Source organism: Ornithodoros turicata, chromosome 1 (assembly GCF_037126465.1).
Source record: "Ornithodoros turicata isolate Travis chromosome 1, ASM3712646v1, whole genome shotgun sequence".
NCBI classification, from domain to species: Eukaryota; Metazoa; Arthropoda; class Arachnida; order Ixodida; family Argasidae; genus Ornithodoros; species Ornithodoros turicata.
The window spans coordinates 78,262,150-78,334,238 of record NC_088201.1 but is presented as its reverse complement, the minus strand read 5'-3'; the positions used below and the strand labels follow the sequence as shown (position 1 = coordinate 78,334,238).

The 72,089-nt window shown below is 46.5% G+C and overlaps 3 protein-coding genes and 1 long non-coding RNA gene across 4 annotated transcripts; 1 reads left to right on the top strand and 3 right to left on the bottom strand.

Annotated features, from left to right (window-relative positions):
* Positions 1–46,919: 46,919 nt before the first annotated feature.
* LOC135377435 (uncharacterized) lies at positions 46,920–55,862 on the bottom strand. The gene is made up of 2 exons (XM_064609843.1): positions 55,576–55,862; positions 46,920–47,298 (listed from the first exon to the last, which is right to left on the bottom strand). Exons 1-2 carry the CDS (start codon positions 55,860–55,862, stop codon positions 46,920–46,922), a joined length of 666 nt encoding a protein of 221 aa, XP_064465913.1.
* LOC135401301 (uncharacterized) lies at positions 48,092–49,967 on the bottom strand. Its single transcript, XR_010424776.1, has 4 exons — positions 48,823–49,967; positions 48,447–48,526; positions 48,318–48,382; positions 48,092–48,251 (listed from the first exon to the last, which is right to left on the bottom strand). It is a non-coding gene; the product is annotated as an uncharacterized LOC135401301 (long non-coding RNA).
* Positions 55,863–58,112: 2,250 nt separating the features above from the next.
* Positions 58,113–58,846, top strand: LOC135377430 (myb/SANT-like DNA-binding domain-containing protein 4). Its single transcript, XM_064609829.1, has 2 exons — positions 58,113–58,401; positions 58,713–58,846. Exons 1-2 carry the CDS (start codon positions 58,113–58,115, stop codon positions 58,844–58,846), a joined length of 423 nt encoding a protein of 140 aa, XP_064465899.1.
* Positions 58,847–59,033: 187 nt separating this feature from the next.
* Positions 59,034–60,976, bottom strand: LOC135377423 (putative nuclease HARBI1). The gene is made up of 4 exons (XM_064609817.1): positions 60,720–60,976; positions 60,013–60,432; positions 59,745–59,952; positions 59,034–59,186 (listed from the first exon to the last, which is right to left on the bottom strand). The coding sequence occupies exons 1-4, from the start codon at positions 60,974–60,976 to the stop codon at positions 59,034–59,036; spliced, it is 1,038 nt and encodes a 345-aa protein (XP_064465887.1).
* Between the last annotated feature and the right edge of the window lie 11,113 nt (positions 60,977–72,089).

Sequence of the window (72,089 nt, the reverse complement as noted above, 5' to 3'; positions counted from 1 at the left end):
TGTACGTATTCACGATCTCAGTGCCTTGGTCATTTCAGGATTGCTTGCAGCCGCACCTTCCGTTGGAAGAAAAGATATCAACTGCCGGCGTTACGTGGCTCCTAGGCTACATGTCGGGATGAAGTAAGGCAACGGCAAACAGACGAAGCGGATAAAGAGAACCCGTGATAATGGCGATGCGAATACGACGATGCCCTGGTACTCGCGTGAACATTGTTGTTTGTCGGGCAGACTGGCCGGATTCTGTAGGACGCTTTGCTGGCATTAATAAAAACAACCATCATCTCAGTATATGTACGAAAGAACGGACAGCGAATGACCAAACCGCGGCTTTCGTCTCGGAACACAAGTTAGGTAGTTTTAGTGAATCGTTGTCGGTCGAACGGTTCATGAACTGTATCGTGGATGGCCCGTGGGAGTGATTCAAAAGAGAATCCTTCGATTGGGGAGCGGCAAAACCGTTCATTACAACTCCGTATCGCTCCGAGTGACAACGTCTATTGGTCTTCTATCATGGTGTATAAAAGACGCGGAAATGCCACATTCAAGGTGCTCATAAGTCGTGGCAAACGTTCGTACAAGATCACTACCATTGACCCCACAATTGCGAGAAAAGTAGATTTCTTAATAGAATTATTTGTCACTTTATGTGAAACACCTTGCATGCACAGGTATCGAAATCAAGCAACACAAATTAGGAATGCGAGAATGTGTAGAACACGTTTTTTGAGACTGAACATGGTGGAGAACGGACTGGGCCAAGAACGACACGCTTCCGTGTGCGTTCTCCGCCATGTTCAGTCACAAATTAGGAAATTGCATGCTAGCTGGGTATTGCACATTTTAAAAACTATGTAGAGAACAGTCTAGTTTCAATGACGTTCACATTCACTTAATTATGGCTCATTTGCAACATTTAACCCGTTACTTCAACCGTGCTGATGACTTCCTTTTTTTCATGCAGCCGTTTCATCTTATCCTCCTCTCGCTCGGTTGACAGGCTCTTCCTCAATGCGTGATGCACCCATGCTTTGTACCGCTGGGTGGGGGAGGATGTCGATATCGTCTATCGTCGAGTCTACTATTCGACCTGCTCAACACACTTCGAGACACAATTCTCGGTTTCATGTGATGAATCGGCTAATCTGATAGCTTTTACAAGCTAACACGCAGTTCACAAACATAAAATAACTGATTCCGGGCTCCGCTGCTTCATAAGTGCATTAGGTTCTTCGTTGTGAATTCTGCCGGAGACTATAATGCCGAATTCCAATGGCGGATTGGGAGCACTTCCGGAACAAGGCGTAGCAGCTCTAATAATGACAGGACGACGATTATATTTTATACGCACACATACACATCCATTGCAGATGAGGTGGGCGATTCCCCGCCGCTGAGGGCTCTGCTCTATTGCGCATTGGGAACGGATGAGGGGATGATGATGGGGGAGTACTTTCAGAGATGCGTCACCAGACCGGTGGAGCCCAAGTACTACGCTCGAAGACGAAGACCTTGCATCTGGTGGGCAGCGTTCGACCACGGTCCGAGGACCTTCGCGATGTTGAACGGCCGTTTCTCAATACGTTGCACACAAACTTCCATCAGTGCACGCTCCAAGTGATACTGCCCACACGCCAGGATGACTTGGCAGAGGTCGCCGTGCACACCACAATTGGGGCAGCGGGAAGACGATGTGTAGCCGATACGGTGTTGAAAGGCAGGTGTAAAGGCAACGTTGAGCCTCATGTGGTAGAAGAGAGCAGTAAAGGGGCGCGGTAGTCGTAGAAGAATTTCGAGAGAGACAGAGCTTGGGGTCTACATCCGAGAGAAGGCAGTGGGCTATGTCGTGTTGCCATCGAGCCTGCATCTTGGGGCCGGTGAGTGTCGAAAGGAGGTGGCTTCGGTCGCACGGAGACATCATTATCGGGGAAAGATCTTCTTCTTCTTCTTCTTCTCCCCAGAAAGAGCTGCGTGGTGATGGGCGCTCGAGCGGCTCTGTCTTCTTCATCATCACTGCTGATGCCGATATGTCCTGGGATCCACTGCAATGCGACAGTCTGCCCTGCAACGGCCGTCTTCTTATAAACTTGCAGGATGGTAAATACAACAGGACTGAGAGACACGCGTATTTCCAAGTTGGCCGCACACTGCAGCGCGGGTCTTGAGTCTGTAAAGACGACCCAGGGCTGAGCTGGGCTGGCTCATTTTTTTGCATAGTAAAGAGAATGGCGTAGAGCTCGGCACACGTAGATGATCTTCTGTGCGAAAGATGGTAACCACAGGAGACTGACTGAGGTTGAATGACATATGCCGAGGACGAGCCATCCTGAGTAGACGACCCGTCGTGAAAACCGACGTTGATGTCGCGTGCCTGTCATTCATCATGCACAAGGGTAAGCTGCTTGGCGACACACGGAGCTGTAACCCTGTTTCTTCCATGCAGGCCAGGAACAGTTAGGCGGATGACTGGGCTTGACAGAGACCATGGAGGGGCACTGGGAGCCACTGTCTTCACCGCGAAGCACGGAACGCTACCCAGTAAACCAGATATATCCATCCAATGTCCAGAGGATATCCCATCTTGGATGTTGAAATATCCCAGGGAGTTTGCCAGAGGGCCTGTTTATATCCCCAGGACATACTAGTGACTAGCATTTCTTCCGCATTTGTAGATCCACTGCCAGTCCCTGCAACGTCCCATTAGGGACATATGGAGAAATACGGGACGTAAAATGGATATTAAATTATTGCTAATTTTTGTTTAAAATTCCATATCCATGCAGTATGTATGTTTTGAGGGAAGGTGCTGAAAGCCATTTAGATGGTGTATGAGCTGATCTCCACTAATAATTTTAAGAATTGTCCTCTGGATTGATTTATTGAGGGATTGATTAAGTGATTTATACATGTATATGAAACATCTCTTCAATATTTTCAGTGGACGCCACAAAAAATGAGCTCTGTAGGAGTAATGGAAATATTTCCACACGTAGGTACATGAACCGGTAAGGAGAGAGCAGGGGAGCCCCAAGCAACCATGAAATGTAGAAAAGTTGAACTAACATTGCAAATCTACAATACCATCGTAGAATCTGCAATAGTGTGCAAGGTAGAAGCTACGTAGAAAATGTCCGCTCAAAAACACGTCGAATCAGCATAATTTTAAATCGCTATTTCTATGTCGACGTTTGTTTTTTCTACGTTGATGTAACATTAATCAAGTGTAGTGAATTTCTGTTTATCCTGCGTTGTCTATTGCTGCTTCTTCTTACTATGTTACGTTGAAGTTCTTCTACTGGAGCAAAAGTGCAGGTATACTGAAACCTAAATGTGTACAAATGAAATACCACAAATGTGTAACCGTGAATAGCTATAAAGACAATGAGGGGCATGTCCTTCTATGTACATGTTTATTAAGATCGATTAGTGAAACATGTAAAAAGGGAACTGATAATGGTCACAATAATAATCCCGTGATCCCTGAAAGATAAAAAATAACACAGATAATTTCATGTATTGGGATAGCAGCTCAAAAACTGCCATAAGTAGGCACAAATGACAGACACTATGCGACAAGTGGGAATATATGCCTCACAGTGACTTACCGCAGCTCCTTTAGGAGTATAGATGGTTTGATGTGGGAGCAGCCTAATTACTTGCAGAACCAAGCGACGTTTTCTGGTTTATGCCATGTGCTTCACTGTTGTAGAGACACCGGGTGCTTTTCAATGTCCATGCGTGTGTGCGGATACTGTAAAACACTCATGGTTGGTCAATCTAGTCACATCACATCCACGTGACAAAAACACATGCAGTTCAGGCTTTCTGACAACTGTTACTCAAGCTAATAAACAATGCAAAAAATGCAATCACATCACACTAACAATAGCGGTCATACAAAAGAGAGGGAAGTTTGGAGAACAGCGCAGTCACATGTGAAAGGGTAACTGCTTTCCTTTATGTCAAAGACAATTGTAGCTGAGCCAGCCCATTCTATCACCTATAACTATAGTTGATAGAATAGGCCACCGTTGCTTTCGTTACTCCCAATGCAAGATATCACGAGAACCTATAAGATAGTGCCTGAATCACAGCGATCTGAATATACTTGCGTTTTGCAATATGCAATATATGAAACAACTGCGCTACGTACTAAATCAACGTACAACAAAAGTACATATTACACACACACACTTACACACATCACACACAGTCCCACAGTTCGTATGAATTAGTGACACGCACCAGCCTCTGCAGGTAAATAAATAAATAGCTGTTTACTTCAGATACTAAGCTGTTATTGCTCGACACTTCTATCACATGTGACTGTTGAAAAAACAACAATGTGCAAATCTTAAGGGAGGAGGAACAACGAAAACTCACCTCAACAGAATAAAGGAATGTTACCTCTGGCACACAACGGCGTTCACTGTTATGATTAACGTAGTTGTTCACTGTACTGCCTACTACTACCTTGATGCTCCAGAGATTCCAGCACAAAATAGGCATAATACTGATGTTCGAAAGAACATACCGCGTAACAAAATGCCATATCCTACCGAACCGCCACGACGACGCGCCTCGCCACTCCCCCAGCCTCGCCTATTTGAGACGGCGGACGGCCATGGTTACCAGACGCCAAAGCCGTAGCCCGCCAAGTGAGGGCCAGAAAGTAACCAAAAAATAGCCAAGTCGGATAATTTGAATACAGCCAAAATAGCCAAACACCTTACGGTCAATTTATTGGTGTATTTATATTAGGTGCGGTCGCAGGTCAGTTTCTCATGCCTTGCAGAAAGCAGAGCTCGATGTTGATGAGGCGGCAGGCCATCCTGCAGGAATATCGTGAGGGACGCCCGTGTAGCGAAGGCAAAATTGGCTGCAGGTCTCAAAAGCCTATACATAACATAGCAAAACCACTGTGGTATATAAGAATGGTATCAGTTTAATTTACCTTTAAAGTCTGCGGGTGTAGTTCCGTATCGGGACCACTCGTTTTTAAAAATTAGTGAAACGGTTAGGAAAGTGAATATTGCATAGAAGTGGAAGAAGATCATATACTGAATCTAAAAATGTAAGAATTATAAAATTCTGTGGACTAGAAGTTTTCTTATATGTATTTGAACAACCCCATCTGATTCACTTTTAGCGCAGGAGAAACACGGGAATGCTAAGCCTAACGGATTCGAAACTTGCCGTCTTGCGAAAGGTAGGGCCGTTGAAATGGGCTAAATCACCTCACTTTAGTGAGGTTCGGTTAAGTTAGGTTCTACAGATTGGGGGGGGGGGGCGGGGGGGCGCTTCCTTCGAAAACCTCATGAAAAACCTCCTCCGAAAAACTTCCTTCGAAAACCTCATGTTTGATTTCGCACGCCTAGAATACAGCTACAGCCATACCCCAGACGAAGCGAAAGTTGGAAGCAGCTACATCACTAGCGCACTAGCGGGTATCCAGATGAAGCAAGAAGTGTTCATGCTGTCCGTGTATGCTCCTCGCATTTCACCGATAATGTGTACCTGGATGAGAACATCATGCAAGTGCAACTTGGATTGACACAAAAAAGGAACGAATTGAAACTTCACGCCGTTCCGACAGTGTTCCACGACCAAAGCAAGCCAGTAACTTCGACAGTAACTTCGACAGTAAGTCACAATATCTATGTAGTTTCCCAATCAGATCTGTCACTCTTGCGCGTGAGGAACTTAGCAGGAAAAGACGAAATCGGTACAACGTAAGGTACCCCCTAACCTATGTTTAATAACTAGATAAATAAAATACAGTAAACAAGTAAAAGAACATGATGTCATTTATATGAACGTGATTTCTCGTTGTCGGACGCGTTATCATGAAACTTTCCCTGTTACTGAACCTGTGACTTTCGTGGAATGTGGTAGATATGATTGGTTTTCATGTGTATTACAGCTGCAGGCAGCTCGGCAGGGTCAAGCGCAAGTGGTACGTATATTACTTAAATACATATAATGTGTTTACAATTTTTGGGCACAGAACAATTCGCAAACTATGAGCCCCGATCACTAAAAGGAAGAACTGATGCAGTTTATGTGCTGGTGTTAGAAACAGGCACTATATACAAGCAGTACCTCTGTCCGTAACATAAGCGCCATAAACCACTTCCCAGTTTCCTTTTATCTCGCTGTTTGTGAACTGTTTGTGTGCTGTAGGGCGGCGGTTTTTGCCGTTGTCGTAGCCAACTTGAGGTGCACCTTTGACGTTCTGTATTATAGAAGGACCAGGTACTGCTGATCCAAGTCCCATCCATCCATATGAAACGCCATCAAACTATGTACGTGTGTGCACGGCAATTTTGCTGAGGGACCTGGTTTTTATACTAATGCCTTTACGACGCCTCTGACAAATTAGGATCTTCCAGAACAGTGCTTTCTTCATCCAAGTTCAAGAAGTAAAGAGAATGACTTCATGGCTTTACTGACATCTCACAGCTACATGCCAAGACAAAATAACTTGAAAGAAGGAAAAGAAAAAAAAAAGGTTCTTTTCAGGTCCACCGAAATCTTTGTGCAGAGGCTGACAACAACAATGTTAATGTGAGATGATGAATGATGTTGATGCAGTGTTGAGATTAAACCCTTGTTTCGTTTTTTGCAATGCTATACATTACTGCTGGTTAAATGTAAAATGGTGCACCTACCTCCAGAAATTAAAGGGGCTACCAGAAATGTAGTGTCAATTCAACAGAAAAGTTGCATGTTCTACGAGGCACTGTCACATAAGCATTGACCAAATTTACTGTCCTGTGAGCTTTGATAGGATATGCCGTAGATAGTAAGAGGCCTTTTACTGTAAAAGGTGATGATGATGATGATTGGTAGGTTTCTGGCGCAGCGACAACGAGGATCTACTGTAAAAGGGAGGTGCATTATTCGAGTAGTGGGGTCTGAGGCATGAGGGTCATTTCAGGATGTACTATAACTCTTCCAAAATTTTACACTTGGTTGTGCCCAGAGATCGATCCAGGTCCTCCCAAATACCCCGAGTTTTTTTCCTGTGTACCACTGTTATAATGAAACCGCCCAATTTACTGTCCAACCGTTTTATTGCAATTGAAGTACTTACGAAACTTTTTCTTTTTTTTTTTTTTTTGTGAGTCCCCGCTTCAGATCCCAAGGGATATTGCCAGTGTGGTGCACGCTGATAACTGTCTGTGCATAGCAAATAATAAATATCTGTGCGTGAAGAGTTGGATGTGGACTTGTGCAATGGCTCTTGAATTGACAACACTCAGTCAACACATTTGCGATTTGTCAACACATCAAGATTTATTCACATTTGCGTAACGTACTGCCTGTCATTATAATAATTATTATAATACATAGACAAGAGGTAATGCTCTGCCAAGGATCTTTGAAGTTACAGTCTTGAAAGCTGTTTTCAAAGCAGTGGTACTAAAAAAATTGGATCAATGGCAGGTATCAAAATTTGTTTTGCTGTATCAAGGCAGAACAATCTTCCGTGGGAATGACAAATTGTGGACCTTCCCAGACAGATGTATCACTTACTATGATAATGAGGTGTAACTGTACCATTAGTGAGTTATGAAACGTTACCTGAAATTATTGGACGTGTTATATCCCTCACAGGCTATAATACTGCCAACGATAAGAAGCATTACACTACCATTAAAAGTATAACTGTCACTTATGGTCAGGTAGTTTATTGCTCCTGCCTTGTCCTTTGCACTTCTCGGGATTACTGTGGTAACACAGATTGTGTTTCACACTTCTCAATTGGAAACTACTCAAGTCTATTATGGTGTAGGTGTGAACAGGAAATGAGGCACACTAAAGATGATAGTCCTGATAGGACCGGGATGGAAAAACGTTTGCGAATCATGCGGACGACACAACCAGGTATCTGTCGTCTGTTTCTCGGTCCAAGGAATCTCCGAACTCAGCTTGTAAACACACAATAAGCCGTGAACCTGACGTAGCTGTAAAAAGAAAGGACACTTTCTAAACACGTAGCACAGTTAATTTCCTGACAGTCATTCTAATTCTAACCAGGCCCTTGAGTTGCACAGTTGGTTCGAGCCTTCGTAACTTTCATGGGGCATTCGTCGTGTGTGCAAACAACGACGACAACTACGAAAATAAGATTGCTCAACGTGCCTATCGTGTCTATCATGCGCACAGTAGGCGAAGACTGTGATCGTCGCTGCAATACTGCGGTGGATACACCACCAGAAGTTCTGGCCTAAGACAGAGAGCTGGGAACAAAGTGTAATGCGTGCTTACACTGTACTTTGCCGTCATTGCACAACTCTGCCACTTCACCAGCACTGCAGCATATAGGTACTCATCCGGTTCCTGGGGAGCACAGACGCCGCACAAACACTTGAATTGTTTCCTGCGTCGTATTATGAATGTCACGGGATTAAGTATTGAGCACTCCGATCATGAACGTACCTAAAGCAGTGGTCCTGAGGCTCGTTCTGTTGCGCTAACGCAGCTGCGCCACGTACATCACCAGCGACTTGCAGAAGAAGCGGATCCGTCGAATATGGGCCGTCATCAAACATGTATATTCGTCACGGGAGCTATTACTAAAGGAATTTGAACAGCACGATTCGCCACTTCCGCGTTCCGAGTCCGCCGTCTCCGTATGTGCCTTCGCCTTCGTCTCCCTGACCTTGCTCATGCAAGCTGCAAGCAGCGGGGACTCCTCTGGCTCGCCGCGTTCTTATTGGTCAGATTCCTTGTGACGTTGCTAAAGATTCTCAGCAGGGAGTTCCGCTTGACGACCACATCCGTCGTCTGCTGTAGCGCCGCTTACACACGAATTATGCAAAAAGTATTCCGCCGATTGGAATGGGACTTTCGGAGTCATGGTCAGGGAAGGACGGGGAATCTCATTTCACTGTGGTTTCGGAATCGATCTGTGGTCGATGCGACTGTCCCTTTAAAGTGACAGTCCGGTCGAAAACATAGGTCTGGGAAACATCGCCTTATGATATCTAATACTTCTCACAACAACTGTGCAAAATATTTCAGAAGAAATCGTATCGCACGATTTATAATCGACTTTTTTCTATGCCGCAGTTGGTCCTGAGTAAAGGCCGCAGCGAGCTCTCGCGTGACGTGCATAAGAGCAATGCCGCACGTGACTTGCGCATGCCTGTTTGCGCGATAGTTGATTGTTGCGTGCTAGCATTTGTCCATTATGATGTTTTTGAGTAGCAATCACGCGTTATGTAGCCTAAAATGCACAGTAGCGTTAATGTAAACACAGGTATCACGACGTAGCCTTCTGTTCAGTACACTCATAGACAAGAGCACCTCTCTGCATTCCCAGCAACGGCGCAGTCCTCCGCTCCACTTTGTCCATTGGGGACGTCATGCTCACGTGACGGCTGACGTACATAGAGGATCCTTGGGGCAAGGAGTATGCGAGGGAGAAAAACGAAACCGGATGTCTTCAGAGGAGTATTTTTTATTCGATATCTCGAAAACCACGCCATTTTGTGAACTGAAACTTTCCACCCAGCATGTACGATTGACGCCCTGGGACGGCTTCTAAGGGAACTGTGCCGACACATGTCTGAAAGCGTCTGAGGAAAACCCAGGAAAAACTCCAGTCAGCACAGCCGGCACGGGAATTCGAACCCTGGTACCTCCCGGTCTCGACATGACATAGCCGGCACGCTAACCACTGAACCACAGGAGCTGTTCGTCATAACGGGAATAACCGTAATAATCAATTTTTTCGAAGGAAAAATAATCCATGAATTTAAGAAAATTGTGGTCAGTTTTTTGCAGACTTGTACGTAACGAGTTTCCACTAATTGATCACTTGTAACCAATTACTTTTGAGTAATTTTTCGAGTGATCGGTCACATTTTTAAACATGTAATTTTTCGAGTAATCCGTTTACAATTTTGAGTAATCAATTACTTTTGAGGTAGAGCCTCATTCATAATACCAATGCTCTGTGACAAATTTCCGGTGGCGTTGTTGGACTATTATAATGTAGTAAGCGGAATAGCGTTCTGAAATTCTATGACCTGTCTTCCTAACCTTTCTACTACTCCTTCCCCAGTGTGCTGTGTCACAGTAGGTCATGCTTCTAGTGTTCTAATCTCCTAGAATTCTAGTGAGTCACCTGCAACTTCCCAGTGACATACTAATTGTCAGTCCCTTAGGTTTTCTATTGCTGAGCCCTCAACGTCTTGACATGGAATAAATATGGTAGTCATACAGTTGGCTTCTTACAGTTAGGCCGATTTCTGTTAGTTGTGGTTCTTCTGCCTACGTGCGACGCTGTCATCTCAAGGAGGAATGGACTTGGAGTCGGCAAACGAATAACTCCGCTCCTGTCGGCTGGTCGTCGTGCGGATGTGATGACGTCACGAACCAAGCAGCCAATGACGCTACCTCTCTGGTCGATGTGGGTTGTTCAGAGAAAAAATGGCGGACAGTGTGCGTCCTGAGTGCAAACAGTGGCTGATTTCGTCGTGATGCGCCTTGAAAGACAAATGAAATAAGGAATGAATTGTTCTCGTTCACTGTGTTTTGTTATGTGCACAAATTTTGGTACGCTGAATAGAGTGTAAGCAAATGTTTCTCTGGCCGCGCTGCTCTAGCAACACGGTGGCCCAGATTGACATTTCGTAGGGATGTCGCCGTCAATGTATCTGCGAATGCAGCCTGTGACAAGTCGTGAAACGAAACTGTGCGACTCGCCGCACGACGTGTCGTGCATTTTGCCGTACATGTGTCTCGCCCTTGACGTACGATCAAGAAAGATAGGCAAGGAGGGCTACATTCTAGCATCTCCATGGGGCGGCCGAAACTCATAAGGCGGAATTTTCAGAGGCCGAAAATTCAGAAGACCGAACTATCAGAAGGCCGAAAAGTCAGAAAACAGAATTATCGAAAGGCCGAAATATAAGGAACCCAGGATACGAAAACTTTTATTCCAATGCGATAAAAAATTAGCTCTACAAATTAAGTAGGATATACTTTGTTGTGAATTAATGCAGCAAATAAATTATTTCACGGAACTTCGCGTTAATAACGTACTTTCGATCACTCAGGGGAAAACAAAAAGGAAAAGTAGACATATGAACCACTGTGTTATTGCATGTGTTTATTGTACACAATGCCAATAAGTTAAACTGAAAAATTACGAGGTATGCGATGACATTTCCCATTCTCAACAACGGCTTCAACCTCGGTTATTTCTAAAACCAGTTCCCTATCATCAGCTCTGACTCAAAACCGCACATAATTGTTCGGCCTTTCGATAAGTAGGGTGAGTAGCCGAGTAGCCGACCTGGGACAACTGATGACCATTCTGGAAGAAATCATATATGTTCTCCTGTGTCGGGGGACAAGCGTGGTCATTATACAGTTCTTGAAATAGAACGGTGCATAAAGTTGCAGGCAAAGCAAAAAGAAAAAAAAAACTACTGATCTTGTCATAGATATCCTATGTAGGGTAAATTAATGATGGTCAATAACTGGGTTTAAGTTTATTTCGTAGAGCAAGCGATTCAGTCGGTTGCTTGTTCAAATCACGCTCGGGTCACCAAATGTAGAGAAACACAATCTCCTCTACAATTCATTCTGTGGGTGATACAAGTCATTCGCTGGCATTCACCCACGAGGCACTTTCTTCTTGTAGTAAACATGCTGTAGATTTTTTTTCTTCTTTCTAGCCAGTCTATTTCGGAGCATCAAATGCTACGCATTCCAATTATTCGATTTCTGATACAAGAGCCAGGCTACTTTTTTATAATCTCATGACATGAACAGTCCCATTCAGGGTCTTCTATCTCTTTGGCCTTTCCATTTTCGGCCTTCTGATTTTCGGCCTTCTGATTTTCGGCCTTTTGACTTTCTGCCTTCTGATTTTTCGGCGTTTTGCCTTTCGGCCTTCTGATAGTTCGGCGTTATGATTTTTCGGCCTTTTGGCTTTCGGCCTTATGATAGCTCGGCGTTATGATTTTCGGCTTTCTGATAGGCTTCCATCACCGTGCCTATGGGCGGGTGAAGTCATTGGGATTCAATGACCTTGTGTCGCGGTACCCAGAGTCGGCAATTCTTTCTTGTCGTAGCAACGCTTCATTCTCAGGTCTCGCCACGTACCCGATTACACTGGAAGTGTTTTTCTGGTATACCACATCACTTCTATCGAGTGCTGCAGTAAAGTGGGTCTTCAGCGGAGCCACTGATATATTAATAGGGAGACATTGCAAATTGAACGACAAAAAATTTGAGCAGTGACTGTGTTAGTGTGTAAATAGCAACGGAGACATGCAAAATATTATTGCTTTCTTGTCACGCGCGAGTCTGTCGCACTATTTCAGCTGTTGCAATTTCTTGGGAGTTGGGCCTTTCTTTTCTTTTTCTTATTTCGAAACACACAGAGACGCTATTTTTTGCACGAATTAATAGTAACGAACCGAGTAACGCGTTACTTTTATACTCGTTACTCAATCACATTTTGAGTAGAGTACTTTGTAGTGGTCATCCATTACGTTTGCCAGACGAGTAGCATACGATTATGGCAATCAATTACTTTTTTGGATAGACTGCATCACAAACTTGGTCACTCACATTGAAGAAGTTAGATTTCGGGGTGAGCTTACAGCAGCTGTTTTCTTGGACATAAAGAGAGCATATGATACGACGAGCTACAACCATGTCCTTTGCGACCTATACAATTTCAACATCACTGGCCGGGCTCTTCGCTGGATTGCTGCATTTCTTAATGGTCGGTCTGTTTTCGTGAGAACAGCAAAAGGCGACACGAGTTCACATACATTGTCAGCAGGGGTACCACAGGGGAGCGTACTCAGTCCTTTACTTTTCAATGCTGTCATGGCTGCCCTGCCTCGTCTCTTGCCCAAAGGGGTATTTGTTAGTCTCTACGCAGATGACATCTGCATATGGTCATCGGGAAAGCAGTGGCCTGCTTTACAGCGTCGCCTTCAGACTTCACTTGATCGCGTAGTGCACTTATTCCTGGAGAGAGGCATGGACCTGTCTTCAGAAAAGACTGTAATGCTGCCTTTTACGCGTCGCCATCTTAAAAGATTTCAGCTACAAATTGGTTATCATCAGGTACGTCGTGTACCACATCACCGCTTTCTCGGCGTTACTCTCGACCGGAGTTTGTCATGGGTAGCCGAGGTGCGCCGTCTAAAAGCAAGAGCTGAGAGTCGTCTTAATGTTCTTCGTTACTTATGCGGTTCCCGGTGGGGCACATCTCCTTGGGCAATGCTAAGCGTTCACCGATCTCTTATAAGTCAGATGGTTGCGCATCACATTCCCTTGCTACACAACCTCCCTGTTACCACAGAGAAGGTGTTAGAGTCTATCCTAGCAAAGGGCGTCAAACTCTGTCTTGGCCTTCCTCGAGCAACGTCAAACGTTTTAGCCATGGCAGAAGCACGGGAACCACCTGTATCAGCTCTCAGGATGCAAGAAACGTTCCGCCACTACGTGAGGTGGCAACGCGTCACCATCGCCATCCTCAGCTTCGAGCCATTGTAAGTCGTCACCACTCTTCTTTTACCCAAGCTATCCAGACACAACGTGGTCTTATTCCGAAACACAAGCCACATGCATTACCATATATCCCAACATGGGTCCTGCAGCCTCCTGACAGAATTAGTGTGCCTGGACTCCCGGGAAAGAAGGACATACCAACGCATGTTCTTCGTCAGTTCAGTCTTGAGCTACTAAACAGCTCCGCAGGCAGGATGCAGATTTTCACGGATGCCTCTACGACATCATCCGGCTCCTCGTGTGCATTTGTTATCCCGGAGGCGAATATCGAGAGAGCGGTGCGGCTGTCTCACGTCACCTCTGCAACGGCCGCTGAACTTTATGGAGTCCTCTTGGCAATAAGTTTCATCAACTCACAATCTTCAGTTGCTCGCTGGACCATCTATAGCGACTCAAAATGTGCGTTGCAGACCCTAGCTACTATGTTTACTACGGGATCTCTGGCGACAGCAGCGCAAGATGTCTTACACGCACACCATGCAGCAGTTTTAAAAGGTCATGACATCCAAATGCAGTGGATCCCTAGCCACTGTGGCATTGCAGGTAACGAGGCTGTGGACGCTGCTGCACGCCGGGCTCTTCAACTAAGGCGCGCCCAGGTGATGCTCATTTATTTCACCAAGGGTGACGCGGGGCGAATGCTGAACGAGTTCAAACAACGAATGTGCAACACCTCCTGGTTAACAGGATCGGCTCGGGATTCGCTTCTGTACAAGGTCGACCCAGGGTTACGCTTTCGAGTACCACCTTCCTTTACGCGACAAACGACAACTGTCTTGCATAGGCTACGGCTCAATGTACCGTACAGCGCACGTCTCCTCTTCAAAATCGGAAAGCGAGACTCTCCGAACTGTAGTGAGTGTGGCGTTGTAGAGGATGTAGAACACATCCTTCTCAGGTGTCAGAAATACGTCGATGCCCGAAGGACATTAGAGACAAGCCTCTTTCGTGTGGACTCCCGAGCCTTCGACATCACGAAACTGTTAGGTCCTCCTTCGTCCGACAAGGCGCTAAGGGCACTTGAAGACTTTTTGCATGCAACCGGGATTATGGACATCCTATGACACGGTGAATGTGTGATGTGTCCTGTGTGCCCCCGGCGATTCCGCCACTTTACTCTCACTTGGGCGCACCTCTTGAACTTTTGAGCTACATGTTGAACTCCATTATCATCTCTGTTCGTCTCTGGACATCATCCCTTTGTGTTTTCATCATCTCATCATCGGTTTGAACTTTCTGTATTAAGTGTACTGGGGTACATCCAACTGTACCCCAGTACTGTAACATCCCTTTTTTTTTTCTTTATTCACATCACATCATACTTTTTTGGAGTAACGGGCATGAGTCTGCTTTCTTGAGGCATACACTATAGCTTTCCTTGCCTCAGAAACATCGGCAAGGTTGCGCGTAAGGTGGCGAAAAAATGCTAATGGAAATGAAAGAAATAATGATAAATATTTGGATTGAAACTGTGAATGACGCTATAAGTTCCTGCACTTGTCAATTATAAAATGCAGTTCTGGACCCTGAATAAATGGTTACCTTCTGTTCCTGATGTCTCTCCAGGCTGTTTATCTTCACCTCAGGTTTCTTGAACGGAGTCTTCAGCACAGTGTTTTCTATATTCATTGTTTTTTCTGCATCTCTCGATTTCTTTGTGTGCACTCGTCACAGAAACGCATCCTGATTCCTGAGCGATATGATTCCTCATTACGTGAGACACGACAGTGGTCGGCCCATAGACCCACGAAGGCCAGTAAACGCAACAACCAAAGCAGGCAATAATCTGCGGTAAGGTATAAGCACGTTATAAAACATGATAGTAACAAAATTCCACACTCTCTTGTTCAAGCGCGAGGTTCCTATTGCTCCACGCAACAGAAATATACACGTTATATAGGAGCTCGGAAGAGCTCGAAAGAAATATGTCACGAGGCGCAGAAATCAGGAGGTAGTGTATTGTGTGTGTTATGGCAAAAGGGCAACAATGGGACAATTAGTACCACCATAGATAAACAGTTGGTACGTTATCCGCGTAACAACAACTAGTACAAGAATGACGATGGGACGAAGTGATTCACCGCAACAGTTGAACCTCTGTACGCCATAACTGGAAAAGTCGAAAAATCCCAAAACGAGAAAGGGGTCTGATCTGATTGTCCGTCCCACTGACACACATGCATTTCCCGTTTTTCACCATGCTGTAGCGGGCCAACAAATCACAATGAGGTGGGTCATTCCACGGGGAACCCAGCAAACCATTAATATCCCTCGGACATCTCTACAAGGTCGCGAACGTCCTGAATATCTCGACATCCATAGGATATGTATGGGATATTGCACAATTCCATTGCGTTTTGGGCTTACTCCAGTAAACAACAGATGTCCCTGGTATGTTGGAAGAATATCGCGCTCTGGATGGTTTGAATGTCCCATGACAGGTAGCCTGCAGATCCTAGGGATGTCTATGGGAGATCCAGGAAAGATTTGTTTGTCCCTATAGAGAAGGTAACCTGAATTAAAAACACAGTAGTTGATAGGAAGGGATGTCAGAAATGTTGTTGGGTATACTGTGGGTTGATGCAGAAACACAGGAATTGCGAAGATACATCCTCGTCACCGTTACAAATGGTTTACGCCACGCTACCCCTAACGAACGTGTGTGTAACGATTTGTATTTCAGTATATGTTCCATCCAGCTCGCAAATAGAGGTTACTGTGGGTTTTCCCAAGTGGTCCAAGTGAGGCGGGCAGGGTTCGGCATGTATGCTGGCAGGTCCCACGGTGTTGCTCTACTGTGATGAATCCTGTTAGGCTAAGGTAATGTTTCTGTTCCCAAATGGGAACAATAGTATCAAATGGGTTAAAACACACAATAAATATTATTTGCTGGTACGCAGTGGTCTCTACGCACTCTACAAACACTAAATATCTGATGCACAAAACTTTTGAAAGCAAAATATGTACGATATTCGTAACCTCCCGTATATATCCAAATATCCGTGACAGACGTCGCAGGGACTTTCAGTGGATCTACAAACATGGCAGAAATGCTAGTCGCTGGGATATCGCATGGATGTAAAACGGATCTGTGGCAAAATCCAATGGATATCCAAACATCCCGGGTGAGATATCTTATGGACATTTGCTGGATGTATCTGGTTCGCTGGGGAATGGTCCAAGGTTGTCAATCGACCATCACCAATATGTTTTAAAAAAATAGGGTGCGTGGGGGACACTGCCAGATTAATCGTACCGAATGTCCTAACTCGAAATATTGATTCGATGTGTTTTTAGAGCACCTCAGAGTTTGCGCCAGGCGAGAAAACCATACCACAGGTTTTTGTCCTCTTTTCGCGCGTGCTTGCTTCTATATACGAACTAATGTGGTTTTTATGTCATCCGAGGATTATGCAGCATAAGTTAAGCAGGGCATGCGAAATCACTCTCTCCCTCGCCCTCTAAAGTCGGGCCCAAATGTCGCCGTTTGTGCAACTTTTGTGATTTTATTCCGCGTTCCCTGCTTACCTTGTTGGAAAAGTAGGTACGGCTCCCTGTTTACTAGCACATGGGGAACGCTAACAAAAATTTTCGCATGTCTGGGATATACACTTGTTCTGTGAGAACCGTTAGAAAGTGACACACATCAAAACTTTGCATTTTACAGAAGAAGATTTCGAAATGTGGCAGACCACTTAAAAATCGCTGACTTGCCTCATTCGATAGCACAATGCTTCAGCTATAGCATATCAAAAATCTGGAGAATTACTTTTTGATAAACGCAAGAAATGAATTTTTTTCTCGGCCATGGTTTGCTTGGCATTGGGCGCGGAGAAGCATCCTTCGAGGCACATTCTGGCCTGACGCGTCGTTAAGCAGAGCCTCTTTAACAGGTTCGTTTTATATGCTTGGTACTACTGTCTTCCTGGGTTTTTCGGCGGTTTGTCTTTTGCTTACACTTGTGACGTGTATACTTCCGCGTCACACTAAAAGAGGAAAAAAGTAAAACCACAAGGTGTCGTGCCCAAAACACGCCCTGTTGAAAATTAACGTTCAGCACAGCTATTGTTCTCCTTAGGCCCCTTGCATACCGGGAAAGCTTTCCTCTCAGAAGAAAACGCGATTCTGCCCTCAGAAATTGCTTCGAAGTGGTGAAACTTCCTTGTCCCAAGCAATGCTGTCAGCGGCTGTGTCTTTCGGCAAGGATGGTCCTTTCGCTTAGCGCTTGCTGGAACTTCTACGCAACATCACACGGCAAGGGGCCGTGCGACGGAGTAGGAGGAACTGTTAAAAGGCTGCCACAGCCAGTCTCCAGCGGCCACAGGAGGGGTAGATCCTAACACCGAGGGACTTGTATATGTGGGCAAAGGACGCGCTGAGCATAAATTGCTTGTGGGTATCAAAGGACGAAGTTGCAGCAGAAAGGACCATCCTTCCCAAAAGACACAGCCGCTGCATTGCATAACCTGGGACAAGGAAGTTATGGGACACTTCGGCTGGGCTGGGACACTTCGAACCAATTTCTGAGCGCAGAATCGCGTTTTCTTCTGAGAGGAAACATTTCCCGGTATGCAAGGGGCCTAAGACAAACATTAGCGGTGCTGAGCGTTTATTTTCAACAGGGCGTGTTTTGGGCAGGACACCTTGTGGTTTTACTTTTTTCCTCTTTTAGTGTGACGCGGAAGTATACACGTCACAAGTGTAAGCAAAAGACAAACCGCCGAAAAATCCAGGAAGACAGTAGTACCAAGCACATAAAACGAACCTGTTAAAGGGTCTCTGCTTAACGACGCGTCAGACCAGAATGTGCCTCGAAGGATGCTTCTCCGCGCCCAATGCCAAGCAAACCATGACCGAGAAAAAAATTCATTTCTTGCGTTTATCAAAAAGTAATTCTCCAGATTTTTGATACGTTATAGCTGAAGCATTGTGCTATCGAATGACGTAGGTCAGCGATTTTTAAGTGGTCTGCCACATTTCGAAATCTTCTTCTGTAAAATGCAAAGTTTTGATGCGTGTCACTTTCCAACGGTTCTCACAGAAAAAGTGTATATCCCAGACATGCGAAAATTTTTGTTAGCGTTCCCCATGTGCTAGTAAACAGGGAGCCGTACCTACTTTTCCAACAATGTAAGCAGGGAACGCGGAATAAAATCACAAAAGTTGCACAAACGGCGACATTTGGGCCCGACTTTAGAGGGCGAGGGAGAGAGTTATTTCGCATGCCCTGCTTAACTTATGCTGCATAATCCTCGGATGACATAAAATCACATTGGTTCGTATATAGAAGCAAGCACGCGCGAAAAGAGGACGAAAACCTGTGGTATGGTTTTCTCGCCTGGCGCAAACTCTGATGTGCTCTAAAAACACAAGGAATCAATATTTCGAGTTGGGACATTCGGTACGATTAATCTGACAGCGTCCCCCACACACCCTATTTTTAAAAAAAAATATTGGTGATGGTCGATTGACAACCTTGGACCATTCCCCGTGGAATGACCCAGGTCCTAAATTATCATTGGCATACTGGTATGTAGATATCATTGCAGCAAAAATAGTAAAAAGGGGATAAGTCGGCAAATCCCCTTATTGCATACAGAGGTTCAATTGTGGTACCATACCTCAAGTGCATGTGGGTTAACGTATGAGTGGGATGACGATAGAAAAGGTCAGGCATACACACTCGCACACACACATGACACACACAAATGAGATATTACACACTCGGGTGCGTCGTAACTGATGGGGATAGTAGTTCACCAGGTCGGCCACCGGAGATGTACGTAGTGCTGTGAAGATCACATCTCCGCATTCATGGCAAAAGCTCTCTGGTCAGAGGAGTTCAAGCGGGCTAGTAGACGTCAAGAACAGATAGGATGAGTGCAGGGTTAGAACAAGGACCCAAGACTGCTGCAAGGCACTGGGGCTTGTTGTTTATACGGGTCAGTTGGTTCTGGAGCATTGGTCTCTTCGATCTGTATAGAAAGCAGTCGATGAGGACGTGTTGAATGCTTGCCACCATGCCGCAGTTGGAACACGAGCTGGTTGAAGCATACTGAACTGCGGGGTGAAAGCCACATTGAGGCGAAGGCGACGCAGAAGGGAGGAGAGACAGCAGGGTAAATGGCCTGGGAGGGAAAACGACAAAGTTGGATCTACGTCGTGCAAAAGGACCTGTCTGTATTGTCCCGGCGATGTTGTTGGGACGCCATTGGTTGAATCGTCGCCGACAAGAATGCCCTCCTAGCTGTTACCACGGGTCAACATATTCGGTATCACCATCTGGCATTTTCCGCGTCGAGTTCTTGACCACAAGGAATAGTCTGCTATAGGTCGTGCTACCAATTCCATGACATTTGAAGCTCCACTAGTTGCTTAAATTGAGATGCGTTCAGTGGCAGTTATGGGTTGCCACGACGGTATATTCTGTAGTGTTTATTTACTTACGTCGTTGTACATAAAAAACAAGCTCCCATGGCATAGTGGTTAGGATGATCGCTTTCCACGCCGAGACTGGGAGGTGACACGGGTTCGAATCCTGTCACCGGCTGTGCTGTCTGAGGTTTTCCCTGGGTTTTCCGAATACTTTTCAGACGAATGTCGGCACAGTTCCTCCTGAAGTCGGCCCAGGACTCATACTAACCCCCGTACTCCTTCCTGCTGCCCTCTCTCCATCTGTCCACGTCTGTACGCCGCTCATAGCCACAGTTGCTTCGCGGCGCTAACATGGAAAACATGGAATTAAAAAAGTTTAAAAGTGGAATTACATAACGAAGGAGGCACAGGCACGTACCATTGACATTTTCATACAAAACGTGGAAGCGAAATACTCAAATCAGTAAGGATAAATGGACGAAATTATAACAATATCAAATAATGCAATACAAAGAAATGAGGTACAAGCATCTAACGTAGACGAATACCGACAATAGAGAGGACTGATGTGAATCAGGGGTTACATGCCCAAGAAATACCTCGATAAAGCAGTTTTAAATTCCTGAGGGTCTTGGAGCGATGCAATATTCAGGGCAAGAGCATTCCAGCACTTAGTATTGTAGTAGATGGATGAGCAGAGGAAGTAGCCATAATTACAGTGCCCTCGACCTTGAATGTATGACCCATCTGCGTTATTACGTATCGTGCGGTAAACAACGCGATCGTCAATAAATGATCTGACGCAGATGGTAACTCAGCAGGCAGGTCACTAATGAAAATTTATAACGTGAGAGGGCTTATGAATATCACGAGTTGGTGCCAAGGGACAGTGCTGGTATGTGGTTCAGAGGCATCGATATGAACATCAAGTCGTCACAGAAGGTGAGAGATCCTTGCGAAGACATTCTGCGACAGACGTGAGGGATTTTGGACCGGACCGGCTGCTAACACCATGGACATCTGTAAGCGTCACCCTCTGCAGGCCTTTCCTGACAACTTCAGTATATTTTTCCAGGCAACGCTTCAACCGCTGAGCTTCGCCGTTTCAAGTCTTGCCATTTCAATATCCGCAAGGCTCGAGACCGCTTGGCCCCGGCTCATCTCCATTAACATCTTTCACCACTCACTTGTATTAAACCCATTTACGAATTGTTTCCATGTGCAATTCGTGGTCGTGTCACGCTAGTACCTCGTCCCAACCTTCAATGATGGTCGCTTCGACAGACCACACCATAAAATATCACAATGAGTGAACAGTGGGGAATTCTAGATGAAACAGGAGCCAAGGAAGGCATTGGGTGCGTTAACTAAGCGCCCCTCTTTTGGCGTGCTCAAATCGGGGGTATGGCACACCCGGCCACTAAACAGCGAAAAGCAACTTTGGAGTGCTACACTGCTCGCTCGCTCGCTGATGTCGCTTTCTGTTGTCTGCTTATGCAGTGCACAGACGGAGGACACATTGGCTTGGTTTGAACCTACATATACGAGGAGTGTTCAAGTCAAACCGGGACTTTCTGTCTTCTTCTTCTCCCCAAGAAGATGGCCGCGATCCGCAAGGGAGATTGGCCAGGGCTAATTCAGTATGATATGAGTGTGACAGTGACACTAAGGGCTAGAACCGGTTGGAGCCGGCAACGAATGAAATGAGATTATCTGCGATGACCCGCCATACAGGAAACCGCTGAGGGTCAGTGTGATGCAAAAGTATTGCCAGAGGACTGCAACCTCAGTAAGCGACCAGGGAAAGACTGCACTGACTGTAAGGATTCACTAGTTCAAACCAGGTTGTCGGAAGGCCTACCTCCCGTCTACACGAGCAACATAGCACAAAAATCGTCGAACTCCGAATGTGATTCGCACGACGTTGTGCAAAGGCACCAACGATCTTCGCAGATCTTCGCTGAAAGAGAAATAATCCCTCCAGCTCATTTTGAAGCCGGCTCTAAGATAGGGAGAATGTCGTCGAACGTCGGCAGCAGAATCAACGCTCAACCGCAATCGGCGGAGGACCTTGGCAGCGCTTTAGAAGCCACACCTTTGCCCACAGCTGCTACAGACCACAGACTGTTCGCCAAGGACTACTGTACAGCACACCACACCCTGTGCCGCACCGCGAGGATGTTTCGGATGTTTTGGGGTCTTCACTTCAGACGACGACGCGGACGATTGAAATATTGCAAGTCTTCGTAAACCCAGACCGTGAGGACACCTGCCTCGATCGGCCACTTCCCCACCTGACGTCACTTGGACACTGCACGGATATGATCGCCGCCAACGCGGTCACCCTGTCGGCGCGGGAGTGTGTTGCATAACTTAGAGGAGGACGATGGGCGACAAGGCAGGTGCATGGGATTGCGATGAGCGCGCGGCGCCTGGCTCGAGTTGAGATTCTGGGCACTTGTGAATTAAAGCTTGTTGGTGTTGGTCACCTGGAGCTTCGGTCGGTCTGACTCATTACGTAATACAATTTGTCTCCTGAGTGTACAAATAGCTCGCGCTACTTCTTTTTCGTCATTTTCATACGCGAAGGCGTAAAGTCATCTGAAATTCACAGAAGACTTCAGGCTCAGTATGGCCACGATACACTTAGCCGCAGCAAAGCGTTTGAGTGGTGCAAACGGTTCCGAGACGACCGTACATCAGTGCAGGACGATCCCGGCCGGGGCGGCTCAGAGCCCACTGTCAGAGTTCCTGAATATATCCAACTTGTGGAGCGCCTGATCCTCCAGGACCGACGGATAACATGTCTCGAACTGGCTCGAAAGACGGACTTTTCTGTGGGAACGTTGAACACTATCATTCATGAACACCTCCAGTTTCGGAAAGTTAGTGCCCGTTGGGTTCCGAGGCAGCTCTCCGTGTTTGACCGGCAGAGAAGACTGGAAATCTGCCAAGAGCTAAGGTACCGTTTCGACACTGAAGGACAGCCGTTCCTTGATCGGATCATCACGTGCGATGAAACGTGGGTGCACCATTACATTGCTGAGTCTAAACGCGCATCAAAACAGTGGAAGCATCTGGGTTCGCCAGCTCCCAAGAAGTTGCGAAGCACCCCGTCTGCGGGTAAGGTCATGACCACAGTTTTCTGGGACAGGGCTGGCGTTGTTCATGTTGATTTTCTGCCCAATGGTACCACCATCAATAGTGCATATTACTTACTGCCAGGTTCTCAGGGATGTGCATAAGGCGCTAAAGCAAAAGCGGCCGGACCTCATCACCAAAGGAGTCCTCCTCCTACAGGACAATGCACGCCAGCATACCGCGCATCTCACGCAACGCACCTTACAGGAACTTGGCTGGGAGTTGCTGCTACATCTCCCTTACAGTCCAGACCTCGCCCCCATCGATTTCCATCTCTTCGGGCCACTCAAGGCGTTCCTTGGGGGCCGCCACTTCAGCTGCGACGACAAGGTCAAGAATGCGGTCCGATCATGGCTGCTGTGCGCCGGTAAGGATTTCTTCGCTGCTGGCATCCAAGCCCTCGTGAAACGCTAGGAAAAGTTCATTAGGGCAGCTGAAGATTACGTTGAAAAATAAAACTAATTTCTCGCCTGTAAGTTCATTTTACTTTTGCGAAAAATGAAAAGTCCCGGCTTGACTTGAACGCCCCTCGTAGTAACGTTGGAAGAGACGACTACGGTTGTGGAGATTTCTCCTTGTAGCAGCGAATGAAATGAAAAAGATGGGAGTTTGTAACAGACGTCGCAGGAGCTGTTTACTGTGAAGACGGCTGCATGGCGTGAAGATGTCTGCATTAAAGCGTTTGTAGAACTCAACTGGGAGGCCATCAACGCTGGGACACTTTCCGTTCGGCATTGAGGAGACAGCTGCTAGAATCTCTTGTTGCGTGAGCGGCACTGAGCCTACATGCTCTATCTTTTCCTTCGGCAGTGGGCACTCTCGGCTGATAACGGGCTCGTCGGGTGATGACTCCTCGTAAAGGGCCGCGCAATGCTCACGCATCGCTGCTTGAATGTCATCAGGTTCGGTTAGAAGTGAGCCGTCAGCTGAACGGAGCTCAGCTATACTCGAGCCCGGATTTCCTGCCACATAGCGCCGCAATAGCATGCGGGAGCAATAAGCTTCCCGACACCAGCGCTCAACGTTTCTTTGCGCTACGAACTTGCGCCAAGAGTGCATACGAAGAGACGCAAGGCGCTTTTGCACATCCTCTATCTCAGAGGCAGTATCATGGCTGCGAGAGCCAGGGTGGCGAAGAATAGCAAATACCTGCCTGAGTGCATCTCTACACTGCCGATGTTCACGCGCACGCTGTCTCCCCCAAGACCGAAGACGGTGTGCTGCTCCCTGCTTCAAAGCCTCCCAGTGATCTGACCCAAAATCGGGTGCGGAACACTGTTCCGTTAGCCAATCTTGCATATCACTTTTAATTTCGGGATCCCCGAGCAAGGACACGTACAGCCGCCAAAAACCAGATCGAAAATTGAGCAGGCCAGATAGGGACAAAGGAACGCCGTGATGATCTGTAAGATCCCCAGCAGGTCAGGTCGCACAACTAGAGATGAAGTCTGCCAAGCCAGGCGAGACATAAAATCTGTCTAGTCGGCTGTGGTGGCCACGTGTGTTAACCCAGGTGAACTCATATGCATTACCATGCACGTGGGACCAAGTATCAATTAAACCAGTCGAGTTCACCAGGTGCTCCAGCTCTCTGTTCGCCTGCCGGCCGTGCTGGCGGTCTATCGCACAGTTAAAATCACCTGCAAAAAATTAAGTTCTGATTTCCATAAAAAAGAGTGTCAATTCGGCGAAAAACGTCCGAGCGCTCACCGTGGCGCACGGGGGCGTAAACATTGACAACACGCAGTGTTTTACTCTCATGTTCCAGCTCGACAGCCACCACCCTTCCCTCGGTGTCCGTGTCAAACCACCTGAAAGATCTCCGAAGCGACTGAAAAACTAAAATTCCCACGCCAGCTCTGTGAGGCGAACCACAGCTAAAGAACGCATTGAGCCCATGCGAAACCTCTAAAGACTTTATAGCCCGACCGGATAGGGACCCGGTTTCTTGCAGAAGAAGGATGTCTACGCGAGCAGAGCTTGTCCAGTCGATAACGTCTAACTGCTTCACCTCCCTGCTGAACCCACGTACATTTAGTGTGGCAAGAGTGAACAGGGACATTAAGAGAAAAATTGGGAAAACGCTAGTTAGGAATCTCGCACTGCAGACCCCTCGGATGCTTCGCGCTTCCGTTTCGCAGCAGATTCGATCCATCCATCGCGTCAGCAACTGCACCTTCCTCATCTAACTCTAGGTCAATAACTAACCTGTCGGAGCTAGAAGACGCTACACTGTCCCCATCACCCCCAACTCCAGTATCACCACCATCATCCCCGTCACTAACTGCGACCACTGCCTCAGTATGAGTTACAGCAGCTCCCTTGACAATGACCTCACCACTGGGAGAAGCATTGTCGGGAGACGCCACGACTGTGTCAGGTGTAGGGTCACCAACACCACGTTCATTCGCAGCCGCCACACTAACAGCTTCTAGAACGGGATGCTCATCTTCACGAGACACAACTATGGTTGGGGTGTCCGCACTGGCAGCCTGCGCAGCTTGCACAGCCGGCAGAACGGGTGCTTTCGGTGGCACGCGACCAGTCCCAACACGGGAAGCCCACGTCGCGGCCGAACACTCGGACACGGCGTGGTCTCCACCACAACGCCTACACAAGGCATCGCAACACTCATGCCCAACCTCACCACAGCGGGTACAAAGCGGGGCCACACAGTCCTTCTTGAAGTGACGTTCCGCGTTGCAACGCATGCACACGCGCTTTAGGCCATCATAATTGATGGTCAAGCGCTTACCGCGTGCACTGATGAAATTCGGAACAGGGAATCGCATTTCCATAAGAACACGACGATTCCCTGTTTCGATTCCTTCCAATTCCTTCTGAAGGAATGTCTCACGGCTCACCTTGGTGACTGGCCCATATCCCGTGGGTGCAGTCTCTACCGCGGTATCGGGAATGGGGTCCGGTACCGAAATAACCGTCACCGTCACCAAGTTGGACTCGAGCGAGACCAATTCAATCACGCTGCCCTTCACTGTAAGTGAACCAAGGGCTTTCAGCTTTTCAGCAGCAGCCCTTGACTTCACTATCAAGTCGCATGCCCCACCTCCAATGTGACGCATGCTCTTCACAACTTTTCCTACTGTCTTCACTAGTGGAAGGAGGAAATCTACTCGTGACACGCATAGAGGCAGTGTCACAGAGAACGCTAAAGGCCGGCTAGCCATAAGTCAGAGACGGCTCAACCGCCGACGGTATACACTTTACAGGCCTCACATTGTGAGGCTGCAGTAAGAAAACACACAAGAAATGAACACGAACAAACGAACACTTACCAAATCAAGAAAAAGAACACAAGGCAGGAGCGAGCACAGAACACGTCGTCTTCAGTATTATCGTCAAGCAAGAGAGCTACCTCCAGCACATCTATGCATGACACCACACGAGTTTTTGTCGACATAGCGTCGTTCCGTATCACAGCCTTGTGTGGCATGTAATATACTGGTGTGCTAGACGACATCGTTGGTGGCACCTTCTCCGCATGACCGTGACCATGTAACTCCGGATTGCTTCGGCATAGTCTTTTATCATTCGTTCTCGTTAATCTGTACAGTCGTCGCTGCGCAACCTCTCTGTTGTCATGTATACTCGGTGTTTGTTTCCAGGACATCCTTACATTGGTACCGACCGTCGACGGTCTTGACGTTTTGTTCAAATTCCTTGAGAGCTCGTTGTCGTGTTCAGTGTTGCCATTCGGTGGATCAGTGACCCCGATAGCTTCGAGCTCCAAGAGTCGACGCAGCGATGGTGAGTCATCCGTTTCGACTGTAGCGCCGACTCTATGTACACAGACGACAGTGTTCGTTACTTCTTTGACGGTTGTTTCCACTCGAGTTGGGCCCTGAAACGTCCACCCGAATTTCGATTCGACTGCTACTAAATCTTGATCATTATAGGTGAGCTTCGTAAGTGTCCTGTCAGGAATCTCCACATCCGATCCGTGCCGAGAAGCAGGGATAGTCCAACTTCCGCTTGTACACCGGGGAAAATCAGTCGATCTGCGATGTTTTCGCCATCATTCTTCACTGCAGACATGAGCGACAGGTCCGATGGAGTCCGGACGAGGTCCTGGCAGATGAACGGGATAACGGTGGCTTCGATGTCGTATTCCCTCGCGTCGTAATGGGTGCGGATGCGCAACTTGACCACCTTTCGTTGTTGTGTTGCTATCTGCGAACGTATTTAGCTGCAAGTTTATGTGACCGACGACAGGAGCCTGCAGTTTCTGTGCTACGTCTTCGCGTATGAAGGTACGCTGACTACCGCTATCTGTGATCCCTCGTATGTAGGTGCATCGGTAGTCTGTGACAGTCCAAGCTTGGAAGGCTGGAAGCAGTACCGTGGAATCGTTGGCATTTGGTGGTGTAGTGCCGCAAGAAGCCACTAGTCCTGAGACTTTCTGGGCGTCGTCCCTATTTTTGCCTTTCTTTCGCCACTCTGGGTCGCACATCAGTGTGACATGACGTCTGCCACAGTGCTCACAGGTCACTTTCATTCGGCATTCCTTCGATCGTTCGGCAATTCTGGATCGTTCACGACTCTCAGTGGGTCTTGGCACTGATATCCTAGCTGAAGTTGCACTCGTCACTGATGTTGAAACAGGCGTCAGTCTTGTCTTCAGTGCTGCGATAGGTTCGGCAGACTTGTCCTCGTATTCGATGATGGTAGTGTACTTCGTTAGTTATATCCTCGTCTTTGACAAATGGCTCCATTTCTTGATTGAGTTGTTTGAGCTCATCGTTACTTCTCGTTAAACGTTCGAGGAGACCCCTTAGCGTATCTTCCGTCGTGGATTCGTTGGAAAGAGCATCGACTACCTTGTTGACGAGGTTCGTCATATGGCCGCGTCGGACAGTCCTCTTCGCTTTTACGCGTTCTATCGTTGTGATCATAGTTGTCGGTATAAGTTTCGATATCCAGGCTTCCCAGGTTTCGGCACCATGTTGCGGAATGCTGGTTCCATTCGTTGCGTTAGTATAGCCCGAATAAAGAAGCACAACTACGTATGTTCAGTGTGAAGGTGAAAAACACACTCTCTGACGCTATCCGATACAGAACCAGAAACTCTCATAGGAAGAGAGATAGGAGGAGGGAACAGAACGCAGACTAAACAAAACACGAAGCAGAGACCGCCTTCGACTTCGAGCCGATTTCACCCTGGCGTGGTGAGTCTCGGGGTCATGTACACAAAACTCGGTGCGTAATATATGGAGTTTCGTTCGCAGTTCGCAGTCCCCTGAAGGGTCCTCACACAACAATTTAACATTGCTGTGTTTCTATGATTGCAGGCTGATAGCACTGATCTTAGCCATCAGTGCATGATTGTCACGGTTTCCGCCGCTGATGATTGCACATTTTGGCTACTACATCGGCTGGTAGCGATCCTGACGTACGTGTGTATAAGCAGAGAACCGTGCTCAGTCAAGAACAAATGAAAAAGCAGTTCTCTCAATTTCACGGCCTGTTACTGCATATGAAGCTACTCTCACAGAGTGTGGTCACATCTACTATAGGTCTACAGTGTTGTCAACATGTAAGTATGCGATAAATTGTGTGCTAAATACTGACCGTATTCTTCATTGATATCAATGACACAGGTTTGTATCACGACTGATAAGAGAGATTAAGTCTGAAGTAAGAATACAGAAACTTTACTTTACTTTTACTTTACTTTTACTTACTTTTACTTACTTACTTAACTTTACTTTTTAGAATACAGAAACTGAGACGACGCCTACTCGAGCTGCGGTGCACGGACTTTTCTCTGGCCACTCTGCTCGGCCCAGTACGAGATCACACACAGCAGTCTGTGACCAAAGCAGTTCTGACTTTCTTGAGAGACTCAGGTCTGATGAACAGCCTGTGAACTCAGTCGTGAAATCTCATTCTTCTTCTGTGCCCCACTCTCACCTTCAACGCATTAACCTCATGCTTTCTTTTTAAAGTCATCTTCTGTGATTCATCTCATCATTCCTTCACCGTTTGTTAGTCATCTTTTTTGTCATCTTTGTCTTTTATCTCCCTCATCCTTCTTTCATCATCTGGTAGTTTTTCGTTTTTTTCCTACTTCTTTTTCTTTTTCTTTATTTCTTATTTCCTAATTTTCTTTCTTTCTTTATTTCTTTCTTATTCCTTCCTATTTCTTTCTTTCTTTAATTCTTATCTTTTTATTTATTTATTATTATTTCTTATTTCTGGAATAGCAAGCCGACGTCCCGTTTGGCTGACCTTTCCCCGTTTTTTTTCCCTTTTCGTCTAATAAACATATCCCCCCCCCCGTATCCAACATGGGCAGCGCCATTTTGGGTGGCAAGTGGATTGGATGGGATTGGAATTGATACCTCTCGCAATCTGCAAAACTAGTGGATTTTGGTGCACATTTGATGAACGCCACCTAGGCTGCGCAAGGGACGTCGGGAACTGTCGTCTGCTTCTGCCGTTCTACCGCTGCCGGCAGAACCACCTGCTGGTACACATCCTGTCCTGGTCGATTTTTAACTTACCTACATGAATAGTTGGAACAAAAAAGACAATAATGTTTAAATCCATAAGATTCAGTTATTAAATTAAAAATTGTGCAGCACAGTGCCATTTTGGTTATGATTTCGTTCTGGTCACCGTGATCACTAGGCCTAGCACGGCGGCGACAAAACGTATTATTTTCATGAATGAAGAAAGAAGGAAGACACTGAAAAGGCTAGCCAGCTGTAGGACTCGAATCCACGTGTTCTGGATTGCCGGTCCAGGGCTCTACCAATTGGGCTAAGCTAGCACACCTCTCCAATGACTTCCAAGGTTGCGTCATCTGAAGGGACAAGCCACACCCACTTACTCACTCATTCCACTTTCACTCTTACATGTTTTCTCACTCACACACACATTAATACGACGGGGCGACGGATGCATCTCTCGAAAACGATGGAAATTGACGTTCTGAAGCTGGAACGCAGAAGAAAGGACAAACACACAAAGCCTCAAGCGCCTCAGAACAATGAATGAAGAAATAAGGAAGTCACTGAAAAGGTTAGCGAGCTGCACGACTCGAACCCATAGATGCCGCTTGCGTCGCCCCGTCGTCAGTGCCGTGTATGCCAAACGGAGTCTGGCCCTTAGGAGGAGCCTAAAAAAGAGGCTCGACCTGTCAATCAAACTTGGGCGCATTTCATTGGTTACCGTTTTCCATGGGCGCTGCCATGACACCAAATTTTCTTCAAGGTGGAGGATGGTGCTTGGAACGGCGAAGCGGAGATTTCATTAAAAAAAAATCACAGACTACTTTCATTTCATACTGTGAATATATAACCTCACGTACGCATCTGCAAAATCAGCTTCAAGTTTCGCTCCGCCATCGTTATTTACGCGAAAATGGGATGTTTCGTCGCTAACATTAGGATCACATTAGGAACATCGACCTGTGATTGGCTAGATACCTCAAGGGGTGGAGCCTCAGGTATAGGCAGGTCCCATTAATGGCCAGACTCCCTTTAGCACACACGGCACTGCCCGTCGTATGAATGTGTGTGTGTGAGTGACAAAGCATGTAAGAGTGAAAGTGGAATGAGTGAGTGAGTGGGTGTAGTTTGTCCCTTCAGATGACGCAGCCTTGGAAGTCATTGGAGAGGTGTTTTAGCTTAGGTCAATTGGACCGGCATTCCAGAAGATGTGGGTTCGAGGGCTGCAGCTGGCTACCTTTTCAGTGACTTCCTTTTTTCTTCATTCACTGTTCTCAGGCACTTCAGGCTTTGTGTGTTTGTCCTTTCGTCTGTGCTCCAGCTTCAGAAGATCAATTTCCATCGTATTCTTTTCGGTTAAATATCGATATCGGAGCAATCCAAGCAACATGCCAAATGGTCCCACATTGGCAAAATGTTGGCTAGCCAAACTGGCCCAACTCTTTCCAAGTCTGGCCAAAGAGTATGGGACCGGCGTGGCATTGGGTCGTTGGCTAAAAGTTTGTCTGGCCAATGTGTGCCCAGACACAGGTCTGTAGCCAGTTTACCCGTCCTTTCATTCTATACAAATATATATATTTCATATATACAGATGTGTATACACCTATATATTTAATTTTTATATAAACTGTGTGTGGGAGAGCTTCTGGTAAAATGTTACGTTCAGCAATAATAAATGGTGATAAATTTTAGTAAACTGAGCAGTCACACAAACAGCAGCATAAATAACGAAAGCCACCGAAATATCACTTTGGCAGAGTTGGCATAAACAGACTCTACTGATACTGTCCCTTGTGTATCACACCGTAAAAAAAGAGAAGAAAGTATAGATAATTTAAGTCAGGTAAGACAATGAGCAGCGACGTAAATGACAACGACCACCAAAAACTCACTTCAGTTGAGTGGGCGTAAACAGTACCTATTGATACTGTCACTTGTGTATCACTCAGTAATAACACACTTATATTTAGGCCGAAAAACTAGTTCTACAAATACAGGTACAACTATGAGCAGCCAGATGACGATGTACAAAATGCCCCTTCGGTCGTGTCGTTCACACATTATGTATTGACACACTCCTGCACTCTAAGAAAAAATCGTGTAATTTTCCACCTTTTGGGGTAACAGTGTGTTGTTACAGATTCTCAACCCTTTTGGGGTAGAAAGTGAGAGGTAGAAACACTTCGACCCCTTCATTTCTACCACACTGGTGGAACAGATCTACCCCTGAGTGTGAAGAGAATTCTACCCTGTTAGTGGCCAGATTCTGCCCCCACATGGTTAACTGTTATTCCGCTGGGGAGTCTATCTTTTCTCTCCATATATGGAAGACACCTCTACCCCAAGGATGAGAAATACCTCCCCATCTTGACGCTAAATATTCTACCATTCCCGGAAGGCAGTTCTAACGTGAGTAGAAATGTTCTCCCTTATTGGAAGATATTTTTTACCCGAAATGGTAAGCATCTCTATACTATTATTGGCGCTGTGCCTGCCGGTGGCATATCTCTACCCGTAATGACGGAGTATTTAGACCTTGTAGAGAACTATTTCCTCCGCCTTTCATGAAGGACTTCTGCCCTTGTGAGAAGAACTTGACGTACAGTATTTGCGTGGATGAGATAGAATATATAGACAACTGTTACTGGTCACAGCATTTTATTACCACGTCACAATTGGAATCGTACACTTGCGCTTACCAATGCGAATGGTACATCCATATTGAAGAAGCCTGAGCACGGAGACACGAAGGAAAACACGACACAACACAGACGACTCCATTGTTGCATCCAGCAGACTGCACAGCACTTGCATGGACTGTCTTGCACATAAATTCCACATCCATTCACTATAACAAGGGCATCGGGATAACTTCTGGGGGCTTGACGTTTCACACTGCTGTGCCACTCGAAGTACACACGAATATCCGCTCCGTGTGTAATATCTGCCCGGAGGAACATGTGGCAGGACGCATGAATCCAACTGGAATGTAAATGGCATTAATAGAGCATTTAAGATAAGCGATAAATAATAATGTTTCACTCCTCAGAAATAAGCGTACAAAAAGAAGGCTATCCCGGCAGTGCACACAAGCCAAGCAAAATATATATATATATATATATATAATAAATAAATAACACAGAGAACATCCAAAAACCAAAACTCGAGCGATGAGTGCCTTCTCCCATCAAACAGAGTCACCGTATAACATACGGTGCACTGGCCCCGTCTCTTCATTTTCGAAGTGGATCCTGTAATCATACATCCGGCGGCGGCGACAATGTCCAAATTTTACGTTCCAATAGCTGACGTTCCCTTCGTGTCGTGCCCATAGGTCGGCACTTTCCCAGCAGTTCATTGACCATCACATCACATCAACATCACAGCCCATCAGCGTCATAGCTCATCACATCACGTCAACATCACAGCTCATCAGTGTCACAGCTCATCACACCACATTAACATCACAGCTCATCGACATCATAGCCCATCACATCACATCATTCGACATCACATCAACATCACATCACATCTTTCGACATCACATTACATCAACATCACATCATTCGACATATCATGACATCAACATCACATCACATCATTCGACATCACATCACTTCAATACCACATCACAGCCCATCGAGTCACGTCACCGCCAGATCCAGGAATTGTTTAAGCACCACTCGATGTGACATCATAATTCTAACGCTCAGCAGCAGGTGACCGAGCATGTGCCCACACTTTAGGCGTGGGGCGTCTGAGGAACTGAGCGAAGAAGTTGACAAGCGCCGAATGCTGATCCACTGCTGCTCGGTTAATGGAGTCGAGTGATTTGCAACGTCGCTGGGGCTAGTGTACCCGGGGCGCGTACTCCTTCTCGTGCCGGGATGTAACCTCCGGGCTGTTCGGCCAGACACGGACGGAATTTGTTGTGACGAACGTCAGAGAACTCTTCTTTCCTGACTGAATAACCGGAATTTGTTCCCTTTTCCACGAAAATGTATCTGGGCCGGTTTCACAAACAAAAGGTAGCCCGAACGATATGAATGCAGCTTTTTAAGCCGTAGACTGAGATCCGACTGTTCTGTGTCGTGAGATCGGGGCTTAAGTTTACGAAAATGGGGTTTGGCGTCCGCTACTGTCGGCGAGATCGCGTCGGCGGCATTTGTGACGATCTTCCTTTATGTTTCTTGCGTGGTGAGTGAGACGCAACCGTTCGTTTCCCGGAGTTTGTACTTGGACACGGGACGGGCGTGTATAGCTTCCTCATGCTCATTTCACCCAGGGCAGAGAGAAAGGTGGGCAGGAATTTCGTCTCCCGGTATGCAAAGTCCCGCTACAGGCGTAGGTAGGTTGCTTGAACCGTCCTCCAAACCACTCCAAACCGAGCTCTATGGTCATGGTTTGAGCTCACGTTTTTTCGTGCAGGAGACAATTAGGACTTCGTTCCGCGCAAAAGGTTATCAGTGTTCTAAGCGTAACCAAAAGCTGCTCGTTTATTGTCTCGTTTCCTTTCTATTTTCTTTCCTTTCTTTTTTAGGTCGACGAAGTGAAGAGGGTATTTTGCAGGCTGCTATTGAAACGATCGTGAAAGAGTCTGCCGCCACAGTTAGCGCATGGACCTAACCATCCCAGTTCATTCTGTAGCTTGTCATATACGCTTTTTGAGGGATCTGTATAAGAAGGTCCCTCATAAAACAGCACCATCAGCCCTTCCCGTTGAACTCCTTGGTAAGAACATGAGAAACCGACATCGCCATGCCCCTTCGAAAGCCATAGAAATACGCTGGGTTGTCGTCGCGATTTTCAGATACGGTGGCGCCAACAAGCGTGATTCCTTGTAACTACTACGCCGGGGTCAAGGGTGGCAGCGATTCCTATCCTATGTGCTTTATTAATATGCCTAAGATGACAGCGAGGGACAGTGTTTTCGCCCTGATATACGTACTTTCCATGACAGGGGATAGCATCGCGCCTTCTCAACCACCGAGAAGACAGTCATTTTTTAACTGGATGGGGCGCCATCGGCAGTAGGTGAAAGTTGCGAATTCCCGTATTGCTCGGTGAACGTTTTGGGAATAAACAGAAAATGCGCCTTCAAGCGTGCAAGCGGAATGCTACGCTGATACCACGGGGAAGGATCTCATGGTTTGCACTTTACAGCAAAACACCTCTAGCCGGCGTTCACAATAATAGCTAGATAAGATAGCCCCGATGGCAGGATAAGCACCGTTACGTGCTCCTTTGCGTACACCGCTTCTTGTTTGCGATTGCGACCAAGGCCGTTCGCTTGCCGCCGATTTGAAAGCGCCGCGCGCTTCTCGAAATTTTACGGTAGGCATTTTCGATTTCAATGCACTTCCTTACACTACATTTTAACAGGTGACTTGGGCGCTGCACTTTTCTGTTAGGAAGAACCACAATACCAATGCCGTTGTTTTCAGCAGAAAAGTGCAGCCCCCAGTAACGGAGTTCGCGCGAAGTGCAGGTTAGTGCAGGCCAGTGCAAGCAAAAATGATACACCTAATATGTGCTACCGCCTAATGCCAGAAGAAGCCTGCTATTTCCTACTGCTTACGGGGCCCATTATTAAATGACTAGCTAAGCAAGTATTTGCTAGTTATTAATCCGGTATGGACACGCTTATGGCCAGTGAATGCCTGCCGCGCCTCATAAGCAAAAATAATAAGTGATAATATTCCGGAACTCCGTATCCTACTTTATGCTTCTCCAATCTTCAAGTGGTGCCAAAAGTTAGTTTTTAACACCGGTTACCGCAAAAGCGCCAGATTCGTTCAACACCGCCAAGTACTCCACCAGTGCCCTATACGATCGCTGCATCTTTCTTTCGACGAAGCCCGGGAACTAACTAACACGGGTCAGCTAATAAATCCGCATCGTAAGCATCCCAAACAAGCTGTTCTTCCTGGTTATCCGTTCATTAATTGCTTTCTTTTCGGAGAGCTCTGGCATTCGTGACTGAAGGGCGAACTGTGCAAAGGACAAACCATAGGGGTTACAGACCAGGGGTGGCGCGTGCCACCTCTCCTATGTAATATTGCAAGCAATAAAGGTAAGAACGCCCAGCAACACCAGCTTATGCTGTATGCTTTTAGACTTGGGAGGTGGCCGTAGGGAAAAGTTAGTGACTCCGGGTAGTGGGATTGCGTGTGAGCGAAGTAGGGAAAAAAGGAGTGAGAGGACAGTGCGACGTCCGGATATGTAGAGATGAGACGTTGACTGCGTGCATGCGCGACACAGACTTGCGCTTGTGGAGTGTGACTTCGTCGGTTTTGGACGCCGCTAGACAGCGGTCACGATGGGATCGAAATCGGTACCTCTTGAGAAGCTAGCGCGCTTCTCCCTTGACCGTGACATAGCAGACAGCTATGAATATATCGGGACAACAAAAGAAGACAATCCGAAGACGGTCCTGCGGTGCCGGCATTGTGGCGAGGAAAAACGTGGTGTTGGAGGACAGACACAGAATTTTGTGCGCCACATCAAGGTACGTTGAATACGTTTGACTGCCTTAATGATTATGACGGTATGTTGCTACCAGTTGGGCTAGCTTAAAAAAAGAAAACGAAAGAAAGAGCAGTGTGAAGCCAAGGACAGCCGTTTGGATTCCGACGAATTGCGTGTTTGTGAGGCTATAAAAATGCTGTGTATGATAAGTGCAGTTTCCATTATACGTTTAACAGTGAAGTGGGAAAGGGTACACAGAATAATTTTTTACTGCAATAAAGTAGTGAGATAGAGGTAAGGGCACCGTAGTGTGTACGTATGTATGGATACTACAGTGTGCACGCTAACTTTGAACAATTTTTTAAATAAATCGGGTAATTATTATTTTTGAACGAAATCAACGGTGAAACGTTCATCGTTGATTCACCGTTAAACGGTGAAAAGGTATCACCGTTGATTGCGTTCAAAAATAACTACCCGATTTATAAAAAAAATATATGTTCACAGTTAGCGTGGACACGCTGTATACTAGTCACTGTTGGGCCCAATTAAAGGGTCTAAATCAAAAATACTTCTGAGTTCTGACATCTCGAATCTTGTGCCAGTACAAACCTAACGCGTTAGTTGTTTCCGCCATCAGACCAGAGACAATACTGTAGCGAGGTAGTTTCATTTTAAATCCAACAACGTGTGAAAGTCGTATTTTTTAATTCGCCCAGAAAAAATATGTATTAGAGGACAGCTCAAACGACGCAAATCGCGCCAAGTGCGACGGTCGTGCGTGGAGTAGTTTCCGCGTAGTAGAGGAGGAAAGTTGATGATGATGATGATTCAGGTTTTCTTGGCGCATAAGCAACGAAGGCCATAATGCGCCAAGACAATGATAAGGAAAGTACTGTTAAAAGTATAGCGATTCAGCTAAGATAAAACTGTACAGTTAGAGAATAAAAGGACATGAAGCTAAAACTACAATGCGTTTAAAACACCAACGTCTTTAAAGAAACTAAACACCCGTTCAAATGGCAGAAGAGCCTCATCCCCCAGCAAAAGGGATGGATGTAGAGGTGTGTGGTATCTGTAGAGCTCATGGAAATGGTGAAGCCTGTATGTTTCATGTGATGGACATGTAATAAGCATGTGGAGGACAGACTTTATCTCGTCGCATCGAGTGCAATGTGGAGCCTCTTCATTGCAGAGGAGGTGACTGTGGGTCAAATGAGTGTGCCCAATTCTCAACCTGGCAGAAACAACTTCCTGAAGACGACTGTTAAAAATCTGTGTCGGTTTAACAATGGTGGGCTTAACCAGGTGAAGTTTGTTGGTGTGTAGTGTATCCCAGTGCTGCTGCCATCTGCTATTTATGGCCCTCATAAGTGTAGGTCGGAGGTCTTGGGACGGTACAGCAAATGGATTCACCTCAGATGAAAGAGCACCTGTAGCAGCCGCATCAGCAAGTTCATTCCCGGGTATACCCACATGACTGGGTACCCAGCAGAATGTTAAAGAGAGACCCTTTTTAATTACTTTACCAGCAAGGCACTGTGCCTTCTGCACAAGGAGGTTTTTGGACATCACTATGTTGCCTATTGCTTGAAAAGAGCTCAGAGAATCTGTGTAAATGACTGACGACTTGGTGTGACTTTCTAAGATGCAGTTCAGTGCGAGGATTATTCCGTATACTTCGGCATTAAAAACGGAGAGCATGTGAGGTAGACGATATGACTGTGTGAGTCCATTGGTTACCATTGCGCATGAGACTGAGGTGCGTGTTTTGGAACCGTCAGTGTAAAAAGCTCTGTGTTGCCCAAGACTTTCTTTAAGGGACTCGAACTCCTGCTGGAGCACAACAGGTGGTGTGTTCTGTTTCTTAAACATAGTCAGGGAGCTATTGAAACATGGAGGTGATTGCCACGGCGGGACCCGAGGACTAGCCTCTACTATGGTGAAATCATTATATGGGAAACTGTAATCCTCACATCCCTGAAGAACACGCATGCTAAATGGGGGAACAACGCTGGGCTTATTAAGAAACAGCTGTTTGAAGCGCGTGCCTCCAATGCAGGTAATAACTGGGTTATTGGGATAACCTCTTACCCTCAAGGAGTACGAAACAGATAAGTAAAACCTCCTTCTTTCGAGTGACCATTCGTTGCTCTCGACATAAAGGCTTTCCACTGGCGACGTGCGGAAAGCACCAGTTATCAAACGCAGTCCCTGATGATGTACTGGGTCTAAAATCTTCAGGACAGATTTCCGCGCAGACCCAAAAACAACACATCCATAGTCCATTCTAGACAGCACTGTGGACACATAAACCCTGTGCAGGGTGTCACGATCTGCTCCCCAAGATTTGTGGGACAGCACCTTCAACAGGTTAAGTGACTTCATGCATTTTGTTTTAAGGCTCTTGATGTGGGGTAAGAAAGTGAGCTTGCTATCAAAGATGACCCCAAGAAATTTGTGTTCACTCCTAACAGCAAGGTCCTGTCCGTTCAGCTTAAGAGTAGGTGAAGGAAACAGCCCTCTGACCCTCGAGAAGTGAACACATACGGTTTTGTCATGTGAGAACTTGAACCCATTCTCGAGAGACCATTTGGTAAGTTTATTTAAAGCTAGCTGCACCTGTCGCTCACATGTTGCTAGATTCGTGGAAGAGAAGGAAATCTGAATGTCATCCACGTACAATGAATAAGACATGGAAGGCGGAATTATGCTAGCTACTGAGTTGATTTTCACGAGAAACAGAGTGACGCTAAGGACAGATCCCTGCGGCACCCCGTTTTCTTGGATGAAAGGACGGGATAGTGTCATTCCAAGCCGTACTCGGAATGTCCTGCTTTGAAGGAAGTTTGTTATACACCTAAGAAGGCGCCCCCTGATTCCGAAAGAGTATAGATCTTGTAGAATGCCATACCGCCAAGTGGTGTCATATGCCCTTTCAAGATCAAAAAATACTGACAGGCAGTGTTGTCTTCGGACGAACGCTTCACGAATCATTGTTTCCACTCGAACGAGGTGGTCTGTTGTGGAACGTCCAACGCGAAAACCACACTGTAGTTCTGAAAGGCACTTATTTTCCTCTAGGAAATGGACGAGTCGAGCATTGACCATACGCTCAAACGTTTTGCCAATGCAGCTCGTGAGAGCGATTGGTCGGTAACTGGACGGGCTTGAAGGTTCCTTTCTGGGTTTTAACAGAGGAATTACAGTTGAAATTTTCCAGGCTGAAGGTAATGCACACTGGGTCCAAACTTGGTTAAAAAACTTGAGTAAAAGCTCTTTAGATGCATCAGACAAATGACTCAACATAGAATACATCACCCTGTCTGGGCCTGGTGAAGTTGCTTTTGTACACTTTAAGGAACGATGAAGCTCTATTTTCGTGAAAGGTTGATTATACATAAGATTGTCTCCAGAATGCATTGGAATTTTCCTCTTCTCTGCACTACTCTTTAATTTAAGGAACTCACTGGTGTAGTTGCAGGAAGAGGAAACGCTTTCAAAATGCTCACCGAGAACGTTGGCTTGTTCCTGTAGGCTTTCACATGGCTGACCATTCACTACTAAAAGAGGGGTAGCGCGGCTCATGTGTACACCTCTGATCTTATGAAGGCGATCCCAAATAAGTTTAGAAGGAGAATTGGAAGACAATGATGATACGAAGCTCTGCCAAGAGGACCGCTTGGCTTGCTTGCGCGTCCACCTTGCTTTGGCTCTCGCCTTTTTAAAGAGAACAAGGTTTTCACTGGTGGGGTATCTCCGAAATCTACCCCACGCCCGATTTTGGGCTTTTCGTGTTTCTTCACACTCCTTGTTCCACCAGGGTTTTGGTCGCTTAGGCAAGCGACCAGAAGTTTCAGGAATACATTGTGTTGCTGCGTCAAGGATGACATTAGTTATGACGTGGTTTGCTTCGTCAGTTGTCATCCTATCAACAGGGATTAAAGACAGGTCGCATTTTTCCGAAAAAGTGTTCCAGTCGGCTTGTTCAAGTTTCCACCTGGGGGGACACGTTGTCAAGATATCTACTTGAGGCAGGTACTTCAATACCACTGGAAAGTGGTCACTTCCCAGTGGATTCTCTTTCACTGACCACTCTAAGTCTCCAAAAAGAGATGGACTACATAGAGAAAGATCTAATGCTGAGAAAGATTGTGTAGCAGAATGTACGTACGTAGGTGACCCTGTATTCAAAAGACAGATGGAAGATGATAGCAAGACCTTTTCTATCATCTTTCCCCGACAGTCGGCCCTTGTACTACCCCAGAGTGGGTTGTGCGCGTTAAAATCGCCTAAAAGAATGAAAGGATTTTGAAGTTGGCTACATAGATCTTCTATGTCGTTTTGCGTGATGGATGCTGTTGGGGGTAGATAAACGGAGCAGACAGTGATTACTCTGTCCAGGCACACCTGCACTGCTACAGCCTCCAACTGTGTGTTGAGGTTAACTACCTTGGCTAGAATAGACGCTCGTGTGACAATCGCCACACCTCCAGATGAACGATTCGTGTCATTTCGATCCTTTCGGAATATGTTGTGTCTACGTAAAGGAGTTGGAGAGGTAGTATTCAAATAAGTTTCCTGTAGACAAAAGCATGCTGCATTATAGGTATCGAAAAGATCATTTACGTCATCTAAGTTTGAAAACAAACCTCGGCAATTCCATTGGAGGAAATGGTTCATAGTCGCGCTTATTCCAAGAAGAAAGAAACCGAAGCGCAGCACTTGATTATGCCGACTAAGTAACACTTGTTTCATTTAGGCGGTTGGACCCTTCGCGGGGGTGGCTTCTGTGGTTCACCTGTCTTTACTCCTCTTCCTCTGCCTTTTTCTCGTTTTTCTCTTGGATGCATTTCAGGGAGGCTTGATGATGACTTTTGCGACATTCTGTCGTCATCATCAACCTCCATGCTCTGAGTGCTTTTTTGGGTGGGGGTTGTCACGCCTCCGTCCCAAATCGACTGCAGACCATCGGCTTTAGAAAGAGCCGTGGCTGCTTCTTTTTGGCCAGTTGGACGGCTGACCTCCGTCGCAGCTGGAGACACCTGAGTGCCCCCAGCTTCCTCTTGGGGAGTGTGGGGTGGAGGCTCAATAACCTGCGAGCAGGTTTGAGTCTCCACGGATTTCCTCTGTGGTGCCACTCCCCTGCGCACCACTTCGGAGAAACTGCCTTTCTTTTGAAATTCGTGTTGCGTTCTAGCCGCTTTATAGGAAATATTCTGCTCTGTTTTGATTCTGATTACTTCTTTCTCATCTTTCCAGCGTGGGCATGATCTTGAGTATACTGGATGGTTACCTTGGCAGTTAGCACAACGGTATTCATTACTGCAAGACTCTCCTGTGTGGTCTTTGCCAGCGCACTTTGGGCATGTCAGATGTCCGCGACATGCAAGTGAGCTGTGCCCAAAACGCTGGCATTTGAAACAACGCCTCGGATTTGGCACGTAGGGTCTGACATTACAACTCAGGTAACCTGCCTTTATGTTAGTGGGTATCGTGTGCAGTTTGAAGGACAGAATAATGTGTTTTGTGGCAATTTCCTTGCCGTCCCTTCTGATCGTGATTCGTTTTGCGCATATTACGCCTTGCTCACTCAAACCCTCTTGAATCTCAGCCTCTGTACATTCGATCAGCTCGTCCTCCGAGATCACGCCCTTCGTCATGTTCAGTGTACGATGTGTGGTAACAGTTACAGCAACATCCCCAATGTTTTTCAATGTTTGCAATGCAGTGCTTTGTCGTTGGTTCTGAACTTCAACCTGGATGTCCCCAGTGTTCAGTTTTTTTGCCTTATATGATTTTCCTATGACTTTTTCCAGCTCCTTTGCCACGGCAAAAGGGGAGATTTTTGTCAGTGATTTTCCGCCTTCATTTGACTGAATGACAAGAAACTTGGGGAACCAGGGACCTGGGGTATGGTCAAGAAAATTCTGCGTAAGCCTTTCGGTGCGGCTCCTTTTCAGGTGCCGATCAGTTTTTTTGGAGTTTTCGTTATCCATATATTTTGGTTTTCCATTCAGTGCAGTAGGTGTGTCGGCCACCACCGACCCCAACCAAGGGAACGTGCTCTGCACACTAACACATCCTTCTGCACTATACCCAAGTGCAGCATCAACGGAGATTGAAAGAACTGCCCAAGGTTGACCCTTGCCGCCAAAGAAGGTGAAGAGAGGAAAAAGAAGATAGTGAAGGGAGTGGAGAAAGAAAAAGCAATGAAAGGTGAGATGGCGACTAGCTGAATAATCCTGGCCGGGCCTTCCAGGACCACCCGACTATGGGAAGCAGGGGCCAAAGCGGTGTGTTGCTTTCCCGGAGGGGCCCCGAAGGGTCCTAAACAACCTCCGGGTCCACTCAACCGCCAGGATCCCCCTTTCCCCAGACACGGGAAAGCCACGCACAGCTATACGTGGGGGTCTCCCTCCTGCGGCGACCCAACCGTGAGTGCAGGAGGGGGCTACTGCGGCTGCTGCCGGGCGATGGGGGCGCCAAGTTCCCGACGCCGGGAGAGGAGGAAAGTCTGAGGCTGCTTGAGCGCGCTTTCTTCTGGACTGACTTTGACGGGATCTAGCACCGCTGATATTATATGTAGGAACTGGAAGTTTTTTGTGATTATAGGCTGCACCATAGACACTGTTGACAGCCCCCCACAGAACTCTGAGAGTCACAGATTTTCTGTTAAAAAATGCCAAACTTGACGTAAACGTTCAAAAAGGCCAAACTGTGTTACCAATTTGCTTCATGACGGAACCTCTGAGGACTTCGAGCTTAGTTCCATTCGATAGGACGTTGAAAGAGCTTTCGTGCTGTATAGATCTCATTTTTCACAGCCCAGTGGTTTCTGTGTTATTAGCTTGAGAATCACACATTGTAAGCGGAAATTGCCAATGTTGCATCTCAATTTTCTCAAAAATGTCATCTTCGATTTCCTTGACTATTTTTGAAGAGGTGATGTCATGTCTCTACATTAGACGCCAAGTGAGAAAATATTTTATTTTTGCCTGAGAGGCGCGCAGCGATCTTTTTTTTTTTTTTTTTTTTTTTGTACGACCTACGAGCACGCGACTTTCAACCTCTTCTTTGCTACAGGTGTCCCGCTGACGGAGAAGTCAATGACCACACTGCGAGAGCTTGCTGTAGTGTCCCCAGAGCATCACTTTACGTTTACCCAATGGTCTCCCAGTTCCGTCAGGCTCATTCAAACCGTGGGAGAGTACATGAGTTGCCTGTGCGCCCTTGACGAGAAGCCACAGTTCGGTGAACATACCGACAAAGCAGTGAGAAGAAACAAAACGCTTCGTAAAGATCTTTATCCACTGGTAACATCTTAGCTTTTGTTTCAGGTTGCCGCCAGTCCCCCAGGGAAGTATGAGAGTCACATCCTTTTCATAGCTAAAAGAACGAAAAACGGAAGTTTCGAAAAACGTAAAATGTGCCCATTGCGGGACCCCTGCCGGTGGTGGCTGCCACCATTGGATTAGCATCATCCGATAGCTCTAGAAATGTCCTTTCACGTGATATAAAGTGACTGGGTTCAAGCGCATGGATGCCAAAAGGACTACTGGAGACTAGAGTCACTAAATAAGCTTCGCTTCAGAATATCGACATTGAGGTCCAAGAAGAGCAGAAGCGCCATCTTGTTTCCGCACCACACCGGTACCATCCCAAGTTGAGGATCAAAGACAGCTAGCATAATGCTCACTGTGCGATGAATAAGCGTGTATGATTGTTGTGCGATCATCCATGTATTGTCAACCACAGCATCCCGAGGATGTCAAGGTGAGCTCAAGGCAGTCAACTGCTGCTTGCAAACGAAAGGAACATTTCACCCGCGCACGATAGATAGCATCGTGTCCTAAAATCCGCAGTGCGCGTGTGCGTGGGTAGTGTGGCGCGGAAACAAGATGGCGCACGCTCGCTCTTGGAACTCAGTGTCGATACTCTGAAGCGTAGCTTATTTAGTGACTCTACTGAAGACCACACCGAGGGTTTAAGGTACCCACGGCTACCGGAAACGAGGGATTTTAGTTGTGCGTTGTTCTGTCGGAAATTTTGATTCCCACGGTGACACTGTCACATCTCGTGGAGAGCGAACGTGTTATACTTGAGAGCAGCAACATACTGTCATCACAGCGGTCTTACGGGTTTTGTATCACTCGTCGTGGTTCCGAAATAACGCTACGGAGCATAAAACTAATTAAAGAGAGCATGCACGCCTTCGGAACTATCACTTATTGCGCCCAAGCTAAGAGGCAGCTGCAACCACGCGGCCACAAATTTGTATTCTCAGGTGTTGTAACTTCCTGTCCCCTGTAGTCGTTGTTCTGCCTTCTTAGTATTAACTCGCACGACAGCCTTATAGCGTGCGTATGTGCATTGCCTCAAGCACGTGTGCGGGAGAATAGTGAATATGCGCACGTGCGTACGCACACGTCGTGCGTGCAACTCCGATGAAACTGCGTAATAGCAAGTTCAAGTCGCCCACGAAAGTACTGCCCTGCGTCTTCAAAGGAAAAAATAAACATACGTACCGTAAGTGCAAAATAAGTACCTAATGCAACATCTGGGCATTAAATTACAAAGCAAAGACAGCAAAACGCGCCCGTAAACATACGAAGAGCGCCTTTGTGTGGAAAAATCGCTCTACGGAAAGGTAGCACTACGTCTCAATCAAAAAGAGAAAAGGTACTTTACCAGCAGCGCAAAGTACCGCTATAATTCTTCCCCTGTGGAGTAAACCGTGAAAAATATTCCGGCTTTTTAGAAATAATTAAGATCGAACATGCAAAATTTTCGCGTACCACTCGTGGTTTTGCGATACTAGGCGGACAAAGAATGCGCTTGAACCCAGTCACTTTATATCATGTGAAAGGTCATGTCTAAAGCTATCGGATGATGCTAATCCAATGGTGGCAGCCACCACCTGCAAGGGTCTCGCAATGGGCACATTTTACGTTTGTCGAAACTTTCGGTTTTCGTTCTTTTACCAATGAAAAGGATGTGCCTTTCACACTGCCTGAGGGACCGGCGGCAACCTGAAACGAAAGCTACGATGTTACCAGTGGATGAAGATCTTTACGAAGCGCTTCGTTTCTTCTCACTGCTTTGTCGGTATGTTCGTCGAACTGGGGCTTCTCGTCAAGGGCGCACAGGCAACCCATGTACTCTCCCACGGTTTGAATGAGCCTGACGGAGCTGGGAGACCATTGGATAGACGTAAAGTGATGCTCTGGAGACACTACAAGAGGCTCACGCAGTGTTGTCATTGATTTCTCTGTCAGCGGGACACCTGTAGCAAAGAAGAGGTCTAAAGGCCGAAACGCATGGGACGTTTTCCCGGCGATTTGGGAGCGCGCGCGCGCACGGCGTGCGTCTGACCTCGAAAAAAACCTGTTTTCCGAAGCTCGCGTCCCTACACGCCGGCGTCTGTCGGCTACAGATATTGACGCGCGTGTACGACGCGCTACAGGAAGTGCTGTTTTCAGACAGCCAATTAGAACATCACCATGTATCACGTGCGCGTACCCAACTTCCGACTCCTTCACACCGTGTTCAATCATGGCGGCGTCCGATCCACAAGCGAATGAGATGTTGATCTTAGAGATATCTAAACGCCCTCCTTTGTCGGATATGAGAAGCAAAGAGTATAAAAACCAGCCAAAGAAAAATATCCTGTGGAGCGAAGTGTCCGCGGCTGTTGGATGGGAAGGTAAGCCCCATTGCCTAAATCACATGTAATGTCGCCGTTTGCAATGGTTTGTTGTTGTGCAGTGGCCCAAATGCAGAAACGGTGGAAATCGCTGCGGGACCAGTTTATGCGAAAGTTCAAAGAGGCAACGTCGACCAGAAGTGGAGCAGGGTTCGAAGACATCACGGACACAGTTAACTGGTCCTATTTTAGTCAGATGTCTTTTTTGAAGGACATCTGTGCAACAAGAAGGTATTTCTCACTGCATTTCCTGAAAAACTGTGAGATACGAATGGAATCTTTTCATGCGCATCACGTAAAACATGCAACTGTATATGATCCTGTCACATGCTTTTAACGATAAAATTTTGAACGAAGTAATTGTGCTTGTGTCACATGTGTTACCTCACACAGTTGTTTCTTCTGGAAAAGTTTCTCAACATTTTCCATTATTAATATATGGTGCTCCAGTATATTGATTTTTTACACTGGCTTCTATAAGGGAGAAACAAAACAAAAGCAGTAGTAAAAAATCAACATACTGAATATTCTTCCAGCTCCCATATTCAATACACTGCTCCACATTCCAGAACCTCAGGCAACCTTGCATATCCCCCAGCCCAACTGCATTTGTATGAGCATGGAGGAAGAGATGTGGAAGAGACTGCAGAATCAATTTTGGAGTCTCTGCTCAACCAGCAGTGCAACGGAACTGCTGACACAGAGCTACTTAACTCCCAGGCTGTGTGCGTTAGAACAAACACCACCTGCTACGAGTCCTGTCACATTATCTACTTTCGCACCATCGTCCCACGCTGGTCAAGCTTCATCGAACTCGCACAGTTCCCCAACGTGTGGTTTCCTCTCCTCATCATCCAATCCACCAGCCTCACCGGTCCCCACCCTGAGGACAACACGTCAAAAAAAGAAGAAGCGGAAAGATGATGATGAAGTTGACCGGGACTTTGTAGCAGTTCGTCAGAGGCTACAGAACCCACAGAACCCACAAAGGCATGACGACCATGAGTATTTTGCACTTTCACTGTGCGAAGGAATGAGAACATGCCCTTTTGAACGTGTCTTTGGTATGCGAATCGAACTAATGAAAATTGTAAAAGAATTTGCAGGAAATCTCCCGGATGAAACACAATAAAATGAAGTGCAACAAGAATATCGATTCTGGATCATGTGTTTCACTTTAATACATCAGCACGCATGAACATAACCTAGCTGCTCCAATCTGGGGCACTGCAACCGGCTTTTGCCCACTGGTACGTCACTGCACCAGCACGACTGCAAAAGTATTTCGTAAAGGTTTCCCTGCAGACGACGGCAGTTCGGCTGTGGTTGCGCGCATGTGTCGGGGCCAAAGAGTCGAGTTGGATGCCTTGCACTTCGGTGCGCCAAGTTCCATCTGCAACATTCCCCAAGCAGTCGACCTCATCTCCATATGCCTCAGGAAGTTGAAAATGCTCCATGAGGAAGTTGTGGAGAATGCAGGTTGCTTTCACAACATTTTCCGCATGTCCAGGGTCAAGGTTCATTGTCTGCAGCAATATCCGCCAACGTGCAGCCAGAATACCGAAGGCATTTTCAACGCAGTTCCTGGAAAGAAAATGACTACAGTATATGCCTGATTGGGAACAGATCATCTTGGAGAGAAGATAAACACAGAGCTAACTAACATAGACATTAGATGGGTAGAAATCCAGCGAACCGGTAGGGATGTAGGAAGGGAGTTGCCTCAGGACAGAAGCCGCCGATATTTCGAACAGAGACTGTTCTTCTTCTGGGCACCGTCCTCATCATTGGCATGGTATGAAATGGTAAGAAATACCATGCCAATGATGAGGACGGTGCCCAGAAGAAGAACAGTCTCTGTTCGAAATATCGGCGGCTTCTGTCCTGAGGCAACTCCCTTCTAACATAGACATTCCCAGATGAAAAATTTTCCAACTGGGACCAGTTCAAACTGTGTTATTGAACTGGGACCAGTTCAAACTGGGACCAGTTCAAAACCAGTTTGCAGCTGGTCCCAGCTTGAACTGGTCCCAGTTCAATAACACAGTTTGAGCTGGTCCCAGCTTGAACTGGTCCCAGTTCAATAACACAGTTTGAGCTGGTCCCAGTTTGAACTGGGACCAGTTGAAAACCAGTTTGCAGCTGGTCCCAGCTTGAACTGGTCCCAGTTCAATAACACAGCTTGAGCTGGTCCAAGTTTGAACTGGGACCAGTTCAAAACCAGTTGGCAGCTGGTCCCAGCTTGAACTGGTCCCCGTTCAAAATACCAGCTTGCAACTGGTCGCAGCCGAAGTAGCAACGTTTCTCCTCCAAGCGGAACTGAGCCACTCGGGAGCTCATTTGGATCTCCATGATGAAGCCCACAGATGCATGATACTGAAATAAACATGAATTATTTTATTGTGCACTTCTGAAACAGACATTTTGTATTTCACGATGCAGTTTCTCACTGACTTTACAGAAACGGTTGAGGAAAACAGGAAGCATTCCGGGCAGCCGTGGAAGTCATGTCATCAGTTGGTTTTCTACGTATAGAGCTGCAGAAGAGCTATCATTACTAATTCATTTAGTTCACTATACACACATATGTCGCAGACACTCACCTTTCCTGTGTATCCCCCGTTACAGAAGGCGCTTGTGGAGTCCGACATATTGCTTCGCAGTCGTCCTGTGAAGCACAATATTATCACCAAAACATGAATTGAAAGGCACAACTACTCAGACAGACTCACATGCTTTTCCGATCCACGCCACGCGTACTCTGGTGAGCTATGCGGATTCTAGAGCAACCCGTGTTTTCCGTGTGAAGGATCTGAAACACGAGAATGACATGCATTAAAAGCGGGAACACGCAGACTAACGGCACATGATGAATAAAAGAACGAGAAACCAAGAGACACTTTTCACAGCGTGTGGTGTGCAAAAAGTTGCTTTGTTAACGTTAACATCGCATTTACATAAACCGGGCGTTGGTCGTGAAAGAAACGCGTCAATATGTTCTCGTGCAACACACTGGGGAGACAAACTTTACGTGCAGCAGGACGGTACCATTATTTATATTTCTGCTTTATTCGCAGGAATCAAAAAACACTTGAGCATAGTACTCACGATGAAGCAGTCTTCGCAGCTGCAACAGAGCCGCAATCGCATGACACCTGTCTGGTCGTACTGAAGCCGATGACGCTCACTGTAATTTATATTGTCGCATGTCACGCTAATAACATTAAGAGCAAAAATGTCACTTGGGACATGCTGAGACGAACGCGAAAAGTCAAAACACGGCAGACAAGCGCGAACGCTGCATCTTGAAGCAGCAAGCGACCGTTACATCTTGTTCAAACGCGTCATTCATCAGGGGAGCAGGAACGCGCAAAATATGCAAACATAATAATTCCAAATTAGCTTTTGTTAACATTAGCGCACCTTCAAAAAAAAAATAGAAATATGATTTTTTTACTATAAAGTTGCTTTCCGATCGTCCCCCCAACCTTTCTTTCGTAATCTTCATATATGTTATTGCAAACCTATCCCGGAACCCCCAAACCGAAACTTCTCCCAAACATGTCAGCTGGTCGAGCTTGAACTGGCACCACTTCACTTTCCAGTTGCCACCTGCCCAGCTTGAACTGGTACCAGGTCATGTCCAGTTGCCTCCAGCCCAGTTTGAACTGGTACCAGTTTATGTCCAGTTGCCACCAGCCCAGTTTGAACTGGCGCACCACTTCACTTTCCAGTTGCGACCCCCACCTTCAACTGGTACCAGGTCATGTCCAGTTGCCTCCAGCCCAGTTTGAACTGGTACCAGTTCATGTCCAGTTGCCACCAGCCCAGTTTGAACTGGCGCACCACTTCACTTTCCAGTTGCCACCCCCACCTTCAACTGGTACCAGGTCATGTCCAGTTGCCTCCAGCCCAGTTTGAACTGGTACCAGTTCATGTCCAGTTGCCACCAGCCCAGTTTGAACTGGTACCACTTCACTTGCCAGTTGCCACCTGCCCAGCTTGAACTGGTACCAGCTCATGTCCACTTGCCACCAGCCCAGTTTGAACTGGTACCAGTTCATGTCCAGTTGCCACCAGCCCAGCTTGAACTGGTACCACTTCACTTTCCAGTTGCCACCAGCCCAGCTTGAACTGGTACCACTTTAGTTTCCAGTTGCCGCCAGTTTGATCCCACTTGGTTCCAGTTCATGACCAGTTGGAGGCAACTGGGAACGAACTGGTACCAGTTGACTTCCCAGTTCATTTTTTCGCCTGGGATTATGATTTCGAAAATATCAAAGACTATACCAATGCATTCTATTAAAACTGTCAACCGAACTTTTTTTTTTCTGGACCAGTTAATTCTGCAGAATACTTTAAAGGTCAGCTACGCCGATTTCCCGATGTGTTGCAACGGTTGTGATATTCAGAACAAGCACATCCAACTGCCCCCGAAACGCACCTTCGTTTCTCAATTTTGTCTTCCTATTACGAAAATTAATTCATCAAAGAAACCAAAACAAGCCATGGGCGCAGCCATTTTTGTGACGTAGATGGGATAAACCTGCTCCATCTACGTAGATAGAGAATCGTGCGTCTGATTGGATGAAAGCGGAGGCTTTCTCTGACTTCCCTAGCGTCTTCTCCCGTTTGCGAGGAAATCCAGTTATGGTAATCCCGAGAACTATTGAACGATGGAAACAACAACCGCGAACTCACCTCAACATCATTTTCGGCGTGAAATTGTGATTATGTGCTCGAGAACTTCGCACTTCAACCGTTCAGCTGCCATTCACGTCAACCCGTTTGTGCTTTTACTACAAGTGCAGGAATGGGAGCGATTGAGCAACAACGTGAGACTTGGTGATTGTTTGAGCATATACCTGCAGAGGACTGGTCGTCAAAGAAAGAAGGCCGTATTTCTGCCCATGCACATCGTGCGATTGCCAGGCTTGTTACACGAGATACATATATTGTGCAGCATCATAGCGCGACTGCAATGAACGACGTAGGAATGTATCGTGACCACTCGAACTGCATTCGTTGAACCATTCGTCGGTTATATGAAAGTGCTCATTAGAGTTGCCCTGCGCAAAAAGTGTTGGATGTAGTTTTGTAGTGTGTTATCTCGTGGAGCGCATCGCGGCATGTAGGTCAAGAGCCCTTATACGTATTTTTTGCATGTTTACTTGAGTGTGCGCATTGTTCTATACCACACAGGCCATATTTCATTCATAATAGTTTCGCAAATAAACACGTACGGGTCGATCTCATATTGCTTTTGAGTTAGGCATAGTGTCTTCAGATCAGGGTATGTGTATCCTGTTTGCTGGGCCCAACAGATGTTATTAAGGGTAGTGCAACATTTCCCACTTCTTGAACCATGCTAACATTGCCAGAATAAGGAACATTACACTGTGCTGTGTATTCCACACTCAGTTGTCTCGCGACGTAAACCCCCAATTATTATATTGGGTACTCCACATGTTCAACCAGTCAGCACTTCCCATATCCTATTTTTTTAAACACGTGCTTAAAATTGCACAACTGCCACTCAAGTAACTTTGCCACCAAATTAGTCAGTGACAAAAGGTATATGTACTTTATCACAAATTTAATAACCTTGGTGGAAATGGTTGATGGTGTCCTCTGCCTTGTACGGTGCACTTCATAGCAAAATACACAATAGTCCAAATGTTTTCCTTGTCCACAAATGCCCTGTCAAAGCTGAAACACTCTTATCAAAATGGGGAAGCGGGCTTGCTTGTCCAGAAAAACAAATATGAAACTGCAGTGCTTAACGTAAAGAACTGCATGCTCAGCAACTAAGGCTGGTGATGCCGAAGACCTAATATTTCTAGGTTCAAAGGAACAAAGGAGAAAAGACCACTGCAGCGTATTAACGTTTTTTCAAAAGTATAACAACACAAAATTTGTGAGAGTCAGTCGGTGTATTTAGTTATGTTGGTCACCTCCTGCACCAATTTTTAATAAGATTCAAATGCGTTGCTACCAACCAGGACTTAAGCCTGACCTATGATCTAATAATAATAATAGTATCTATCTATGACCTATATGGACCTTCACCACTAGTTTGGTCTAGGTTTCGCACGTGGCTTCTAGTGAAATTCAAAGCTGCTCTGTAGAGCTGACAGGAGACATGCAGAGTAGAGAATTTTCCAAAGAACATGTAAAAAACAATGTGCTGTACCAACTGTATTCAAAGAAATACAAATATACTTTGTTTTAGCTATGTGCATATTAGCAGATTACAGGTGACCGATGACACACAATGGGCGTCAAGGGTGAGAACACAAGAATACTACCACTGCAGGCAATGTCCTGAAATTCTAAGGCACCATTTGTCAGAAAGCAATGACCACGCACAGCCTAATGATTATATTGAGGTCCTTCCATTATTATTTTTATTGACAGCATGTTGGCTGCCATCCAGTCCATGAAAGTGACCCTTATCGTTGAAAGAATGGTTCAACAGCAAGCGAGCTGGTGATAGTGTCCATGATGGCGAGACCTGAAGAGGAGATACAAGAAGGGACATAAACACGCTATGTTGAGACATTGTGTATGTCCCTTCCTATCCCTCGTCTCAGGGTTTTTCGCTATGGACCTTCATGATGTTTCCTTCGGCAAACTTTACATATTTTTATGTAGAATTGTGAAGGTACAGCCAAGCGCTGTTAGCAAATCACACAGTACTTTTCTTGAATCAAGAATCCATAGAAGGTACACAGTCATCTTCAGCATTGCACATATCTATGGGACATGTTAATCACTTTGGAATGTCACAGACATGTCATGGAGGCCGGCACATGATTAGTGGTGCTGAACAGACAACTATTTGTCATAGTTTAAGCATAAAAAGCAGTTTTGTCACCTGCATGTTGAGACAGATGTATCTCTACATACTTTGCCATGACACAAATATATGAAGCAACAAATGTACCCTCTACTTTATTATGGTTATTAGTCAACACTGCCAAGAATGTGGGAACACAGTCTTGTACCAACTACACTCTTCAAAATGACCTTCTCACACGACACATTGTAGGACAACGAGACTCCAGAATGATGTCCTCTCCCTCCCTATTAGCTGAAAACATTTTTCTACAACCTTGCATAAGGGGAAGTTAGTACAAGAAACGCACACATTCCTTTTTTGAGCAAATCAGTATTCAGAGCGTTACCATACTGTGGTAGGCCTGCAATGCATTACGTGGTACAGCACACACTGTAAAAAATTTCACCGTAGAACATGTCCCCCATGGGGACGAAATTCTCTATGTTGGACACCTCCCTATCTTGGAAGTAGGACAGGGTTTTCCCTGCAAAGTCGGACAGAACCCTGGCCAAATTACCTCAATATCGGCCCATCTTTGCACCAAAAAGACACAAAACGTGGGCAACAAAGAAGTGGGCTGACGCTTCAGAGACAAGTCCTTGCTGAGCGAAAAGCTCCAGAGGTAATGCCATTGAGTAGAATCTGAACGGAATTGAATATACTAAAATCAGTAATAATTATCAGTGAAGAGTGGGTAGAGGTACCACTACCAGGCACCACCACCAGGTACCACTAAGGACCTTAAATTGAAGAAGGGGGACATTTCTCACAGCTGTGATCGCTTCCATTTTTTGTTGCTGTCATATTCTGTAACTCTGACACCTCTATGAGTAGGAGACGCTTCGGCTGCACCGCGGGTGTCCAACATAGGAAGGTTTCACTGTATTTATGTTCCGTGTCATGTGACCACAAACAATATATGCTTTTGCTCATGCTGCACAGCACAGGCGAATTGAGCTGCATGTGAGGATAATAACATGAAACCCGAGGCGCGGAGGAAAAGGCATGACTTTATGGTCTCTGTGCCAGTTGTTTCATGTTGTAATTGCGTACCAGCTGGCCTGTACCTGAGAATAGGTTTGATGCATTGTACACGCACCATAGACATGCAGTATGTGGTGTGTTGTGATAGTAATGCCACTGTCAATTGAAGAATAATGCTCCAGGTACTGCTAATAATGCTGCTGTTTCGGTACAATCTTGAACTATGCATACCAAGGGTTAGGGCATCTGCGTGACAGGTTTACCTGGAAGTAAGAATGTAAATGTTAGCTGAAGTCATTGAATAATTAACATTATCAATATACTGCTGCAGGTGATACAAACAGTAGCACACAAGATGCTCCGATATGTTCTGCAGGAATGTCTCTGTACACACAATATTAGCACAGCAGCTACAGAAAGGCATAAAACAAGTTTTTGTATACATGATACCACTTGAATGCAACACAAGCTTCTGCTGCACTGCCAGAACACCACGGCGCAAAGATTTACCTTACTTCACCTGAGAAAAAGTATGTACTGTTGGACACATGATGCTGTTTGAATGTCTCGAAAAACATAATTTATGACCGAGAGACATCAACTGGAAGATTTCGATTTACCTTAGTCAAAACTGAGAAAAAGTATGTGCTGTTGCACACATGAAGCTGCTTGAACTGCCCTTGAGCGCTCTGGAAGAACACCTTATTTGTGACCAAAATACAACAGCTGAGCCAACATTGAATTTATACCTTACTCAAAATACACAAGATGTGCTGCCGTGCATATGATACGATGATACTGCTTAAATGTACTCTGAAAGCGCTGGCACCTCAGGCATGGTTGCTCTAAGCTAGCGAGCAACAGCAATGGTATACGAACACAAGAAGTCGAGCACAAGTGATGGAATGCACTTGATTAATCAGAAAATGAAATGTCTCAGTACCAGGTGTCACTGTTCCGTCAACAAAAACAGATGAACATTGAAGGGGCGTCTGGTTGGCACTGGCGACAGCCTTCAGCTTGAAACCCAGACGGTGATAGTTAAGACGTGGAGTGCAAGCTTTTCGGTGGTGCCAGAATGCCTGCGAAATCATTTAACAAATAAGGCAATTCCAAATCTGTACTGAGAATACACCCGCTGGGGCGTAATCTCTAAAGGATGAAGCAGTAACTGACAGATAGCGTATTTTTTTCTTCTACGTGCTGCAATTTGCACCGCATGACTGACTTGTCTAACATTACGCGTCTTACCTTTATCTGCTGCCTAGTCCTGCCCCTGCAATCTCCTGCTGCAGATAAGGTTGGCACAGCATCCCGGACGAGACATCTTCGGCTTCTTGTGAAACAAGTTGCGCATTGCTTCCGTAACATTTGTATGAGCCAGATGAACAGATCAAATCCCTGCTTTCGAAGGTATGGCACCCAGTCGGAGTTGTAACCGATTGTTGCAGTCAATGGATTTCTCTTTCGCCTTTCGGAAAATTGTGGTTTGAAACATTGGAACTGCATGCTGAAGTGTTCTTGCAGACGGGAGCAAAACGCTCACGCATTCTCGGCACGCAGCACAGAACACGAATCACACCAGGAAGTCTGTACTGGCCTAGCAAATGCTTTGCAGTCGAAGGAAGCAAAACTCACGTTCCTCGTGGGTTTAGTGAAGTCCAGAAATATACTGGCTCCCTAATAGCGAACTGTTTATCACTTCCCCAATGTGAATCTGCGCAGCAGACGGCTCGGCAGAAGAAACTGGCCGGCTTGGCGGAAGAAACCAAGCCAAAAGTCATGCCAAGCCGGAGCGCGGGCAGACCACGAATGAGTCGTCGACACAGGGTTTGCGGGCCACAAGAGGGGATGTCAGTGAAACTAAAAATTCACTTTTTCGGAAAACCGCGAGGAGTTTGGGATAACTATTTTGCATACATAACCAGTGTTCCCTTATGAACACATCGTGTGAGTACCATTCCATTCTGTAACACTCGAAAATCGGCGTAGCTGAGCTTTAAAGTAACTTAGGACATCAATATAATGTTTGATACCTTGCACTGCTGAGTCTGAAGTTGAAAATCCTTTTTTCGCTGGTGAGCTCACGAGCAGGATAGGGTCTCAAAAAATCTGGTCGCAGCTGGAACGCCTCATCCCCGATGAAAACGTGGGGAGCTGCAATTCTCGTGCCGGGCAGTAGCGACATTCCAGGCAGATCCAGGCTCCCGGACTCCATGTGATGTCCAATGGCTGATGCCTTAAGGACCCCTGGGTCACTTTGCCGGCCCTCAGCTCCCACGTCAATTAGTACAAATTTGTACCGGCTGTCCACCACGGCCATTAGCACGATAGAGAAAGTGTCCTGCAAAAATATGCTGTTTAGCTGTGTCACGTTTTGATGATGAGAGACATTTTGTAACCTTGTAATTGTGAAATATACTGCCCGAATTCTTCGGACATGTGATCTTTACATGCTTCCCATCAACCACTCCGGTGCAGTTGGGGAAGCACCACCTTCTTTCGAAGCCTTTGGCAATTTCTCTCCACTTGGCTTCTGTGGGACGCTACAATTCCATACAAAAAGGAAGGTGGTCAGACAGCTATGAAGAGATTTATGAAATTGTACAAAATATATAAACAAAATGTCATTTTTTGTACCTTCATATACAGGTCCTTCAAATTATCCCATAGAACAGAGGTGTATTGCCTCCCTTGCGGTCTGAATTCCCACACGGAAACACAGGGAAACATCTTTAATTGCCATCCCTGATGACAAGTATCTATAAAAACACGAAGAAAAAGGTTCAGATGACGTGAAAGGATTGTGGTGGACTTAGAGACTTTACGTACATAATTTCACACTATTACCTCAGTGTGATTGCCAGACGCTCGGCAGATGAGATAGGCTCTCGGCACGCATGCAGCTTTTCTAAGTGCTTCTGGACGAGGCTGTGCAGAAAACTTTTCCGGTGTCATTCGGAAAAAATTGACGAAGTACGTGATGTCGCCAGTCTTCCGCATAACGTTCATCTAAAACAAAACATCACACATGTACGCTTCGTAACGGCTCTGACTCGACAAAACACAAAACAGGGCCCTAAGAAGTCTTCAGATTATAAAATTTGCGTTCTGCTTACAGCTGTGTAGTAGTCGCTCTCTTGCTTTCTGTTGAGCCACAACGGGCGCACCCACCACCTTTTTCTGCTTTTACGCCGTTGTTGCATCTTCTGCGTCTTTTTCAACAGCAGAAGCTCCTCCATGAGAAGAAGCTCCAACTCCTCAGACATCTTCTCACTGTTTTTGCACACACTGGAGAAAGATTTACGAACTCGATGGAAAGATAAGGTTGCTGTCGCAGTTTGACGTTGAACGAAACACAAGGCTTACTGATCAGTGGCGTATCAACAATATGCACGAAACATCTGGTGTGTTTAATTTAGTTCAATGCTGTTATAACGTTTTTCACAAATTTTAAAAAAGGCCACTGGAAGCAGTAACATCAATACGGCTACCGCAACGCTGACGCTATCAACATGTGGAGACTGTATACTGGTAGAGCTGTGGTAACAATGGAATACGTCGCGGAGCGCTTCCTGCTTCTGCGCGCTACCATGCGTTTTGGGTTGGGACAAACGCGGGCGATTCGTCTCCGCGCGTACAAGGCCGACGCGCGTGCGCGTCGTTTTGACGCGGGGAAAACGTCCCATGCGTTTCGGCCTGAACGTCGCGTGGCGTCGTGGGGCTCGCAAGGCCGCAGCCTCATGCACCCTGCCTGACAAAAAAAAAAAAGAAAGAAATCGCTGCGCGTCTCTCAGGCAAAAATAAAAGATTGTCTCCCTCGCCGTCTAAAGTAGAGACATGACGCCACCTTTTGAAAAATAATCAAGGAAATCGAAGATTGCATTTTTGAGAAAATTGAGATGCAACATTGGCAATTTTCGCCTAACATGTGTGATTCTCAAGCTAATAACACAGAAACAACTGGGTTGAGAAAAATGAACTCTATACAGCACAAAAGCTCTTTCAACGTCCTATCGAATGGCACTAAGCTCGATGTTCTCAGACGTTCCGTCACGAAGAAAACTGGTAACAAAGCTTGGCCTTTTTGAACGCTTACGCCAAGTTTGGCATTTTTTAACAGAAAATCTGTGACTCTCAGAGTCCTATGGGCGGCTGTCGACAGTGTCTATGGTGCAGCCTATAATCACAAAAAACCTCCAGTTCCTAGACATAAAATCAGCGGTGCTAGATCCCGTCAAACTCGCTCGGCCGTTTGCACGGAACGCTTGAGAATATTCTCAGGCTGAGCAGACTCACGCGGAGAGTTTCCCTCACGAAAAAAAATCCTCCGAGTGGTTTGCTCGAAACGACGGTAAGGAGGTTCTCACGTGAGATTGCTCTTGGAAGCAAAGTCTCCCCACGAATGCGTTTCCTCCGTTGCCATGACAACGCCGGACGCGAAAACTTAGCCCCACCTTCTGTTTGAGTGCTCTGGACCAATCACTGCCGGTATAGGTGTCCGAGGAGATTCAAGTAGACGCGGTAAACTTTTTCACGTGGCCAACGGCGTGAGTAGTGCATGCGATGTACGATGGCAACCGCTGAAGCAAAAAAGCCCAAGGCACCGAATTGGACTGAAGAGGAAACGCTACAACTGGTGCAGGAGGTCGAGCTGCGCAAACATATCATAAACAAAAAGTTTTCGAAAGACGTGACAACCCAAACGAAACGCAAAGCGTGGGAAGAAGTCACGCTAGTTTTGAACAGTAGGTTTCCCCACCACCACAGATCGCAGCAGGAGGTCAAGAAGAGATGGGACAACGTATGCACGCGAATGCGGAGGCAATACTCCGAAATTCGAAAAAACATGAACAAGACAGGTAAGTACACACGACGACGTATCCTTATCTTAAATTCACTTGCCGTTGTGTGGAGCTTGTAGTAGTCTTGAAACCGCGTGAGTTGTGTTGTTTTTATATGAACACTGCATCACAATTCCCGGCTTTTGATGTGAGAGAACTGAATTTGAAAAAAAAAAAAAGAAAACGAGAAAGAGAAAGAAAAATGCCTTCATGGGGATGCGTTCACGAAAAGTTAGTGGAGGAGTGGGGAGCTGAGCACAACTAATTCGTTTTTGAGGTAGCTGAGTTATTTGAAAGGGAGATTGGCAACATGATTTTTTTGTTTTTAGGTGAAAAGGGCCAGGTTGTAGATATACCGCCTGTCATGTCCGCTGTCCTTGACGTCATAGGGGCAGAGTCAGCAGGCGTCATTGGGATTGCTGGAGGGATTGATAGCGCAGAGACTCCAGAGGAACTGCTGTAAGTTACGATACGGCATTGTGTACAATAGTATTCAGCTTTATTTGGAAAATCAGTCAAGATGACACATATTGTAGCATGTATGGCTACAAATCACATATGGCGATGACCCATCACATATCTTGAGGACTTTCTGTACCACTGCAGGATGGCCACACAGCGAGATGAGGGTTCCTCCACCATTGACGCAGCTACTGACATTCTCCCAGATGAGTCAGCAGAACCATCTGTGCCGTCCTTGCCCCCCGATGTCCACCAATTACCAAGAGGTAGCCCTCCGCAGTCAGCCCCACGTCGAAGCCGCAGTCGCAGTGCAGGTGCTCGTAGAAAGAAAAAGGAGCCATCTGCACAGTTATATGATGAGGTCCTGAAATTGGAAAAACAAAAACTCCAGCTGGAAATAGAAGCATTGGCGGAAAGAAAGATGTTTTACGAACAGGGAGTAGTGACAATGCTCCAGGCACAGAATGCTTTTTTTATATGACTGAATTTCTTAGAGGACAGTTGGAAAAACAGAAGAAAGAGTAAATATTTTTTTTAGCAAGTACATGTAAGCTTGTCAGTAAACATGATTGCAAAATGTTTAGTATATGTACTTTATTCCTGTGACACAATACCTTTGTTTGTTTATGTGGAAGTTGATGAACATACGTCTCTCAGCATGTCAGTCACATGTTTACATCAAATATCAATTGTATCAGTTTTCTGGGTGTTAATTGTCTAGTGCTTACCTGAGCATTATTATGTAGTGCTCTACTTGTTTTGAATACTTGAGTAAAATGCTGCACGCATAATGAGCAATGTGTATATTGTGGCGGTCCTGTGGCAGCCCTACATCTAGGCATGAATTTTACTTGCTCCCTACCTCACGTAAAATGTCGCTGCACAATCAAGTTTCGTACGTGCACCCCGTCATGTGGTGCCCCTTGTGGCTCTTGCTCATCAGAGTCATCCTGAAGCTCTGGCTCAGCTCTGGCGTCCGGAATTCCCAGCTGCTTTGCCAGGTTGTGGAGGATGCAGCATGCAACAACAATGCCACAGCAACGTTCAGGTGCCATCCGAAGTTCTCCATGGAGGCAAGCAAACCTTCTCTTCAGCTGACCAATTGCTCTGAAGGAGAGACATAGAATAATCCATAAATGTGATTACCAGCTGATCCAGATTGCTTACCGTTCCACAACTGACCGTAACGTTTTGTGTGCCTCATTGTACATCTCCTGGGCATGCCCATTTGGTCTTAAAAATGGTGTCATAAGCCACGGCCTGCACGGGTACCCACTGTCGCCGAGCAGCATGCCTCGAATGTGGCCACTTTCAAAGCGTTCTCCGATGCTGCTGCTTCGAAGTATTCGGGAGTCGTGAACGCTGCCTGGCCACTTAGCCACAACATTTGTAATGTACGAATTGGCATCCACTACCACTTGAACATTCAGGGAGTGAAAGCCTTTTCGGTTGATGTAGTTTTCCTCATGTTGTACAGGAGCTTGAATACGAATGTGAGTGCCATCGACGGCACCCACAATTCCAGGAAAACCACCTTTTCGTAGGAACGTTTCCTTCACAGAGCCTGCTTCGTCACCAGTTGGGAACCTGCGCGAAGTATTGTTGCCACAGTAACTAAGGGCTCTTTGTGCATTCAAAATCATATGTTGTCGCAGTTCAGGAAAGAAGAGCGGGATACTGTCAGAGTCTAATAGAACTCAGAAAACAAAATCAATATTAGAAGCAATGTGACAGAAATGTGGTTGGCGAGTGCGGCAAGCCGCATGTGGTTAATGCCCCTGGCCTGCAATACAGTAACAATCAATGCACCAAAAAACGCGTCTACCGCACGTCCCGTAATCAAATAGTTTGTTTAATTAAGTCTGTGCACTTACCGCACGTACTTGTGGAGGTGACGAAGTAACGCCAGCACAAAGGCACGAACAATCCGGCTCGCAGTGGACACGTGCACATGAACGGTGTCTCCACACGTTATGAGGAAACTTCCACTTGCGAGGAATTTCAGCGCAACGAGGACTTGCAGCTCCACTGGTACCGTGCAGCTACGCTTTGTTTTCCGTTCCATTTCATCGCGCACCAAGTCCACAATCACAGTAAAGCCGCGGCGGTGGAAGCGAAAGCGTTCATACATCTCGTCGTCGTCGTATATCTCGAAAGGGTTTCGACGATCACGAAATACCCTTTGCCTAGCAAGCGACCGCCGCATGAAAACGAGACGTCTGTGTCGTCGAATGGCGTCCATGTTGCACAGTGGGAGAAAGTCACTCAGGGTGCTGGAGGGAGCTATGTAGCTTCCTCCAGCAGTTGAGTTGGCTCAGAGAGTCTCCCTCACGCTCTCACCTCAGGCGCGCTTCGTGCAATCCACTCAAAGGTCACGTGGTATATCGGAGGAAATTCTCGGCCGTGAGTCTCCTCACCGAGTTTTGTGCAAACGGCCAAGAAAGCGCGCCCAAGCAGCCTCAGACTTTCCTCTTCTTCTACGCGGAAACTACTCCACGCACGAGCGTCGCACGTGGCGCGATTTGCGTCGTTTGAGTTGTCCTTTAACATATATTTTTTCTGGGCGAATTAAAAAATACGACTTTCACACGTTGTTCGATTTAAAATGAAACTACCCAGCGGCAATTTGTTTAAAAGTCTTACTCATTTCTGATACATCTCACTTGCAGTTGAAACATCCTGAAGAATTTGAAAAAACGCAAGCCGCCAAAAGGCAGAAAACACTCGATGGCCAAGTTGCTGTCTTTCAAAGGCAGACCACGACTGCGGCAAAGCTCCCGCAGCCAGACGCTGTCCAACAGAAGTTCAATCAACTTCTGACCGAAATGATTGCAGCTGACGGTCTGCCGATAATCCTTCCTGAAGGCGTCGGGTTCAAGAGACTCATGAAGTTTGCTATGCCTCAAGTCAACGTGATATCAGCCAGAACCATTGGCCGGGTCCTTGAGGATCTGTCGAAGAAGCACGTTGAGCCGGCGCTATCTAGGGAGCTAGCGTCGTCTCCGGACAACGGACTCCATTTTATTGTAGACTTGTGGACAAGCGGGGCAAGAGATGGCGTAATTGGCATCAGAGTGCAGTTCGTGGATAGCCACTGGAAAATGCGCAATGCCACGCTTGCATTTAAGTACTCGCCTGGACATCATACAGGAGAGAATATCCATTGCGCATTTGAGGAGGCGCTGGAAGAAAGAGGCGTTAAGCAAGAGAAGATCGGCTGCATTGTGACTGACAATGCGTCGAACATGACCAAGGCGTTTAATATGACCTCATTGTTTCCTGACGCCTGGAATCCCAACGACGATGAGGAGCACGAACAGGCCACAAGCCTGGAAGATTCTTCCATAGCTGAAGTTTCTCTCAGCGTTGCGCTGAACCCCAGCACTAGGATACGCTACGCAGCACATACTCTACAACGTGCTGTTAATCAGGCTCTACGAGAAGACAAAGCCGCCCAAGGGCTCCTCACGACCGTCAATAAGGTTATCGCATTCTTCAGAAGGTCACAGCTCAGCACTGGCGAGCTCAAGCGGCGTTGCGGCAAAGACCTGGTCCAGGCTGGGGGTACTCGGTGGTACTCTATTCTTGCAGCATTGGACAGACTGACTGAGGTATGACCTTTGCACTGACCCCAACTACTGTTCATGTGTGATGGCTTTATTCATAACATCCTCTTGCAGGAGAGCGTCTTTGCTGCTGTTGAAGCCATCCTGCAAGAGCACGACGAAAGCCACCCAAGCAAGGCAGTTAATATGGCTCCGCCGGAAGTAACCCTCGCTCGTCTAAAAGAACTATGCAAGCTCCTAAAGCCTTTTGGCGCTGCCACCGATCGACTCCAAGGCGATGGGGTGACGTCCTCCTCACTCCACCTGTGCATTGCTACTTGCTACGTCACCGTCGACGATATGATCTGTGAAGAGTATGTGCTCCAAAATTGTGTGCTGATAGTTGTCTCAGAGGTAGCTGTCTCAGAGGCTGTCTCACGGGTTTAAAGAGCCTCTAAGTAGCCCACATATGGTCACTGCTAGCGTGCTAAACCCCAGGCAGAAGTTAAGATGTTTCCAGGACACCTTTGCAGCTGAACTTCCAAAACCAACAGCTGATGAAGCGACAAAAAACGTCCGAAGCATGCTTGACTTGCTATGCAAGGTGAGATTATGTGCCTATTCACCAATTTCAAATACAATAATATTACATTATTTACCTTATTAAGTCCATACTGTTATGCCAACCGAAGTGTGTCCGCGTGGACTTGAACGTTATGATGTGAGGTTCCGGCGTTGATTTGAAATCGAATTACAGAATGCAAGGCTCGTCAAATGACGTCATAAGGATGTTTCTCGAGCCTTTTCCACAAACAGAGATGCTCAAGTGCGTGCTGTCGTAAACGTTGTATTTCGAAGAAAGGATGCACTATAGATAAACACAAGCACACATACTGAAGGCACTTGTTACCCCAAGAGCGTATTGGAACAACAAAAACAAATAAATTGAGGTCAAGACGAGATGGGATGATTGGCCACAGTATGTTGCAGCACTCTACCCCAGTGCACTGTGGCGATGAGGTAGCGGGTGACGAGTGGCGGGTTCCGTTCTTTTGTGCGGCCGTGAAAATGGACGCGGTGCGCACGCGTACCACGCTTTCGTTTCCCCCATAACGAATTCTTCCTTCGGACGGGAAACGAGAAGATTTGCAAAAGAGAAGCAAATTAATGAATACTGCATAAACTTCAGTACTCAACCACCTCCTCCCCACGTCACACGTTGGGGACTACTCAGCGCCGATGTCTCTATAGGAAACACTTCATCGCCGTGCGCGATATCACGATCACTGTCATGTTCACCTTGACTCCGTTGCAGGTTCCTGGACCACTTCCTTGGGACTTGGCACGCCGTCAACAGCGTCGAGCCTGTAATGGTGTTAACGACGACGAACGCTCTGTATAGGCTCGCGAGATGGCTAAGACAAAGACGAGGAATAAAGAATTGCACCACGTGTGACATGGTGGCAGCGGTGTTATGTCGATGACGTGGCCAGCGTTCGAAGCGAAAGGATTAGCCCTAGCTGGCAGAAGTTCGCAATGGAAACGACTACTACGCCGATGACTTCAACGTTGGTAGCAGCAACGATGACAAGTATCCTGCCTCCACCCAAGCCACTCGATGTTACTGGCGATCTTTGGAAAGCTTGGAAGTTGTGGAAAGGCGAGTTTAGACTCTTCTCTACAGCGACAAATCTAAAGGCGCAGCCAAAGGCAGTTCAGGTCGCGACGTCTTGGTTACACTGGGTGAAGAAGGCAGGAAGATATGCAATACGCTACAGTTTGAAACCGAAGCGGACCGTGACGATGTCGACAAGCTTATCCAGAAACTGGAAGAGCACTGCAAACCGACGCTCAATTTAACGTACCAGGAATTTCTGTTCGGATCGCGAAACCAGAAAGAAGGGGAGCGATTTGACGAGTGGCTGACAGAGCTTCGGATACTCACTGCTAGCTGCGAGTTCGGGACCTTGGAAAAACGCATGCTGCGTAGCCGCATAATCCTTGGAGTTCGCGACAAGAAACTTCAGCAAAGGCTGATCTCTGAAAATCCGTCATGTGAGAAGGTTATAGAAACATGTCGGATGAGAGAGCTCAGCAAGCAGCAGTTTGACGATATCCAGAAGGAAAAAGATGAAGTGAAGGACGTTCACGCGGTCACGAAGCGAACGAGAACTTGTTCGAAGTGTGGTATCACGGCTTCAGCATCTCCGCCAACGTCAGCAGGTCTACTACAACAGAGGAACTAGACGGCTGCCTCAACTGCTGCCGGATAGTCCAGTGACAGCCTACAACAGCAAAGTCAAGACTTGGGCACCAGCAACAGTTGTGGGGTCCGCCGGGGCACCAAGGTCCTACATCATAAGGACAAGCGACGGTGCTGAGCTTCGTCGTACTCGGGAGCATCTTAGATCACCGCAATGTCAGCAGCAGCAACCTGCTTCCACTCCCGAGAACGAACCACGGTCGGGTGCAGCCACGGAGTCAGTACCAGTTCGTCGAAGCACCAGACAACGTCGAAGCCCTCGGAGATACCCCCTAGAAGAGTAATCTGTGGCTCCGTATCATGCAAGGACATTTCAAGAAGAGTAAATGAAGAGTTTGGGTTTTGAGCTTTGGGACAAAATATCTTTTGTGTAATGTTGACTGGGTTTTTTTAGACTGACTTGAGAAAGGGGAGATGTAATGGTGTTAAGGACGACGAGCGCTCTGTATAGGCTCGCGAGATGGCTAAGACAAAGACGAGGAATAAAGAGTTGCACCACGTGTGACAGAGCCAACTGTGGAAACTGTAGGATCCGGCAACGACCCATTTTATAGACTTCTCGATGGTACAACCCCAGCTACAATATCCCAGGAAGAGAGCGAACTGAAACGCTACCTAAAAGCACCGTACTCCACGGAAGACCCCCTCAAGTATTGGGAGAAGAACTGCCACACATACCCCCCGACTGGCTCAAGTCGCATGTGTGTGTCTGGGGGTCCCTGCGACTTCCGGTTCAGCCGAACGTCTATTCTCTATTGCGGGAGCCCTACGGCGAGCTCGCCTTTCGTCACTGAACCCGCGATTCTAGTGGGGGAGAGTGTGAGGGCCTCACAGGAGAAAAGTAATCTGCGAAATATTGTATTTTCTGAAATAAGGGATCCGAGTGCTCTGCGGAATATGCTATTTTTCCATTAAAAATAAACGGATGTTTCTGGAAGCTTTGCCTCCTTTGTTTCAATAGCAGTTGCTGCGCTGCGTTCTCCCCCACATCGGTATGAGCTATCAAGTCCTAACCTGAGGGGCAGAACAATAACAAACTCGGCGCGAAGACCCTGTGCCACACTCATCAGCGGAGAGACAAAAGACAGAATTGGACCAGTGCCCACTGCCCAACTGATTCCTCAGCGGCAACTACACGGCTAACGCCCTGTCTTGGGACTGGCGGTGTCAGTGTTGCCGCACTCTTCAAGCAAAAAGTATGGAGGTTTGCAGACAAATCTATAGATTAAGATTACAACGCGGTTTTGCTCAGAACTGACGCCGTTCCTAAGCTCATGCTTATATATCGCGCTTTGTGACATCGCCTTTCAATTTTCGTTTCGCGTCTGACCAAACCATTTGCAAAATTTTTCCTGGGACGGCGAGACAGCGCATTGACTGCTCCAGGCGGTCGCACGCTAACAGTCGCACGACTCACGAGAGCGGACCAACATATATGAGGGCCGAATCCGAACTGACACAAATTCCAGTGACAAATGTTGCACCGCTGTTACGTCCTTCGCGAAAGAAAGGCAGTGATTTTTCTTTGAACATCTGCCGTTACTATGAAAAATTTAAAGGTACTATAAAGCAGTCGAGGTCGGACCGATGCAATCAGCATGACGTGAGAGTGCTAGATTCAAAGGTTCAGCACAACAAGTAATATGCGCACGAGTTTACTCTAAGTATTTTTAATTGGTAAATAAAAACGCAGTCAAGAATGTCGGGGCGACGCCTGGTGGGAAGAAGTCCTCAATTTGTCAAGCAACCCTGTAAACAAGGAGACCCCCACATCTCCGAGTGGCCAATGTTTGGACTTCCCACAAACATCCGTCGTTTGTCCTCACAGGAAGTTACACGGAGATGCCCGGACTTTGCACAGACTTACTTGGGTACGTGCTCAGGGCCCTGCATTTTTTCATTTTATTGATACCGTTTTATTGAGTTGCTGCGTAAGTGGACAGATTCTTACTAGGCCTGTAGGCGTTTTTTTCGCCATTTTGTTTCAGGTTCGGCCACTGCATCTCTCTTTCTCTGTTGCTCGTTTTTGTTTGTTTCTCGTATTTCCGTTACGGACAATGAGCACGAAGTTTTAAAAAGCAAAAATAAAGACGTACTTATACAAGCTCTTGGAACCATGAAGATCACTTAGAGAGGCAGCGCCATACCTTTCCAAAGCGAAAACAGATAGTATATATTGCTTGTCTCAGGAGCGTCCACAAATTCGAGAGTCCACTTTGCCTGCGAGTCAAACTAAAGGGTGAGGTACTTAAGTTTAATGCGATTGCGTATGCCAATAACAGTGGACTGAAGAACTGCTTGGCGTATTAACTCACTATGATGTTACATCTGTGTTTATTATCACTTTTGTTATGAGGCATTCAGTTGGTTCATTCAAAGTCAAACTCAAGCCAAGACGTGTTTCTCTCTCTCCTACGATAATGATCCATGTGACATCCCGTCAGGGAGCCTATTCGGACAATTCTTCAAACGGCCGTTACGGCAGATCCTGCGGATGTACGCATAGGGACGTCCATTCATGTAGCTCCCAGAGATGTCCACCTGACATTCATTTCAGGACATGGACGTTGGGATCCGTTTCGGACGTCCGCAGAAGATGGTGTTCTGTCTGGGTATGAGGTCCTCAAACACACGCAGACGCGGCACAACAGCAAGGCAAACCTGCCACACACAGAACACAGCAACATTAAGTGTAGGGAAGGAGCAGAGAAGCCGACGCTATTCCACCGGCGACGTTCTCTCCAATTAAGCGTCCATCAGTGAAAACGACATTTTGTTTTGAATAGTGAATGACACATTTGAGCTTCAGTTATTACTACACCTATACAGACTGCACTTTTCTACTCTTTGTCCCAGACGTGCATGATAGATCCTGTCCCGACGTTCCCCCGCGCGCCATATCGCGCACTGGGCAGCGCTTAGCGATTTGGGCGGACCCGGCGCTTAAAAGAACATCCGCCGGATGTACGCTAGGGACTGTGGACACTCGGATCCATCATGTACATTCGACGGACGTTGGGTGTTGTTAGGAATGCAGGCGAAACGACAACTCTAGAGCAAGTGCGTTGCTGTTTGAGGCAAGGACAGGGATGTTACGAACGAAAACTGATGTCGCAAATAGGCGAAATTTCCAATGCAGACACCGGCAGTGTGAATAGTTCCGATCATCTGAAGTAATTTCAATTTTAGTAATGTCAGTATCAATTCTAGGCTAGGTGGCGCAAGCTACCGCTCGTTCCAAAGGGAAAGCCACAGTATCCAGTTATTCAGCACGACCTACTACTATACTAGAGACCTGGCCATCCGCAAAGCTCCCAGCACCGGGGTAGTAGTTCTGACAATCGCCGCTTGGCTATGGGATTTGGGGCTAATTCGCACTATTCATTACCACGTGACTTGCCGAAACCGCGGCAATACATGGTAGGCTGTGTTGACGACGACGAAGCAATAAGTGTAGCGCGTGCTTAGCAACAGCCTGTGTAGCATGAAAGACGGTGGCAAGAGTGACAGCGTCATTCCCTCTTCCCAATAATGCTATGTGGCGCTTGCAGTGGCCACTACCGTATAGCCCGCCATAACTACCGTAACTATCCCATGACCCGGCTCTCCCATAGGCGATCTCCAGTTGTCCAGGTCTCTAGTACGTGCACTAGAGACCTGGCCATCCGCAAAGCTCCCAGCACCGGAGTAGTACTTCTGACAATCGCCGCTTGGGTATGGGATTTGGCGCTAGCTCGCCTAGAGGTGTGCGCCGCCGCACCGAAGCGCCGCCGCCGGTGGTCTGGACCTCGCCGTCGCCGCCGTGCCAAAACTGTTCTGCGCGCCGCCGCCGCCGGTGTTGAAAAATCGGCGCGGCTGTATAACGTGCCCATTTTGATCCATTTCTATAAAAAATCCCTCCCATACCTAATATATTTGTTTGTTTTTCTTGCATCTTAGGACCCAAGCTTCATTTGTGGTGTTTTTAGGAGTAAGAATTTCATCACTAATATGCTGTTTATGCTATACAATTTCGTTTCATAGTCGACCCTGCAGCTCCAGGGAAACTTGTCACTCAATTCCTGCAGGTTGTTTGCCGTTCATCCACCAACACCATGACACTGGTCATTATCCATACAGAGTGTGTTTTGTTTTTTATTCGTTACAGAATTTTTGTAAAAAAAAAATCTAGCGGAACAAAATAGATGCCGTTTTTGAGTTGGTCAGGCGAATATGTTCTCGTAGGAAATATGTAACTACATAATCATCAATTACCTAAGATTCATTAATTCTTTAATTAGTGGATTCCGCGCAAAAGCGAGATAGCAGAACGGAAGATATTCCTCGGAAGCCATTCCATGTTTAAGAAATTCTTAAACGCGCACGTATGTTGAAATATCCGACTCTGAATGTCGCTATGCAAACTAGCCGAAACAAGAAGTACGCAATTTCCGAGCGCAGAAATGACGCGAGCTTCGCCTTATCTGGGTTGGAAAGCGATCTATCTGGCCAACAGATTAGCGCCTACACCAATCAGCTCGATCGCTCCAAACCACGTGGTCCTCTCAGAATCGCCCGTCGCTCTTCTGCGCTCGAAAAGTGCGTGGGAAATAATGCGTGTGTGCTGCCGGAAAGCACACCGTCAGAGAGGGTGTTATCAATCGCGGAATTGCGGGGCTTGTAATTCGCGCGAAGCGTGCCAGCCTAGCTCAATCCACTCGCTCTGGGCAAGCTTATACTGTAAAACCCTTCTATTTCGCGAGCCCTTGATTTTCGCAATTTTTGCGAATCGACAAAATTCGCGAACTTTAAGGGCACTCAAAAATTTCAAAGCAGAGCAGGAAGAGCTCGAGGAGCGCGCGAAATTTAGTTGTTGCGAACATATCCCTGCTCGATTCGCGAAAATTTAGGGCTGCAAAATTAAAGCGCGAATAAGCTGCGAATAAAGGGTTTTACAGTATTACTTATGATAACTATAGCATCTGCAAAAATACTATTCAGTGACGTGGTGGGTGCGCCTTATATCATATCGTTTTCTATCTTTAAGATAGTTTCTCAAAAAGAGCCACTGGATCAGTGGACAGAGCTTTGACGCGTCGTCGTCCTGTGAACGTACGGCACTCGCTATAACTGTTACGTGTAGTTACCATTAAAGGGATGGCGCGTCGTTCTGATTGTCTAGCTATGTTGTTTTCTCCAGCGAAACCGGCCCTTAACGTGCCCTGTCGAAGTTCTTGGGCGACGACCTTCTCGAAGTGATTTACTTCTCCTGATGTTCCTTTATGTGTTCGGTTTTCTTTCATAATACGTCCTATCCAGTGCTGATGTGCTTGTATGGCGCAATGTACAATAAATACGGCTACCGTCTCAGTGTCTATGATGGAGAAAATACCCCCGCTCTGAGCTGTCCGTGCGTCCCCGTCGGAGAAGAGAACACATATTGACAGCCCACGGGGCTCACGCCGAGAAGACAGCATCGGCGTGACGCCGTTGACGCCGCCGCCGCCGGTCCTTCAACGTGCTCTACGCCGCCGCCGGAAAAATGCCCACGGCGCACACCTCTAGCTCGCACTATTCGTTACCACGTGACTTGCCGAAACCGCGGCAATGCATGGTGGGCTGTGTTGACGACGACGAAGCAGTAAGGGAGAGAATAGCGCGTGCTTAGCAGCCTGTGTATGCACATTCACTGTGTGTGCGCATTCACTGTGTGTGCAGCACATTCTAGCCCGCCATAGCCTGTGTAGCATGAAAGACGGTGGCAAGAGTGATAGTGCCATTCCCTCTCCCCAATAATGCTATGTGGCGCTTGCAGTGGCCAGTACCGTAACTATCCCATGACCCGGCTCTCCCATAGGCGATCGCCAGTTGTCCAGGTTTCTAGTAGAGAGTAGGTCGTGTTATGGTGGCTAGATGAATATTGTCTGGTGTGAGGAGCGCCCACAGCCTCCTATCCGACGGAGCGGGACTCCTGCGGAAGACGGCCACCAGGCGCGCTGCTCCACGGATGTATGCTAGTTTCTGGGCGCTCTGGCTTGTCCCCGGGCGGAGTTCTTTCACCGTGACATATCAGAGGATGGGATGGCGACACTGTCACGTCTTTGAAGTGCTTTATTTTACTTTATCGTCGGCTGTGCACTGTTTCTGTGGAATGGTGAACCTTTAGCAGGCTTCTGACGCCCCTGTGAAGAAAAAGCGGCGTGCAAAAACGAACAGAGCGCCGACCATCCGTCGTCGTACATGAACGAATTCAACAGGGGGCCCACGCTACTATTCAGAAACACTCTTAAAGCTTGTCTCCAAACTTGAAGATACCTTCACAATGCTGTTTTCATATCATAAAGGGCATGCACACCGCCTACTAGAAGTATTGGCATGTTCTAGGGGCAGTGATGGGCAGTACTTGATGTACCAAGTACTCAAGTAGAACTTTAAGTACATTTCTGTGGACTTGTACTTCATTTTAAGTACACTTTAAACCGCGTACTTTGTACCGTACTTAAAGTACTTTTTTTTCAAATACTTTCCCATCAAGTACTCATGTACACAAACTTGGGCTCCAGACAAAAAGTCACAAAAGAGTATCAAAAATGCTCATCAAATGCCCATCAATGCTTTTAGTTGGATGCTGTACCAAGAGTCCGTCTGACATTTTACCAAAAAGGATTTTTGTGCTGTTAAAGAGCATATTTGTGGAAGCAAATTTATTGTTGAGAGGCCTGGAACGTTGAAAAAGTATCAGCCCTTCTATGATTATGTAAAACGAATGGAATGCACAGACATCTCACATTATAACACTGCAACCGGCAGCACAATGACTTGGTCAATTGTCATTTCAGTTCTTCCAATACAGGGTTCTATGCTTTTTTATATTGTTTCGTTCATTAGCAATTAATAATCATTTTATACCACAGTGTGTGATTGCATTACATGATGAACAATCTGAAAGACACACATGCTTTACTTCTTACATTTTCCTTTTTTTAATTGGTCACATGGATTAGATTGCTGCAGATCACAGTCGTATAAAAATCATGGCTTGCATTGTGATTCGTCCTTTTTTATTTTCTTAGTATTCTTTTTTAAACATGTCGTATTTCAAAAAGCACCATGGAATGCCCAGAATTATATAATCCCCGTTGGCCTGTACTTTTTCCCCCCTTGAAATTTCCTAGCCTGTTATAACAGAAGATTAGTACCGGAACACCACACTCGGCAGGTGATCTTCGATCAGTCAGGGTATAATACATAATCACAGCCCAGATGACTCATTACCTCTCTACATGTAACTGCAAATTATGCCATCTGATCCATATTCACGGGTTAGCACTTAACCTAAGACTTTATGGCTTTAGAGCATTTGTCAAGAATGCTCGCTAAAGTGTTGCCAAACAAGCAAGACACATATACTAAACAGTGAAATGCAAAGTGATACAAATTAAATTCGCAATGTACTT

Bases quoted from the DNA above. Each gene is read 5' to 3' on its own strand.
- LOC135377435 (XM_064609843.1), bottom strand. From the start codon at position 55,862: ATGGCCGTGGTGGACAGCCGGTACAAATTTGTACTAATTGACGTGGGA. The intron at 47,299-55,575 runs GTATCAAACATT...TTTTCTTTCCAG, and splicing joins TTCAGACTCAGCAGTGCAAG to GAACTGCGTTGAAAATGCCT.
- LOC135377430 (XM_064609829.1), top strand. From the start codon at position 58,113: ATGGCAACCGCTGAAGCAAAAAAGCCCAAGGCACCGAATTGGACTGAA. The intron at 58,402-58,712 runs GTAAGTACACAC...TTTTGTTTTTAG, and splicing joins AAAAAACATGAACAAGACAG to GTGAAAAGGGCCAGGTTGTA.
- LOC135377423 (XM_064609817.1), bottom strand. From the start codon at position 60,976: ATGTATGAACGCTTTCGCTTCCACCGCCGCGGCTTTACTGTGATTGTG. The intron at 59,953-60,012 runs GTAAGCAATCTG...TCTCTCCTTCAG, and splicing joins TTACGGTCAGTTGTGGAACG to AGCAATTGGTCAGCTGAAGA. The intron at 59,187-59,744 runs GTACGAAACTTG...ATAACTGTGCAG, and splicing joins CACCACATGACGGGGTGCAC to ATGGCTCCTTTTTCTTTCTA.